At 41.5% G+C, this 72,089-nt stretch overlaps 1 protein-coding gene across 1 annotated transcript; it reads right to left on the reverse strand.

Annotated features, from left to right (window-relative positions):
• Positions 1-2,745: 2,745 nt before the first annotated feature.
• Positions 2,746-38,591, reverse strand: LOC127586461 (heterogeneous nuclear ribonucleoprotein L-like). The gene is made up of 14 exons (XM_052044443.1): positions 38,488-38,591; positions 37,105-37,226; positions 35,038-35,269; positions 33,704-33,791; positions 30,702-30,796; positions 26,386-26,458; positions 18,235-18,294; positions 16,749-17,071; positions 16,026-16,150; positions 15,441-15,642; positions 14,377-14,434; positions 12,987-13,007; positions 4,462-4,557; positions 2,746-3,120 (listed from the first exon to the last, which is right to left on the reverse strand). Exons 1-14 carry the CDS (start codon positions 38,527-38,529, stop codon positions 3,074-3,076), a joined length of 1,584 nt encoding a protein of 527 aa, XP_051900403.1. The 5' UTR covers positions 38,530-38,591; the 3' UTR covers positions 2,746-3,073.
• Positions 38,592-72,089: the final 33,498 nt, after the last annotated feature.

Consider the following 72,089-nt stretch of genomic DNA (forward strand, 5'->3'; position numbering starts at 1 on the left):
TGTAGAGTGACAACATACATGTTCAATTACCAGGAGTACAAACAAATGGAAAATACTATTGCTGGCCAAAGAATACCCCTCAGAGACCACAAAAATAAAAATTCATAGATGTTGTCGGTACAACCATCACTAATCCTGCAACCACATTTGTGCTGCTGGACACTCTGCTCCCACTGCGATATCTCAAAATTGACTAAGGTGAGTCATTGTAGGCTGAACATACCCAAGTTAGAGCTGCCAACATCCAAAACTGCAGTTAATAGGCTATTCTCTAATTCCTATTGCTCTGAAGCAGCAGCATCTGATAGAGGGCAAGGGCTGGATAGGGAGAGAGTTGGGAGGACAGTGGAAGGGGGCTGAATGGAAGGGAAAAGTGGTGAGGAAAGAAAAGTTCGGGGGAGGGGGGGGGAGAAAAAAAAAGAGGACAGGGGGGTGGAGGGGGGGGGGGTGGACCTCTTCTGGATGGTGATCAGGCAAGGCTCCTTTGATTAAACTTAGCTCAATTTGATTTGAGGGTAACTAACTGCTACAGGTAGCAGACTAGCAGCCAGAGTTCTGGATCAATGATTGAGTGACAGGAGTTCAAATCCCACTGTAGTAATTGGAGAATTTAAGATCCCATATTTCACAAATTTGAAAACTATTTTCTGTAAAAGTAACCATAATATCTCCAGATTGCAGAAAAGAAACCACATTGCAGAAAAGAAACCACATTGCCTTCAAGGAAGGAAATCTGTCACTTACCCAGTTTGAACTTAATGCAATACCAGACCTACTAACATGCTTCCTCAATTCAAGGGAAATAGGAAATGGATAATAACTACCAACATTGCCTATGATGTCCACATTGGTCATTATCACAAAAGTATTTGTGGGTGCTTGATGTGTTTTAAGTTGGCTGCAATGAGTGTACATGAAAGGCACAATATAATTGCATGTTTTATTTGCACCAATGCATGATATACAGGTGAGAATAGTTCAAGATTTACTCTTGCCTGTGGAAAAAAAATTGTCCTCTCCACCTCCCCCAAAAATCAGGAGTGACATTATTTCTACAATAACAACTTTCAATTATAAACACATTCAACATCAAAATATCCCAAGGCATGTCACAAGGGTGTTATCAAACAAAATGTGACACCAAGCTATAAAAGCATTGAAAAAATGCTTGTTAAAACACTGAGCATGTTAGAGGAAACAAGAGATTTGGAAAGAGTGAGAAAGGAAACCTCAGCATTTAGTGACACTAATCTCTCCTTCACTTGCATTAGAGGTGAACAAAAAATGAAGATATCCAGTAGAGATGGGGGTGGGAAAAACAAGACCATGGAGCAACTTGAAATCAAAGACAATTTCAACATTAAAATGCTGCCGACCAGATGCCAGTATAGATCAGCAAGCATAGAAGTGATGGTCAAATGCACCATGGTTACTGATGGTCTGGTCCAAACAGTCAGTTGCCAGGGAGAGAATTTGAGTCAGCAGCAAAGGAATGGAGTTGTCCAGAAGACGATATTTTAAGTTAACAAAATTTTTGCTTATTTAGTACAGTTGTAAGACTATTTAATGGATTGGCAGCATCTCCAAGGATCCCTGCTGGTTTGAGATATTCCAGAGTGAATATTTGGATGCAACAGATATATTTGGATATGGACAAACAGCATCTTAGTTTGGTCCAAGATAACTTGGTTAATTATCAGACACCCCTATCTTATTTCAAATCCAGTCGAGACAAAATTATGCAAAGCACAATTTGCTCACCAATTTACTCATACTTCAAAGTCTCCTGGCAGGTCATTGCATTTATGTTCAGTACAGACCATGGTTTCAGATGAATTGAATGAGGTACAACTAATAGAGACCCTTGTGACTGTGGTTTAAGCACATTAAACTCTCCCACTCTGAAACTGAAAAGTTTAACAGCATCATCATGGTATCTCTTTCCCTTTGATACAACTATGGCATTAGCATTGATTTCTGTGTTCCTGTTTTCTCAGCAGAAGCGCTGTTACAAAGTCAAGCCCTTTTGCCCAAGGTAAAGATACATCCCCCTACAGTTGGGATAAGAATACAAACAGTAGCAGGCAATTCAAACCTCTGTGCCTGCTCCATCATTCAACATTATGGTCAGTGCCATCTACTTTCACTAATCCCTATCAATCTCTGTCCTGAGAATGTGAGCAGTATATCAAGTTGGAAGAATACTGAGCTTGGTTCCACAGCCCACTTGGTGGAGAATTCAAAGATACTCCACCCTTTTAGTGAAGAAATGACTTCTCTTAACAGCCAACCCTGTACTTTGAGACTGTTGCACCTGGTTTCAGACAGCCCAGCCATGGAAAACGTCAATGCTGTATCTCCTCCATTAAGCCTTATAAGAATAGACAATAGGAGCAGAAGTAGACCATTCGGCCCTTCGAGTCTGCACTGCCATTTTGAGATCATGGCTGATTTTTGTACATCTTAATGGAAAACCTTCCTCTGGAAGGAATGTTGGGAGGAGTGCATGTCTTTTTGCATCATTCTGATTTACTGTTTCTCCTACTCCTTTAGATTTACTTTCAACTTTGTTCAAGTTGGTTTTTTATTCCCTTATTTGTTCTTGAATTTTAGAATGTTTGATCTTTCCTACTTATGATCTTTCATATAAACCAAAGCCATATTCACACTTTTCCACCCAAGAGTGTTGTGCATTTCTAGGAAATTCTACAGGTTTTCTAAAGAAATACTACAAGGAGTCACAAAGGCTAAAAGAATCGTTTTATTAATACTTTGTAGCTGTAACATAAATAGTGTACGGTATTATGCAGTGTAGGAATTTTCCAATAATTAAACAAGTTGAAACAGTTGCTCGTACATACTAACAACTAACACTGTCACATTCCACATTTCACTAACCATTCATTCATGGGAAAACTAAAAAAAACTGCCCTTTAACTAGAGAACATACAATTCCATTTCATGGGTCACCACATGTTACAGCATTTAAAAGATAAAAAACAGTTGAAACTAAACCAGATACATCAAAAGCAATGATCAGCCTTGTTGTGTCTGCTCCCAGATCAGGATCTTGTTAGGCAGTAGAGAAACACAGCTTCAGTGTGTACAGGTCAGGCCCATCTGTTGGAAGTTTTCAAAACATTGAATGGGTAAAAAAAAGAGACTAAACATCAGTGGGCAATGTGGTCATCAAATTTGACTATGCCTATTTCCAAAACAATGTGCCTATGTGTGAACACACTACTGAAGTCTGAAACTGTACCCTAGCAAGTGCTGCAGATTGGCTGGGAACTGACCCATGCCTGACATTTATGCAAAAATTAAGTTTCTTGGCCAACATTTTATTTTACTGCTGAGATGTCTTGCTCAACTGATATAATCAAAGCCTAGTAATTAGACACAGCACATTCTCTTAAGCTAACCAGCCCTTTTAGTTGAGCCTGTGTACCAAAGGACCACTACCTGAAACTCTTCCTCTCCATTCCCAGTGAAGATACTACAGCCTCTCAACACAAACTGCTTGCTAAAATTTGTAACTGAATGGATTATAGTATCAAAACTGTCCATCCATGTCACTGGCATATCAGCACTGAGCTTCACTGTTCCCCATACTGCCTCTTCACTAACCAAAAAAAAATTTCAGTTTAACTCCCGCGGGTTGTAAACTTAGGGGGAATGTTCCAATGGCACTAACAACCTCAAATATCTCCAGTGATACCACTTCCCAAAGGCAAACTTGAACCCTGGGGGACCCAACCTCATATGCCAATGGCCCGAGAAGCAAAGGAAAACAATTCTACTTACCTACAGATTTCAAGGCCAGGCTGGCAGCTTTGGTAATTTTTTTTGGTTTACAACTAAGATATTTAGCCAAATAGCCTATGCTAGTGTTGCTGCTTGAATGCTTCCCTTCCACTTCATCTCACTTACACAATCTGTGCCAGCTGCCACAATTACTCTGTGCAGTAACAGATCCCACGATTTAACTGTGTAGTAAGTTTCTCCTAAATTCCCTGTTAGTGACTATCTCATTACCATCAGCTTTGCATTCCCAGAAGTAGAAAGCTCGCAATATACCATATGGAACCTCTTAAATTTGAAATTATTAAGCCCCACCCTTCAACCTCTGCTCGAGGCCACCCTTCAGCTCATGCTCCAAAACAAATGACTGTTCATTACTCTTGATACCTAAAAGGTCATCAGTTTGGTACCGTATTTGTAATATGCCTTGTTTTAAGCTAAAATACTAATACCCTTCCCCTTACCTTCCACCACTTCCAGTCAGACACCCTTTTGTACTGGAAGATGTACTTTAAAGTACACTGCTTGCTTTGTATTCTGGATTCTATACTTAGTGTGTTAATATCAACAAAATAACTATCAAACAACAAAGTCAAGAATGCTTTACACAGTCTAGCTCATCACAGAATCAATGCCAAAGTTCATGATTGAAGAATGTACCTGGATTTTTTAGCCTGTAGTGATTAAGCATAACCAGTGCCTCAAAAGCATCGGTCTTCGATTCATACTCCAGGAGCCCAGAAGAACTTTTCTCACCTACAAAATGAGAATTTTGGGGAAGTGAATAACCTTTTAAGGATTGAATTGCTTTGATACGAACTCCAATACCAACATCTAGTGTGGATTGAGGGAAAAGTACAGCTAAACAGAACTGACACTCCTAAAATGAAATCTCATGTGAACCAAAAAAAAGAGCTGCCCATTGAAAATACATCCATATAAACCTGGAATTATAGCCCATTAGCTGAAAGGCTGTATTTGGGCTCCATACAGATGGCCAATTGTTTTGAAATATCACATTTGAATTATTCCAAATTGAGAGTTTCCAAGGTTGAGTACACCATGCATTAAATCTCCTTTTTCTTGGCCAAGCCTTCCCCTCCAATGTAGTTGAGCACTCAACTCTGTCAGACTTCCTGCATTCAGGGAATTATTTCCAACCACCTTCAGTGCAATGTTCCCAAATGCATTAGCCAATACATTTTGTTAAAGCATTCCCCTCCGAGACACTATCCAGTGCCCCAGGAGCACTTTCCAGGTAAACCACCAACTTGTTTATTCTTCCAAATTGATATACTGCTCACATTCTTAACCACAGATCACAAGTGTGGTCTCCTCTACAAGGGTTAAATGAATCAGGTGATCACTTTGAGCAACTTGGTCCACAAGCCTAAACCAAATTTTAATGTCACTCTGACCTTGGTCCTCAGGCCCCACCAACTCAAGCTGGACAAGCCAAATCTCCTCTTTCTATCAATCACCATGCAGGAGATGCTTGGCTGGTGCAACTAGGAAAAGGGGTGGTCTAAACAGGTTCGCAATGAGTCCACCCATGAAGCAGCCTGAACTCCTGGCATCTAGTCATCTCTGCCACTGACTAGGAAGATGCACATCGACAAGTTTGCTTGTGATTCTCTTTTTACTTTTACCTCTGAAGCCTTTTATTTCTTTATCTGTTCTTTTACCACTACCTTTCCACTGACAACCATCCCTTAATTATGCCTGCCCCCATCCCATCAAACTTTTTCCCTAATTATTTCCTCTCCTGCATATTACACACTCAAATAACTTTCACTGGCTCAGTACTAACACTCCAATGAAAGGCTGCCTTCAAATGTAGCCAGTTCTCTCTACTGATGTTGGATGAACCAGTAAACGATTCCAAGCAATTCTGTTTATTGCAAAAGGCTAATTCGGGTAGCAATTCTGATTTTTAAAAGATGCTGCTTTAGCAGAAACAGAACAGAAATCTGAGAATTTATTTCATATTCTTGATGTTCAGCAACAATACAGGGTACTTCAAATGCCACATCCTTTAAATAGCTGTTTCTCCCCCTCATTAACCTTTTTCCTCATTTAAATAATGTCTCCACTGTACTAAAGAACTGTTAACTCCCCCTTTCATGCTGATGAGCTGAAGATAGAGTAATCTTTTTCAGGAAAAACTAAGAGCAATTAAACAAACAGGTTGACAAGATTTGCACAAGTGAAAAAGAAGCCTCTTTTGAAGCAAAGCACACAGATTAAATTACAGCCACCAGAGTTAAGTCATCTCAGTTGGTGTGAATGTTGATTAGCTACTTTTAACCTTTGTTTCTGGCCCAAGTACAGCAGAAATTAAACAGTGGGCTTGCTTAATTGCTAGAAGATAAAACGGGATTTGCTGCTACACTTTACTGACGTGGCGTGAACCAAAATTGTCAGCAATACTGCCACTGATCTGGGTTTGTTTCTAATCAAACTCAAAAAAACAGCTGAGGGGACAAACTAGCTGGAGGACTGCCAGAGAACTTACTGCTACAAACACTGCAAAACTCTGTGCATGAACTGCCTTCATGAAACCTAGTTTATTTTGAGTAACACAAAACTGTTCAATCTAAAACACATTGTTTTTATGGCAGATTCACTAATGGAGCCTTAAATTCAGCTGGTGAACAATGCTCAAAGATCCAGTAACTAAGACAAATCACAATTCAATGGAGATAGAAGAGACTTCAGACACTGGAATCTGGAGCAACCAACAACCTGCTGGAGGGACTCAGGGGGTTGAATAGCATCTTGTGGGTGGGAAGGAATTGTCAACATTTCAGTTCCACATTCTCACTACTCAATGGGTACAGATGATCTCTTGAATTCCATAGTGGATTTTAGCACACCTTGTATTTATGAACCAAATTTTGGACTCTCCACTGGCAAAAACTGGGGTCTATATTTACCCTAGCAAAATCCTTGAAGTACTTTTATCAGATTACTGCTCAACCTATTTTCTAAATAAGAGCTTCAGCCCATTTAGTCTTTCCTGACAATGGCTATTTCCCAGTTCTGTAATACACTTGAATATAAAAAAGATATGGCAATAGGATATGGTATATGATATGGACAATATACTCACATACAGTACAAATGTCATCTCAGAAGCTGGGACAAATGCCCTATGTTTATATTGCAACTGCTGTATATTTTTACATCAATATACAATGAATGTATTGGTTTGTGAAGCACCTCCCCAGTCATCAATTCAGCATTGTAAAGTCACTGGAGGCACATGGTCCATCATGTAATTCTGGAGATCAGTCTCACTGGAGATGACAGACAAGTAGATCCAAGTTATAAACCCCACCAATTTATACCACAGAGCAATCTTCTTGGGATCAATATTTTGTTTTGTGCTGAGGACCTTACTATATGTCAATCTTCAAGTGTTTGGTACAGGGATAATATTTGCTATAGTTAATTTGCACACAGAGTTCTTAGAAACACCAATATGATAATGACTTTTTTTTTTAAAAAGTGATGCTGATTGAAGGATTGGCCAGGACACCACCTTCTTTAGAACAGAATTTTTATTTATACTCAAGAGGGATGGAGCCTTGGTGTTTACTGTGTCAATTTAATGTTAATACAACAGGGCCCCTATCAGTGCAACAATCCTTCAATACTATGCTGGTCTGCAAATCTAAACTTGTGCTCAAGTACCTGAAGAGGAAGAACTCAATATCATAAACCAGAAGAGCCACAGTTGAAAATGCAAGAAAGTCCATCTATTCTCCTCTCTAAATGAACTGAACTTGAAGTCTTTAGCCAATATTTAAGATTTGTCTTCCGTTAGTTATGGTTAAAACTGAGACAGTTATTTTCTCTTCTAAAAAGATGCTGTATTTTATTAAGCTTCCCTATTTTCACGTAGCTCCAAGCTAACAGGAATGGGGCAGGAATGAAATTCTTGCTACCAACTGATACAAAATGAGTTTTGGAATTAAGCATTCATCTACACAGAAACAACTGGTTTGCAATCATAGAATCATACAGCACATAGAAACGAGCCCTTTCAGCCCACCTCGTCCAAGCTGGCCACGGTGCCTTTCTACACCATTGGGCTGCATTAGGCCTGTATCCCTCTATGCCTTTTCTGAGTGCCTGTCCAAATGCCTTTTAAATGTAATTGTATCTGCATCTACCTAGCCCTACAGTAGCTCATTCCAGATAACCACCACACTGTATGGAAAAATCTTACCCCTCAGATCTCCTATGAATTTCTCCCCTCCACCTGAAGACCCTGCCCTAGATTTTTAGATTCTCCTGCCCTGTGAAGACAGACAATCTATCCTATCCATGTCCCTCAGTTTTATAAACCTCCATAAGATCACCCCTCAGCCTATGTTCCAGTGAGAATAAACCCAGCCTCTACAATCTCTCTTTACAACTACAGCCCTGCATTCCAGGCAATATCCTGGTGAATCTCTTCTGAACTTTCTCTCTATTGCTATCACATCCTTCCTGTGGTGTGGCAACCAGAACTGTACACAATATTCTAAGTGCAGTCTAACCAATGTTTTGTACAGCTGCAGTTATTTGGCAGATACAAACTTTATATTGGGTTGGATTAAGCTCAAATCCAGGATTTTCTTTTGATAAATGATCAACAGCTACAGACTCCCAAGATCCTGATCTGTATTCCAAATCTAAAGTAAACTTGATGAATTCACTAATACCAGACACCAAATTTAAAGAGGATTCAAGTGCACAATTTATACTCTGATGACACTGGGCAGAAGCCTGAAGACATTATTTTGCCCGGCACTGAACACACAAAGGAAGTAATACAAACACACATAGAACACTTGGTGAAAATCCTGAGCAAACAGCTTTGCTAAAAAAAAAAGCAGCCAGTGAAAACCAAGGGTTCAGAGTTTCGAGTTAGTTAATAAAAGTGAAGTAAAAACATGGAGTGCTTTCCTTCTACTGAAGAACATTTAGGAATTGGTAGTTTCAGTTTACCGGTGTCTCCCATGTCTCAGTTTGGGAGAAAAAAATTACAATGTAGACTTCTGCAGATGATAAACTGGTTGTGTGTGACTGCTGCACCATGTATAGGCCAATCCAAGGGGAACATTATTTTGGAACAAGACAAACTTAACTGCCAAGTACCAGGAAAAATACTGCAGCCAGATGTTAGAAAAATGAATGTAAAGGTTTCTACTGTACTGGAGATGAAATACCAGCCAGTAACAGTATAAATGAAAGTACACCTACATATCCCAGTAATAAGAAAGATGAAACCCAATTAGCTGTCTCGCTATAATAAACAGCCAGTAATAGGATCAAATGGCATCATAAAATCAGAATATTTATAGATCATTATTAAATGCTATTGGTAAAACAGCCCTTCATTCCAAAACAAGATAACTATTGAACTAGTTTCCTAAAAAAGAGTAGTTTTTCATTGATCCTAGTTGGAGCTACAAATAGAAGCTTTTCATTAGCCATTGTTGCACCACTCCTGCAAGATTAAGCTTTGCAATCTCTTCCAGGTATCATTGTATATTAACCAGCATCTTTTCAACTGCCTTTTTTTTAAGCTGATGGCAGATCAACCCCATCTAGAATTCTTAATTAACTGATACTCCATGCTTCAGTTATTGTTCAGTTATTTAACCAAACTGAAGTAATTTCTGTGCATTAATTTGGTTTAGGTTCACCCTAAAATTATCCAGCTCCAACTCAAGAAAACAGCAATGTTTCTACCTCAGTCAACCACAAAAGTCAGATTAAAAGCCATTTAATGCAACAATGTCTGTGGAAATGTAGGTTTCCTAGTGACTGTCAGACTTGAGTCTAATGCAACCATATTGCAACCATTTATTTTGTGTGAATTCCACTAAAAGGCAACAGTGGATTTTATATCCAATAAACGTCTATGAAAATGCTGTATTTATTTGCAGAAATGCTAGGCCAAAGACGATGAAGTGACATGGAGGGCAGATGACACCCCCTGTACTTGTCCTACATTGACTTCTCTTCCTACAGAAGAAACAAAGGACTGCAGATGCTGCAATCTAGATGAAAAAACAAGATACTGGAGGAACTCAGCAGGTCAGGCAGCATCCGTGGAGATAAACAGACTGTCAACCTTTTGGATCAGGACCCTTCTTCAGAACTGGAGATAAGAAAAAGGGGAAGCCCAATTTATAGTGGGGGGAAAAAAAAAAGTAGTTCTCGGTGGACAAAAGAGGGAAGGCAGGGTGGGCACAAGGTGGTGATAGGTAGGTGCAGGCAAGAAATAGTGATAGGCAGGTGCGGGGGGGGAGGAGAGAGCAGATCCACCAGGGGATGGATCGAAGGTATGGAGGCAGGCAGCATGGGGGGGGGGGGGGGGGGGGGGGAAAGAGAGAGAGGGGAAAAGGAGAGAAGAAAAAATAGAAAAAAGTGGAGGAGAAAATAAAGATAGGCTAGGAAACGGAAGAAAAGACAAGAGGCAAGGTGGTGGGGTTGATTTACTTAAAGTGGGAGAATTTGACGTTCATGCCATTAGGTTGTAAGGCCCCAAGACAGAAAATGAGGTGTTCCTCCAGTTTGCATTTGGACCTCTCCCAGCAGTGAAGGCAGAGGACTGACGCATCAGTAATGGAGTGGGAGGGGGAATTGAAGTGACTGGCAACAGGGAGGTGCAGACCTCAATTATGGATGGAGCATAGGTGTTCTACGAAATGGTCACCTAATCTGTGTTTGGTCTTACCAAATGGAGGCCACACTTGGAGCACCGAATGCAGATGATATTAGGGGAGGTGCAGGTAAATTTCTCCCTCACCTGTATGGACTGTTTGGATCCTTGGATGGAGATGTGTTACACCTATGGCAGGACAGTGGAAAGTCCCCGAGGTGGAAGTGGGATGGGTCAGGAGGGAGGAGTGAACTAGGAAGTCTCAGAGAGAGCAATCCCTACGAAAGGCTGGAAGGGGTGGGGAGGGGAAGATATGCTTGGCGGTGGGGTCCTGTTGGAGATGGCAGAAGTGGCAGAGAATGAAGCGCTGGATACATAAGCTGGTGGGATGAAATGGGAGGACAAGGGGTACCCTATCCCTGTTGGGTCTGGGAGGGATAGGGTTGAGAGCAGAGGTGTGGGAAATGGCAGATGTGGGTGCGAGCTCTCTCAACCACAATAGGAGGAAAGCCATGGTTAGTAAAGAAGTTGGATACCTCTGATGTCCTGGAGTGCAAAGCCTCATCATGGGAGCAGATGCGGCGGAGGCAGAGAAATTGAGAGAGAGATAGCATCTTTACAAGAGACAGGGTGAGAGGAGGTGTAATCAAGATAGCTGTGAGCATCAGTGGGTTTGTAGAAGATGTCGGTGGACAATAAATCTCCTGAGTCAGAGAAAGAGAAAGGAGAGAGAGGTATCAGAGACAGTCCAAGTGAATTGAAGAGCTGTGTGAAAATTAGTGGCGAAATTTACGAAACTGTTGAGTTCCACACAGGTGCAAGAGGTGACAGCAATGCAGTTGTCAATACAGCAAAGAAAGGGTTGAGGAGTGGGGCCAGAGTAGGCTTGGAACAGAGACTGTTCAACATAACCAACCAAAAGGCAGGCATAGCTGCGTCCCATGCGAGTGCCCATGGTCTGTAGAAGGTGAGAAGAATCCAAAGAGAAGTTGTTTAGGGTGAGAGCCAGGCAGAGGAGAGTATTAGTGGAAGGGGACTGGTAGAGAAAGAAACGGAGGGCAGCGAGGCCGTCATGATGTGGAATGGAGGTATTTAGGGACTGGACATCCATGGTGAAGATGAGGTTGTGCATGCCAGGGAACTTAAAAGTTATGGAAGACTTGGAGAGTGTGAGGTATCACAGACGCAAGTGAGAAGGGATTGGACCAAGGGAAAACAGAATAGTGTCCAGATACGAGGATATAAGCTCACTGGGGCAAGAGCTCGTCTTTCTACAGGAGCTTGTCTGTTCCATAGCATGTGATGGCATAGGGTTCTGAGAAAAATTAGAAATTAATTCTCAGTTGGGCACAGGAGTTGGGGAGAAAAATCTAAGACAGTGATCCTTGGAATCAAATTTAGGTTAAAATACAAGCTGGTTTTACTGCAACAAGTACCATGTGTTATAAACCTACCATGGGACATTATTTATTGTGCATGGAGTTAAGAGATAGCTGGACTGAAGTGCAGATGTAATTCAGAACTTACTTTAAAGGCATGCATTCCGTCCTCATTTCCATACATGCATTACACATTTCTACACCCACAATGGTAAACTGAAAGAGAGTTTGCATAAATTCCTAATGCTAAGCAAGCAATGCACTCCATATTTATGAGCAAGGAGCAGGAGCCATCATCTGTAGCCTAGAACTTATAGAAGTATGGGAAAGGCCAAGGTCACATCAAATTTTACAGTAATTTATGGTTAGAATTTCTGGTCAGAAATCACTTCTGATCAGAAGCAGCACTGGAAAGGCACCAATCTGCTGGATCCATTCCTTCCCCAACCCCTGCATTCCTGAGCTTAAGAAACCACACAAACAGCCAGTTTAAAAAAAAAGCTATTAATGTGACTGCTAAAATACAAGAATCAAAGCTCTAGTTAAATACTATCATCCCATGAGAGCAGATTGCCTGATCCCAATGTGTCCCAGTTTAACCAGAAACAGTTGCATTCAGAGGTTTTTCCACCTCTTCATGAATTTAATCTTTTGTTCACTGCAAGGTGGAGTGTTAATATATCACCCATTGCCTACCAGTAACTGCTGAGAAAGTGGGTTTACAGGAAAGCAAGCAACTCATTAAAATCATGAGCCTTGTAAAACGTTGACAGGCAAAGGATGCAGGTGCAAGATGCTTATTATAGATGTACCTACATAGATTTGTAATAAAAATACTCTTTTACACAACTTAACCAAGATGAATATTAACAAAGGCTGTGTTTATAGAATTGAGGCAACACCCATTTTAATTCCATGTTACAATGTGGTGTTCCTAATATCAATATAAATGCTGGGACACACACTACCTTCCTCTTGTTAGGAAATCAACCATACACCTGTTTCCTATAAAACTGAGCTACCTGAATTAAAAGGCATGATCATCTATTGCCTTAAGACCATCACAACTTACTTCTAACAAGGCTACAAGAAAATCAAAGCTCAAATTCCACCGAAGAAAAGAAAAAAATGAATTTGGGTCCTACCTTGATTTCCCTTAGATCCACCTGGTCCAGTTTGGAAGATGTTAAAGACAATGGAAGAAAGAGAACACAAACATAGTTAACTAAAGCCTTCTCCCTCCTAGAGAATTCACATACAACCTACAGTGCGTAATCTGTTGCCCAAAATTAGTTATACGGGTGTTAGTACCACACAAGAGGAATGATTCCTACTAAAACGACAACTTCTCTGCACTTCAGGAATAACAAATTTATTAGGATTGCATGAGAACAATTCATATTGTCAGCTGTCATAGAATCATAGAACAGTACAGCACAATACAGGCCCTTCGGCCCACAATGTTGTGCTGACCTTTAAACCTCACCTAAGATTATCTAACCCCTTCCTCCCACATATCCCTCTATTTTAAATTCCTCCATATGCTTATCTAGTAATCTCTTGAATTTGACCAATGTACCTGCCTCCACCACCACCACCCCAAGCAACGCATTCATGCCCCAACCACTCTCTGGGTAAAAAACCTTCCTCATATCTCCCTTGAACTTCCCACCCCATTACTTTAAAGCCATGCCCTCTTGTATTGAGCACTGGTGCCCTGGGAAAGAGGCGCTGGCTGTCTACTCTATCTATTCCTCATAATATTTTGTATACCTCTATCATGTCTCCCCTCATCATCCTCCTCTCCAAAGAGTACAGCCCCAGCTCCCTTAGTCTCTCCTCATAATGCATCCTCTCTAAACCAGGTAGCATCCTGGTAAATCTCCTCTGCACCTTTTCCAACACTTCCACATCCTTCCTATAATGAGGCGACCAGAACTGGCCACAGTACTCCAAGTGTGGTCCAACAAGAGTTTTGTAGAGCTGCATCATTACCTCGCGGCTCTTAAACTTGATCCCACGACTTATGAATGCTAACATCCCATAAGCTTTCTTAATTACTGTTGTTATGAACCCCCAGATCCATCTGCTCCTCCACACTACCCAGAACCCTGCCATTAACTTTGTACTCCGCCTTGAATTTTGTCCTTCCAAAGCGTACCACCTCATAGTTCTCTGGATTGAACTCCATATTAAGATATATTAAGGTATATTAAGATCTTAACTCCAATGTAAATAATATGGAAGCTCCAAATCTCAAATATAGATAATTTCCTTAATTTTTCTAGTCTATGCACTGGAACAAATTTCACCTGCAAAGTGCATGGATGGCGGTCCAGGGAAACAAAGATCACTGTAAAAAAAGTAAACTTAAAGAATTGGAATTTGTGAAAGCACAATTTTAATTTGTTCCACTGAATGTTAGAACACCAACTCTGCATTCTGAGAACATCACACAGAGACACATCATTCCTTAGATTTCATTGAAATCGAGCAACATTGCTTGAAGGTTAAGTAGAGCCATAAATCACTTACTTTTCCCACTGAAAAATATGACACTTTTAGGCCTCTTCACATCAACTTTGTCTGATATCTGGAAAACAGTTCAAATTTACAAGCCTCGTCTCTGCAAATATAGATATTAGTTGCAAAATGGCCAGCCTAGGAAATCAGCCATTTAAAGTGAAGTGAAAAGTTCAAAGCAAAAATAAAGCTGCATTTTAGTCTCCCAACCTGTTCACTCCAGGCATCACCCATCACCTGACACATTCATTGCCTCCATCACCAGCTCAGAGCGGTTGCAGTGAATGCCATCTATTACTCACCTCCCAAACCCATGACCCAAGAAAGCACCTCCCCAACCCATGACCTCTACCTCAGAGGAGGACAGAGGCTTCGAGCACATGGAAGTATGACCATTTGGAGGTTCCTTCCTGTCTTGGAAATTTATCACTATTCCTTCATCATTGCTGAGTCTAAATCCTGGAACCTGCAAACTGAACAGCCCTGTGAGACCACCCCCAATAGAACTGCAGCAGTTCTCCACCACTTTCTCATGGGTGATTAAGGACGGACAATACTTCTTGGCTCTTCCAGCAATACCCAGAAAATGACTAAATTATAAAAAATCCAAATTACATTAATATCATTACACAGTTATACCACTTTTCCCTCCAGGTTGAAATAAGTCAAACGAAATTGAAAAATTTCCAGGATTAGTTTAAGTTGCGTTTAGCATTCAATAAATACACCACTAAATGGTTACCTGCAGGAAAACCTTTGTAATTTTCTTCTCCAGAGAGCATTCAGAAGGAAATTAAAGTTTTTGGGCACTGGGGAGATCAAGGGTAGAAAGTGGAATTGATATAGTCAATCATCCTAAAAGGATTGAGCAGGCTTGATGATCCACATGGCTGACACCTGCCCCCACTGATGATGTTTGCAAGTCTTTAGAAATACCACAGTAACACAGCGCACTGGGGCTCCATGGCTGGGGTCTTTCCATCTTGTGTAGTTGCACAGCAATATTTTGAAATAAGACACTTCTGAGCTAACGTTCACAAAGGAAAAGCTATTTCAGAGAAGTATTAAATACAAACCTGATAGAATACTTCTTCTGCAGTGCCTGGAGGAGCACTGAAGAAATGTAGCATGTTGTTAGGCTTCTGGATTCGATTTTTGGCAGCTTGCTTCACATTTGTGAATCGGTTGTTTCGATTAGTTGAATAATCCTTGAAACTACAAGACCCATCTTCCAACTCGAATGATTGACCAGGAACAATTACCTTCTGTTTTGACACACTGTGGGAAAAGGGAAGGGAAAAAACCTCAACGAAACACACAAGGGCAGAGGTTAAGCTATTCATTACCAATTTAGAGATCTGAACTGATAACCCTGGGATTGTTTCAAATCTCACTTGCATTTAGATTTAAGTATAAAGCTAGTATCAGAAATAGTGACCATAAAACTACAGGGTTATCGTAAGTCATTTATTCACTAACATCCTTTCCAAGTCTGACCAAAATACGACCAGAGATCCAGAGAAGTAATACTCAATTGACCGAGCAAATCACTTGGCTCTTGGGCAATTAGGATGGGCATTAAAAATTGGCTTGGCACTAACCTCCACATTCTGTGACTGACAATCTGGGCAAATATAACACACCTGACACGGCTTCCTTACCATACATTTATATGCTGGTCAAACAGGAAGTTTTCAGTGTTTAGACACGTGAGGGCTCGGTCTACTGCAAATCCATCCCCCATTTCCACCATTGCAGCTCCAGGTTTGCTTTTTAGAAATTTAACCTGCAAATACAGATTTGTAGTTTTTAAGTAAAGAGTTAAAAACTTGCTTTACAGCAAAGGCCTAAAACCTGAAGCATGGTGATATAGTGAAAGCATTAGCCAGACCTTTGAAACAGAGAATGAGGAAATAACAAAGCGTAAATTCAAGCTTCCCAACAGTTGGCTTATTCTTGTCCTCCAATCAACATAAAATAGTGGAGACAAGAGACTGCAGATGTTGGAATCTGAAGCAAAAAAAAATGCTGGAAGAGCTCAGCTAGACAAGCAGCATCCGTGGAGGCAAAGGAATAAATCAGCATTTTAGGTCAAGACTCTGCACGTCCAAGTTTAATTTTAAATAAGACAGTGGTTATACAAGTCATTTCTAATTGCCAACCCAACAATAACTCCAAATATGCTTTAGTACACTCAAGATCAAACAGGATCAATAATTCAGTCTATACGATTCCATGCAGTCATCTGTTCTTGTCAATCAAGGTACCACAGCAGTTAAAAGAAATGGCAGACCAAGATTAACAATAGTAAGAGATCGTAAACGCTTTGACAAATGATTTAAGACTTTTTAAAAAGACTAATGCCAAGCTCAATGCAAACATACCTTATGCACATTTCCATAAAGACAGAAAATGTTGAACACTTTGTCTGGGTTCATTCTCTTAGTGTCTAGCCCATAAACAATCAAGACTGGACTATCCGCTAGAGGACCATAATCACCATGTGGTGGAAGTGGTGGTGGTGGCTGTAGTGGGGAACCATACTGAGGTGTGTAGCGCCGTGAAGGTGGACCCCTACGAGGACCTGCTACTGGAGGTGGAGGTGGTGGAGGACCCATTCCCCTGCCTTCATAACGATGTGGAGGAGTATAATCGTCATCATCATCATCATAAAAGCCATGGTACGCTGAAGGAGGATAGCCATGACCTGGTCAAAGTGAAACAAACTTATGATAAGAAACACAAGTGAAGCAAGCAAAAGATGCGCTATTTAGGCTGAAAACTAGAAACAAACTCTTGTACTTTTTGGGCAATGCAACTGGTTCTTGGAAACTACATGATCCCCACTATGCATCAGCTTGATTCAGTATTGGTGTTCCACACCAAAAAAATCATCACTGATTAAAATGAATCATTTTTTTGAACATTAAGTGGAAACTCATAGGAACATCCAATGTTTAATAGAATGTGACAGAGGTTGAAGGCCAAGCTTGAGATCAACAATACTGCAACATTTGTAGGATCCTAGAAGTTTGCTAATTCTGACAGATTCAATCCCCGACAAATTAACACTATGTTCGTTTAAAACAAGGTATTTCAAGGAACAGTATAACAGAACGAAGAAAATTTAACACAAGGGTGTCTGCAACTTCAATACACAATTTTTGGGAAACCTTGTAAAGTGACCAAGAAAGTTGCCATTGTGGTTAGTTTAGATAGACACTTCCTAAGAAAGGTATACTGCACACACCTGCACAAGGGAGACAACTGACTGAGAAGTCATTTATTATAACACTTTCAGATCTACGAGAAATCTGTTCTGACAGAAAAGTTTAGACTCACATTATTGACAACAGCTTAAAAAAGCCAGTAAACTTGGATTATTCCTTGCTTTTCCAAATTTGGGCTTAAAGGTAAGAAAGAACAAGTTTATGAATTTTACTTGAAATGGGGTCCTGTGGAAAAATGAAGCTCAGTGATTTTATTTTGCACAAGGAAATGCTGCAAACACAGATGGACTGAGGTGACAGCACATCTCCATTCCTGGAAAAGGGTTAATGCATGTCCAATTCCATTCACTTAGAAAGTGCAGCTGGATTCAGTGCAATTGGATCTCATCTCTTGTTTATGGCTCTATTCAGTACAGATGGATCTTATTCCTTTCTCAGCAAAGTCAAGCATAAAAGGACAATCATTTAGGATTCAAAAACAATCGTCTTGAATATTAAGCTCCATCATGGGTACTGGGCATGCAAACTTTTAAATACAAAGTGGAAAAAGACTGCATTACATTTCAATTAGAACAATAAGTTGAACATACTGTTCAATACCGGGATTTTTCTCTGGCACAATCCACAGGTCTTTACTCACCAAAGCTGGATGGAGCATCGCCAAGCAAGGCAGGTGGTCTTGAACGCTTGCTTGGAGGCTCTGGAATAAAAAAAAATGAAAGCAAACTAACAAAAAAAATTATGTACAACAGGAAAAAAAAGCGCATTAAAATTGTTACACATGAAGTCCCACTTTCAGCACAAGATTAAGTAGTTTTCCCCAAGGATATAATACCAAACAGTTACTAGAAGTCAATTCAAAAGTATGCATAATAAGACAGAACTAATACATAAATGTCTACTTACAGCAGTGCTAGGGCACAAGGTCCAAGTGAACATTATCTTACCACTTTTATGCCTCAAACAGCAACAAATGGTTTGAAAGATGGCTCTCCATCAAACATACGGTTGCAAGAAGATTCAACACAGGCTTGAAACTTCAACCCTGCATCATAGGTTTTACAGTAAATGACCATAGAAACAAAAGATTACAATTAGAAAATTCTCTACATGTCATAGATCTTTATTTGCATTTTAAGCTTACAGCACACAGAGGAAATTACAGAAGAAACACATCAACATATGAAAGACCGAAGACCAGATCGTGTGAGAAATAATGCAAGAAAAGCTGTCTTCAGTGTTTGACCCCCTCAAGTAGCAACATTCTCAAGTTTGTTGGTTCATTTGGAAATGTGTGTACATATCCTGAAGTGTCCAAGTGAAGTACATTAAAAACTACTGACAAATGCTTATGCAAATATAACATCACCCATAGACTAGAGATATTGCATTGTGGGCTGTGTTTCAGAACAGATTTTAATATGTAAAATACAATTTGAAATTTGATCTGTAAGTGAATAGATGTAAATGCTAATGTGTCTGTATCTGACATAGGCCATATAAAAGGCTCAATACATTTTTAAATTGATCAAACTTAGCCAGTGACCATATTTGCAATAAGCTTGTTGAATTAAAGTTCAGCCAAACTAAATTATTAGAGCAGTTCAGAGAACATCAACAGGAAAGCTTCTAAATGAGCCAGCTGAATCTATGGGTTCTCTCTCCTACCTGTACTTAATTTATATTTTTAAACTGTGCCATGACAGTTAAGCTACAGCACCTTTTGGGAAACAAGCAAAACTGCCTGAGAATTGCTTTCCTGCAGCCTTGTATGGAAATGCACAAGCTACAGTCAAGGACAAGGTCAAGCTTGGCTTCAATATCAGCAAGCCATCGTCTACCTGCACATTCCTCATGGCCTTTAAAGCTCGCATGCAAATAATTATTCAGGCAGGTTATCCAAAAATGCTCAAATGCACCCCAAAGCATACACTGAAGTGAGAAGTAGGAGTAGATACAGCTCTCTAACCAAGCAAACCCTATTTGGATTTAGAAAATACTACTGCAAACAACATTGTTGTCAAAGAAACTTCTTAATGTTTTCTGAAGTTCCAGAGGTTGATGAATCTTTGGAATTCACTACTCAGGGTGTGGCTGTGGTGGCTCAACTGCTCAGTATATTCAAGACAGAAATCAAGACTTTTAGTCAAGGGTTAGAGGATTAGTGGAGGAAAGTGGCGGAAGGAAAAGATCAATTACAATCTTAATGAACAAAGCAGGCATGAGGGGGTGATCAGCTTACTCCTGTTATTTAATGTAGAGGGAAACCTATCACTTCTATTAGCCAGATATCTCAAAGTAAACATGGCAAAATATAAAAAGTAACCAATCTTGATACTGCACTAATTTCCGTGAGAGTACATTACTAAATTGGGGTTAGCATTTCTTGTTTCTATTTTGCTGTGCTCTAACTTCTAATAGTTCTCTTATGATTTACAGATGGAAATTACATCTGCTTAGTGATACCTCTTCTCCATTCCATAGTAACAGCCAGCACCATCAGGGCTCTCAAGTAGCACATCTCTGTTAAGAGATTCAATAACAGTCCACATACCCACAAATGTTTGGCTGAACTTTGGAATTCTGCTCATGCGTTCCATGGGCACTGCTGCATTCAAGTATGAGTGATTTATAAAGGCTACATAAACTTGAAAGCATCTTACAAGATAGAAACTAGTCAGGGGATTACCATTGCATAGTTGAGTCACTAATAGTTTGCCATTTCAGAAATGGTATCCGACAAAGTGAGCACATATATAAAGACTCCAAATGCCAGTTGGTTGCAAGATCTTCCCCCTTAGCTTATCTTGCAAGATACTTTTGGAAGAACAAAGGCCCATTTTAAACAAAGGGCTTAAGCCCTTAAAGTGACCAGAAAGATGCATCAGAAATACTATTGGAGAAGGGAAAATTAACAAATGTGAGAAAAAAAAAATCATCCCCTGCCCATACATGTAGTATAGCTAAACATGGACAATTTGGATCAGGATGGATTTAATATACACAAGCAGAGGCATCCCAAAGAATGCAGCTCAGGAAAAACCTGGTGAAGCATTTGGGGCTTGAGGTGACAATGTTCAAAACATGTACAGACAGGCAAAATTGCAATATAAAATCCAAAACCAGTGGCACTGTAGGACTGAAATTAAAAAGGTGCAAATACTTGTGTAGCTTGCTATGGGAGCAGCACGTCACTGTTTCTCTTATGCCATGTTACCACCTTGGGGTACTCATTACACACAGACAGAAGTATTCTCGTTCCCTGAATCTGAGCTACACAAGAAATAAAAGCTAGTTCTAATGAAACAAAAAAAAAATCAGCTTGAACATTAACTAATTCTCTCTATAGATATTACTCAACCTGTCAATATTTCCCTGCATTTTCTTTTTATTCCACAAGATTTCTCAAAGTTTGGAAAGGTTAATTATATACCGAACTCTACATTGGTTTGGTCAAAAGAATCATCAGTTATAGTTACAACAATTAATGTTTTATCTTTGGGATCAAAAGGATACTGAGAAGAGATTTCATTGAAGAACATGAATGAGATGCCCAAAGTATAGCTAGGAACAGAGATACAACTGGAATTGGAGAGAAACCAAGGATTTTTCCTCCTACCCAAATAATAAATAAAAACACTGTGCCTGAATGGGCAGTGGAGGCAGAAACACCCATCACATTCAAAAGGACAACCTACAATAGGATATTGTACAAATACACTACAACCTACAAAAGGAACAAGAGCCAGGAAGTGGGAGCAATGCAAATAGCTCCAATTTTGGCTGGCATGGACATGGGCTGAATGATTGTGTCATGAATTTCTACAGTTCCATGAATCAACACCCAAGGTCTGGGTTGGCAGCCTTCCACTGGAACACTCAGAGGTCTACATGCTTGGTGTTAACATGCTCTCCCTGCCACCAAGATAATGATCTAATGAAGCCCACTGCACTTTGCTCATTTTTAAAGTACCATAATTCTACCATTTCTTCTCTCCCATTTTTAATTTCTCCTATTACACCTTTCATTCTCTCCAGGATTATAACACTTATGTAATTTAACTCTCATTTGTCTCATATGCACTTTATTCTATTCTTTTTCCCCACATGTCTGTGTTCTGCCCTCATTTTAGTTTGAGTTAAGTTTGGAAAAGAGCAAAAGCCTGAAAAGTTGAAGTTACTTCCCATTTCCAATTCTTTTGCCCACTCAATTGCAAATAAACCCACCGGCACTATTTAACACTTCAGATGGCATAATTGTGTTTTTTGAATAACAGTTACCCGCTATTGAAATGATAGAATTGTTGTTTATTATCCCTTCTCATATAGGCATTTAAATAGTCCCATCAAATATTGATTCTCAAACCATAATGAATGAATAGTGACATGCTGCCCCATGCGTACTAAAAGGTTGACAAAAAATTGAAATGCTGGGCTTTATAAAAGTTCCAACTGTTCAGTTATTTAAAAAAAATGTTTTGCTACCCTCGTGCTCTCCTTATATACCCTTAGCACTGACTGTACCTGCTCACAGATGGTGTCAGAAAGACTTCTCCTGCAGAAGTGACTGGCTCTCTGGCTGTAGAATTGTCTGCCAAGTGGAAGGAACCGGTATCCTTCATAGATTCTGTATGACTGGAGTATTTAATGCAAAATAGCATCTGTACCGGTGGAAAAACCTACAAGGTTTCAGTGCACGTGAGAAGGTGTCACATTTTCCTGCAGCTAACAGGGAAAGGAGGCTTTGTAGATGAATGATTTCAGTGTCTTCACCTTGCTAGAGGTTCGTGAGGTAGATTTACAAAGAAAACGGGAAATATTTGAGGTGAATTATTCAGGTATTTCATGGTCTTGACAGCTTGAAGAACATCCTCATTCAATTGTGTTTTCTTGTGAGTAGTGTTGTTCACATGGATTATTTCTCCCCCTCTCCTTTTGCGCAGTGCTATAAGCTACGTGACAAGTTGTGCGTGCAGCCGACGTCCAGCGTTGGTAACGCTCACCGTTACGAATGTATATACAAATGAGCATCTTGTATTGTAGTCAGTGAATAGAGGCTGTTGAGGAAAGGCTGAAGGTTTGCTGTATGAAGAGGATAAGCTTCCAGCAACCTTCGATTTCTGGTTAGCACACTGGCATTGGCTGGCACTTCAAAGAAATTCCAAGTTTCAACACAAATAAACAAACTGGAGACAATTCTGGGACCATATTCCAATTGCTGGGGACATTTCTATTAGAAGAATACAGGACTGACAATATTAAGGGGACACTATTGCTGGATTACAAACATTTACCACCATAGTGAACAGTTAAAGGTAATAACAAATGAAGACGACAGTTGTTTAATCCCCATTTAGATTAGTTTTTTCCAATCTCAAGACTACCTTTAATAGCAGATGACTCAAAGGATAGTGTAAACAAGGTGATCCAAACAGGATACTTGACAGATCCCACTCTGCGAAGAAACACTGAAAACTCCCATGGATTAATGTAATAATCTTGTTCAACCTAGAGCCACTTTTATTGTGGGAATACTGAGAAATGTGGGGAGCAGGTGAGGAAAATGAGAAACTAAACAACTGCAAGCAAGAAACACAGAATTAAAGATATTGCTCTATAACTACCCCACTTTGACATGGTAACAAAAGGACAGACATGAAAATAGCATTATACATACATTAATTTGCAGATTTTTCACCCTTAAAGATTCTTGAAGATCTTGGGTGAACAGTGCAAAATATGAAAAAGAAATTGAAACATTGTGCAGAATATCTTTGCTCTTATTAGCAATGAGGTGAGAGATTAATGCTCCGGCAAATTAGCAGAAATTTGATAGGAACTTGAAGTCTTTGTTGAAATCCATACTCGAACAGTGAGGTTAAATATTTGAAGAACTGAGGTGACCACAAAATGAATTCCCTCAATTCACAGTATTGGTGAATGGTTAAAAATAGATAGTAGTCAGGTTGGTAGTCACGAAGCACATCTACATATAATAACCCATGTTGAGATATTGTGGAGGTGTTTTACTGTATTCTGTAATGATTAAATGCAAAGTTTTTGAATCTCAAAATAACATTTCTGATGTCCCTAATGGGAGAAATCTCAAGTAGCCCTATGCAAATCATGAATCAAACCAAGTAGCACATTGCTACTGACCACTTGTGGCCTGTGAAAACTTTACAATTCATAGTGGGTGTTCACAAGGCAGGAAACAGGAAAGGACAGACACTAATAACAAGTGTAATCCACTGTTACCTTAAACCTATAAATCAACATACCAAACTCATGAAACAGCTCAGTTGGTTTTTAACAATTAACTAGTGGCAAGGTAATAACCTGTGCATTGTGTTAAGACCCAATCTGAAAACTAGTAAATTTGAAACTTTCAGTTATACAAAAAGGCTTCATCAACTGTTTATAGGGATTAATAGGACACATTATAGAAATATTTAGGAATACATTCCTACATGGAAATATTTAAGTTTCCATTATATTAAAAATTACAATAATCATTGAAACTCCAGTGAGGTGTGTTATCAAGTGCTCGATCTGCAGGAGACAAGTCATTTCAGAAATTAAACCAAACAGATTCAGTAGTTAAGCCGAATCTTATTAGACTCAATTCCCAATAACACCATGCTGACTGCGAGTACAAAATGTTTGTAGAATCCCACTTCAACCTGAAAAATGTTCATAATTCCAACTTGCCAATATTCAGTTGCCTCAACAGAACATCTTGAGCTACACCTTAATGGTATTGGCCTGTCACTGGTGTTTGGAAAGATTTGGAAATTATGAATTAAGTGTCTGAGTAAAATATTGTATCAAGTTGGAATACTAATAGTAAATGGCCTCCAGTGACAACACCCAAGGAGGCAAATAATGCTGTGCACTTACATATGGTTTATTTCTGGGCAGGCCAATTCCAAATATGACAAGTACAATTCAGTGCAAGAATCCTACAATGCAGTTTGTGTATTTAAATATTGCTGTGAATAGATTTATGAAGATTCAAGTATATGTCCACGAAGAAAACCCTCAAAAGGAAACAATCTGAAGCTCTGTGTTTGCCTACCTGCTTGAATGACAGCTTTATTATCACCTTGCTCACACCAATCAAACTATATCCCCCGAATGTGGCAGGACCAGATAACCAATATCACCAGTGCTGGAAGCTTACCTCAGTGTAGATTCAAGATTTAACCTTTGACTTTCAACCATTATCTAAGAGATTAGGGCCAAGGGCAAGATACACTTACATTAAACGTATATGGAATAAAGATCAGTATTACTTGGTACTCAACTTACTTTCTAACATACCTAAACTGTATGAATACAAATTACAGGATGCACTCCAAGACTGAAGGAAATAATTTCAGTCAACTAATATGGTATCTCCAGATGGTTCAGGACAAAAATGAAATGCCTAATGCATACCTGTGAAATGATTAGCATGACTGATGATTTAATAGACATGATGACTCAATGCTTAGCCAGGGCAAAGAAAAAATTTGAGCCGAAAGTATCAGGTGATAAAACTTAGTGGAAAAGCAACAGATGTTATTCAGGCTCCCTGATACTCAGCTTAACAGCGCAGTCTTGTGTTGAACCTCCACAACCAATACCTAATTCCAATTCCTAAAGCATCAAAATAACAATTACATTGTCAAACATACTGAGACAATACTGACAGTACGGATACTGGTTTTATTGCAGTAGCCATACTCCATTACATAAGCTATGACAAAACAAAAAGGCAACTATATAAGACTAGCTTTTAAATTTAGCCTTCAAATCAGAAAGAGCAAGTGTAATATGAAAAGTGGCTTCCTTCAATTAAAAATTTACTTGGACTGAAGAACTCCACAGCACACATTTTTGTCACAGCTTCAACTTCTTCTTCCTCAGGAATACATTAAGACTCTGAACACTATAGTTTTCCTATGATACCCCTGTAAACCCACTCTTCCTGACCACTTTTCTTTTTAAAATGCATCGACACGTGCATGCAAAAGATTGGAACAATAGCTGATACTCCAGTAACATACCAAGATTGAGTCACAGCAGTATCAAAAAGCCCCTGGGCTACAGAACAAGTTACTGCCTTCAGAGGACAAAAGAAAAATGCAATGGGAGAAGGAAGAGAATATTTCTTTACTGAATTAATTTCTTAGTTATAATTAACCATGGATATAACTTGCATTCAAATATGTCCTAAACCGGAGAAATTTTAGTCCCCAGGCATTTCACATCACATCAAAATATAAGAGGAGATTTTCTATGTTCTAATGTAGAACAAATATACAAGGAGACAATTCCAGAGCTTAAGCCAAATAAAGCTATAAGCATATCTGAAGTGGTAGGGATAAGGGAGTTGGAGATAAACAGCCCAGAGGCACAGGCAACTGACAAAACTGATGAGGGATTTGAACACAAATCCATTCATCCGGCTACCACTAACAGCAGAATACAAATACCAGTTCAACTATAGCAAACTGGAAAACTACCTTAAAGTGGGCAACTTTAAGTTATAAAAAGTCTGATTTTGTTCAAAAAATTCAGACTGACAATTTGTATGCACCAAACCAAATTCGGATTTATCCCCATATTCTACATACTGTACATAAATAAACAAGACATACTTGGCCCTGCACTCTAATTGACGATGGCTGAAGGTCAGAGGTTCCGATATAGGTTTGCAAACAGAAAATAAATTTGAATGAAAGCAGGAAGCAAAGATAGATTGGGCAAGAGAGAATCGTAGCAATGTGCTTATATATGATCTTACCTGGTCTACCAGGGTTAGGGTTTACATAATCCCAGGTATCTGCATCATTCTTAAAGACATTCAGACGGGTTGGCTGCAACAGAATACAAGTTATTTACATTTGCAAGTCTACTTTGCATGAAGTAACCTTGAAATAATGGTTCAAATTTACTGAGCCAATTTACAAAGTGGTAACAAAATCAAAAATCATCCCAGAGACTGAATCCTGGGAGGGTGGTGTCGTGGCTTCATTAGAAAGAGATCCCAACAAAGTCAGACTCAGTTTTAAGTGGAGCAAATTATTCAATGCCCCAATCCAGTTTTTGCTGAATTCAATGTGGAGGAAGAAAAGGGCGAATTTTACAAGAGAACCACATAATTCATATAGCTGTGCATTAAGGACAAGTAAAATAATCAACTGGAAGATCATTAATTCCCAGCATTATGCCATCAGTCAACTGGCAACACAACAAATGATAAACAAGTGCCGTCATCTGCCATGGCTTAGTTGGTCTTTTGTCCCAGACAGTTTCCAGGTTCAAGATCCACTTGAGAAATCCTGAACACAAAAGTCTACTTCATCACTCCTGTGCTATTACTCAGGGACTGCTGCACTTTCCGATAACACATCAAATCAAGGCCCCATTCATCCTTTCAGATGGATATACAAGATCTCAAAGAGGAACAGGGGAGTTAAGCCAAATGCAATAACCTAATCGCATTCTATTGAGATTTATGCAATTAAGATATGCTGCACGTTTCCTACATTAATAGTGACTACACTTCAAAAGTATTTCACTCACTGCAAATGGAAGACCAAAAAAGATTCTGGAAATCCAAAACAAAACAGAAAATGCTGGAAATACTCAACAAGTTTGCGAAGGTAGAAAGTCAACATTTCAGTTCTGCAACCCTTCTGTTCTTCCACCATTTGTGTATGCTTCATTCACTGTCAAATGCTTGCAGAGGCTCTGAAATGCAAGTCTCTTTTACTTACCATCAACAACTCAAATCAAATTGATTTACTTCCGCAGGAATTAATCTGTCTCACATATGTAAAAAGCCCAATGAAGTAATTATGGATAATAGCAAGCTGCCATCTTCCCTCACTGTGAAAATACTAAATAGCATCAGTCAAGCAGGAAGTTATCAGATTAATTACTGGCACACCCAACCCTATGAACATCTCCACACAAATATCCAAGTTCACCTTAATCAGGAGAGTTGTCCCACAAACTCATCAAGCAACTGTCCATACAGTCATATTAAGTCATATACCTTTCAACCAACTTCCAGAACCCTCCATCAAAATCTGTGTATGTATTTTCCCACCAGGAGTGGGACTCTAGAGGTGGAGCCACAGCAATATAGTCAGGAGAAAAAAATCCATGGAATCCTCAATATCAACATCAAATCCAATAGTCTTATGGCATCAGATCGAATACAAACAAGGAAACCTCCTGCTAACAAGTACACCCTGCCTCAGACGATGAATGAAAATATGAGTGCTGCTTGGAGGAAGCACAGAAAAAGCAAAGCACATTAGAAAATAGGGGAACTAAAATAGCAATCACAGAGTGGCTGGACAGCACCTCCAGTGACCAAATGCCGAAGGATGAATCTGCCATAATGGGGCTGCAGCAGATGAGGAACACCTACACAAAGGATATGCGCCCCTTGTCCTCACTAATCTCTGTTGCAGATACATCTGTTCACCACATTACTGATAAGAGTTACCACTTCACAGTACATGTGGAAATAAGAGTCCTTGCTTAATACCAACTTCATGAATGGCAAATGCTGGAAGCACTCAGTAGGTCAGGCAGCAGGAGGAAAAAAAAACAGTAAATATTTCAGGTCAAAGACCTTCAACATAGAATATTTCTAGCACTTTGTTTTATTTCAGATTTCTAGTATCTGCAGTTGACTTTCTTTGACACACTCCATGATAAATACCATTGTACTAAATGGAATAGATTTAGAACAACATGATCATCTGCAAGTTGCTGTGAACTATGACCACCACAATCTATGACCTCATGGTCTTGCACCTTTCTCAATGTACTGTCTCAAGAGTATTGAATCCTTTAGCAAATCCATTCCAAAAGGTACTAAACCTTTAAATGTAGCTCAGGCCAACCTGTGCACTAAACAGGTGTTTCTACAACCAATGGACTAAATCAAAGCTCAGCAGTACTGCCCCTTTTGTAGTTGTAAATGGTGGTGCACAATTAAACGGCTATCTGCTCTCTAACTCTATGAATATCCCCATTCTCAGTGACGGCAGAGCCAACTAGTGCATGCCAAAGAATTTGCACATCATTCAAGCAAGAGGTACTATGCCATCTCAGCTTTCTCCTGAAGCTCTTGCCATGAGTCAGCTAATTAGATTTATAATAAATGGACACTGTAAAGGCAATGGGAGCTGACAAGGTTATGGCTGTAGAGTTGAATACTCATTCTCCACAGCCATTCATTTCTCATGCTGAGCTATTCAAGTAAAACTACAATGGTGGCATAGACATGATGTGAAACATTATCGAATTATGTCCTGCCCAAAAAGAGCAGGGCATATCCAATCCAGCTAATAGTAACAGAAAGTGTATCAGGGTTGGGGGGTGGGAGGTGGTGGGGTGGAGAATGGCTTTAGTTTAGAAACTCAGCTGAGTCCTTGACAATGTACCTTTCTTTCAAAAAACTATATAAACTTTACAAGGCAAGTGAGCCAAGGGCTAATTAGGCAGTGGTTAAAGATGTAGTAGGACACCAGAATCATGTACAAAGGTCAGAGCTGTACAAAAACAGATGAACAAACAAGAGAGGCATAGATGGTAGCTATAAACAGATAAGCAAATAACATGCACAAAGGCAGCAAGGACATCAGAAATTATCAAGGACAAAAGATGGTTCAGATGAGGTAGGCAATGAGGTCAGTATCAGTCTACCTTTCAATAGTCTTAGTTACACGTCAAGGAGGATGTGAATTGGGAGGGAGGTATGCATCTCAATTCTGAAAATGCCAAATGAGGTTGATATGTGGTGAAGGCAGCATATGGCAGTCTTGTCTTCATAGGGCATAGAGTATAGGAGCCAAGACACGTTACAACTTTACAAAACAATGGCTAGGCCACAGTTGGGAGTATTGTGCACTGTTCTGATTGCCTCACTATAGGAAGGATATGGTAGCACTGGAGAGCGTGCAGAGGAGATTCACCAGAATGTTGCTAGGGTTGAAGGACTTAGTTATGGGGAAAGATTGGACGGGCTGTACTCGTTTTCCATGGAGCAAAGGAGGCTGGGGGATGACCTGATAAAAGTGTACAAGATGAGAAGCACAGATAACACACAGTCAAAATCTTTCTCCTAAATTAAGGGTATCAAAAACAAGAGGGCATAGGTTAGTGATAGGAAGGAGTTTTAAAAGGGGACCTGAGGGATATTTTAAAAAAAAGTTGTTAACATCTGAAACGCACTGCCAGGTGGTGGTGGTGGAATCAGATACAATTATAACATTTAAATAGAAATAGGCAAGGCATAAAAGGATATGGGCAAATGTGATTAGGGTAAATGGGCAAAAAGGTTTGCATTGTCATGGTGGATTGAAGGCCCATTCCTATGCTCTACAACTAACCCTGAAGCATTTGTAACCATTTCATCACCAATATACTGTGGCTACAATGCATCACAGTAACTTGCTATGGTTTCTTCTTCAACAGTTCTGCCCTTGCCTATCCAATTAGAAACAGAAGGGCAGCAAGAGCATGTGAACACCACTAAACTCAAAAGACAAACATCCCAATTTAGAAAGATACTGCTGTTCCTTCATTGTCACTGAATCTAAAAACTGGAACGCACTGTCCATTGGCACTATTCAAAAACACTTCACCTTCCTGACTGCTGCAATTCAGGAAGAAGTCTCACCATCGGCCTACCAGAGGCAATTAAGAGATGAATGCTAGCCTTGGCAGCAATAACCAAATCCCGCAAATGAATGAACAGTGCTTAATTAACTGATGCCTTTCAGAACATTACTCAGCATTAGGGTTTTGTAGGAAAGTTTAAAAAATATCTACTCCAGCAACCAGTTGTTAAACAAGTGTGGTTGCTGGAAGGAAGGATAAAGCTTCAATAGCCGACTTTGGCTACAGTCAAATGACTGTCAATGCTCATTGTCTGGGTTTACGAGTGTCGAATATCACATTTGTGCAAGGAGGAAGTAGCTACCATTGAAACCACATCCACAAGTCAGGAATTTTGGAAAGGAGTGGGTATTGAGGAAGGGAAAGCGAAGGTACAATATGTATAATTACAGACAATAGCATTCCATAAAGACTTACCTTTGCATACTCAATTTTCAAAGTACAACATCCAGAATAAATATCAGCACCATTAAGAGATGCTTTGGCCTTCTGCGCACTTTGAACAGAGTCAAATGTATAGTAAATCAAGGAAAATAGTTATATATATTATGCAACACAAATGACAAAATTAATCTTTTCACCAGCAGCTCAAAAGCTAAACAGAAGGCCACAATGGTTTTGTGGGTAAATGCATCATGCTACTGTCCCAGATCAAATATTCTAAATTTTTTTAATTTAAATTTTAATACTTTAACTGGAAAGGTGGTCAGGGAACTAACAAATGTTTTCAGTGTGAGCATTGCATTTTGGGTAGTTAAACCAGGCAGGACTTGCACTGTAAATGACAGGGCCCTGGAGAATGTTGTAGAACAGAGAGACCTTGGGGTACATATATAGTTCCCTGAAAGTGGCAATACAGGTAGACAGTAGTGAAGGTGGCATTTGGCATCAGTCTTCACTGGACAGGGCATAGAGTACAAGAGTTGAGACATCATGTTAGTTGTACAAAAATTGGTGAGACCACACTTAAGAATACTGTGTGCAGTTCTGGTCACCTAACTATAGAAAGGGACATTATTGAGCTGGAAAGGATGCAGAAAACATTCACAAGTATATTGCTGAGATTGGATGGTGTGAGTTACAAGAAGTGACTAGATAGGCTGGGGTTGTTTTCCATGGAGCACAGGAGGCTGAGAGGTGACTTTGTAGAAGGTATATAAAACCCTGAAGAGCAAAGATAAGGAGGATGATCACAGTCTTCACTCCCCAGGGCAGGGGATTCTAAAACTAGAGAATATAGGTTTAAAGTGAGAGGGAAAAGATTTAAAGGGGACCTGAGGGGCAAGCTTTTCACACAAAGGGTAGTGGGTACATGGAATGATCCTCCAGAGGAAGTGGTAAAGTCAGATACAACATTTATAAGGCACATGCATAAGAGAGATCTAGAGGGAAACAGGCAAAACAAGGGCAACGGGGACGAACTCAGGTAGGCACTTGGTCAGCATGGACAAGTTGGGCTGAAGGGCCTGTTTCCATGCTGTATAACTCTATGATCATGACCTCTTTTTCTGGCATCATGGAGAGAGCTTGAACAACTACACATCTTTTTGTTGTGGATCATTCGTCAAACACTGGTAGAAGGCAGGGTTATGAACACCCAAGAGGATGAGACCAAGTTCAGAGATGGTTAACAGGAGTGCTTGCCAGCAATCAACACTTATTGAAGGCACGTAAAATATGACCAACAGAGTAGTGCATTGGTAATGCAGGGAGGGAAATATGATTTTAAAACTGTTATAAAAATAGACCAATTGTTTCAATGAATATTTGATTACAAACACAAACTTTCCAGTTTGGATTCTTTTCTTTACCAATTTATAAAACATAGGACATCACAGCTCCTCCCACTATTTCAAAATTCTCAACTACTTCAGATGATGATTCTCCCATTTATTCTTCACTTTTTTTCTTCTTCTTGTTACATTACCACCCCTTTCACCTTGCATCAATAAGATATTTGCATTTACTTCTCTGCTATTATCCAATCCCCCCCATCCTTCTACATATTGAATTTGCTACTTCTGTACTGCTTTCTAATCAGAGTCAATTATCTGAAATGTTATATTCATCCACATATTTTTCATGACCTGATGAGTAATTCCAACATTTGCCATCTAAGCTTTATAAAATGAGTTGTACCACCCCGAGACTTCATTCCACATCCTGACAAGGCAGTGAAAAATCTCTTGCTCTTTTGGCCAACATTTCAAACCCGTAACAACAGAAAATGCTGGAAACAGTGAGACAGATATCATCCTTCACCCGAAATGTTAAGCTTGATTTTCTCTCCACAGATGCTACCTGACCTGCTGAGTACTTCCAGCATATTCTGATTTCATTTCACTTTCCAGCTTTGCTGTTTATTGATTTGAAAATCCATGACTGCTGCTCCAAAGGGAGTAATTTTTTCTCCTTTTGTCATCCTGTAAAGCAAGTTAATCTTCCCTGATCCAAGGACCACAATCCTCATGCTCATGACTTTGCCTAATCCCTCATCTCGAGTAATATCCTTGGAAATTACACTTGCATCGTTTCCCAAGCTTTACATCTTTCCTGCTATGTGCAAGCAGAATTTTAAAAAAGATCTCCAGCCAAAGCCTAGTGATTTATATAACAATCAAGTCTGGACATCCCAGAGATTGCACGGTAGCGTAGTGGTTAGCACAATGCTTTACAGCGCCAGCGACCTGGGTTCAAATCTGGCCACTGTCTATAAGGAGTTTGTATGTTCTCCCTGTGTCTGCGTGGGTTTCCTCCGGGTGCTCCGGTTTCCTCCCACATTTTAAAGATGTACGGGTTAGGAAATTATGGGCATGCTATGTTGGCGCCGGACGCATGGCGACACTTGCAGGCTGCCCCCCAAAATCACTACGCAAAAGATGTATTTCACCGTGTGTTTCGATGTACATGTGATTAATAAAGATCTTATCTTATATAAACCCAAAAACATGCTTTCTCAGCATCTGTTTGTTAAATCACTATTTTTGTCATACTGCCACATTTCTTTTAACACTTCCTAACTTTTATCAATAAAAGTGTGCAGCAAATAAACCAGCAATACAGGAATTATAGCAAGGAGGAAGCCATTCAGTACATCATCTCCACACTCATCAAATAAAATCTTACACTGTTAACATTTTCTACTTGTGTATCTGGAAGTATTTGCAAGTACCTAACTGCCAGATATCAGTTCTTAACACCATGATGACAATGCAGAATGCCATTCATAGCAATCAATATCTAGGGCTACCCCTGAGAAATTATAAACATCCAAAATTTTGCAGAACAAGCTCAGGCGGCTGACTGGCTTACTTCTCTGTTCCTATTTTGTATTTGCATACAAGTTTTGTTTCAGAAGCAGTTAATTACAGAAACAGAAGGCAAAGAAAAATATGCACTGCTTCAAGATTGCAAAGGATATTCCACCATTGCTTGAATTCCATTCTTTCTAAATATCACAATCCTTTGAACAGGCCCACAGGGATTGCAGATGGTGTACAGAACATCCTGAAAAACAAGACAGTCGCAATGAGGTAAACAAATAAACTCTCTGCACAAACTGAAATCCCCATAGGACAGCAACTAAACATCTCAGCTCCCACAGAGCAAACACCCAAGTAGGATACCAGGTACAAGTAATAAGCCTGACATGGATGATAGTCTTTAAAATGAGAATCCCATTTTATGCATTTAATAATCACCAATGAAGCCCAAAATCAAATAAAAGATTTAAAGTAACATTAATATATACTGAAGTATTCTAAGCATCAATTTTCTGATCTAGGAGCAGAATTATGAAGATCCAGCTGGAGCCATAGCTCCATCAGCCCAGGTTCAACTCTGAGCTCCTGTGCCCATGGAGTTTGCACATTCTCCTTATGACTGTGGGCAATCTGGCTCCTCCCACAATGCACAGATGCTCTGAGAATTGGGACAGTAGGCAAAAATGAGATTGCTGAATGCTGCCAAAGACTCCAAGGGCCGAATGGACTCACTCATTTCATGTTTTCTCATGACATGGAAGTTGTCCCAACTAACGGAGGGGGGTGGTGGGAATGCAGAATAGTTGCCTGGGTTTTGAACCCTGGACCACCCAAACATAGGAACTACACCTACCCATGGACATTCAGATACCAGAACCCAATCATTTCACATCTTTTGCAATGTTTCAGGAAGAAATGAAATTGAAAGAAACTGTGAAACAGTCTCTGCCCTTTAATGCTGCATATGCTAAATAACATCAAGTCTGCTAGGAACATAAATTAGCAATTCCATCATAATTAAAAATTATTTTCCTTTAAAATGCATAAGTGACAGAGGAAAGTAATTTTTTGGCTACATATGTTTAATGCCCCAGAGGCTTAAGAACACAACATAAAAAGCAAAGACTCCAGTATTGAAAATTGGTTGGATGTTCAACTCCATATCAGGAACACAAGCTCCCACACGATCATCTGAAAAGTAGGCAATGCAAAACTGTGGGGTATGAAGCTAGGCACAGGATGAAGTAGGACAATGAGTCTGTGCACCCGGTTCAGCTCCAGCTGGACTTCAGGAAGTGGGAATGGAACTAAGGGCTGTGACTCAGTTTCTGGCAGCAATCATACTCATCTTGATAATTGTTTTGAAGACATTAAGAATGGTAAAAGAAGGTTGGCTAGGTATTATGGCCATTGGCTAGGTGATGAAGAAAGGTTAATAGGTAATACTTGTAAAGCTGCCCATGTATTTATCCAACTTCTGTTCAACTTACTGTATTGATGGGGTAAATGGGATTAGCAATGTTGATCAATAGGACATTATTGCATTTGGAATCGTCATCATCTGGCCTGGCAATTTTCTGACTTGTGGAAAAGCAAATATAGGCCAGCTGCCCAGCAACATAAATTGGGTTATCTGCCGCATAGTTCACACAGCTACATGCACCAGCAATGTCTTCGAACTCCACCAGTGCTTGCTTTCTCCTTGGCATCAGCATTACGCAACTGTAAACCAAATAAAAAGATCATTAAAAGCAGAGATCTGGTGTTTTAAAGGATTTGAATCATCTGTGGAGCATACTGATTATTCACTACAAGTAAAACCATAATAGCCTAGAATGCACAATTAATACAAGTTTTGGGGCATTCATTCCAGCACTGGCTTATTCTCCACACAGAGCACTGCTACATCAAGACTAACACAATCATCCATTAATCAGTGTCAAGCCTCATCCTCTGTAACATTCCCAAACTTTGAAGTATCCACTCTGTTGGGCTTTAATACCATTTGAACTGATGGGAGTTTTCTGGAGCTAACTGGCATAAGTAACAAAGACTACAGCAACCAGTCTTCCAGCACATTGTGATACATTAACGCAAGATTCATATGGTAAGCAAGATTAGCAGCTCACAAGTGCAAGGCAATGACCATCTCCAACAAGATTCCAACCACCTACACTTGGCATTCAATGGCATTACCATTCCCACACCATCAACGTGTGGTAGCTCACCACTGACCAGAAGCTGAGCTGGGCCAATCAGATAAATACCGTGACTACAAAACCATGTCAGGGGCTGGTTAGTGAAAGATGGCACCAGTCTCAACCAAGCAGTGCTCAGTATGACAGATATCCCACACTAACGGGTTGCTTAATGACACCATAAACCCTTTCCGTTAACTACAATGCATGCTAGGAGTTCACTTTCCTGGATGAATGTAGCTCCATCAAAGACAACTTAATGCCATCTAATACAGAGCACCCTATTAATTAACTAAACATTCGCTCCCGCTACCTGTTACACCATGGCTACAGTGTTTACCTTCTGCAAAATGCTCTGCAATTACTGCAACAGCACCTCAAATCCCTGAACTCTACCAAGATGGAAAGGTCACATGGGAACACCAACTTCAACTTCCAAGTCTCACACCATCCTGATTTGGAAATATAACAGAATGGCATATCACTGCACATAGATCTTGGAACTCCCTCCTAATCAGCTCTGCGGGAGTACCATCACCAGAAGGAGTGCAGCAGGTGAAGGCAGTGGATCACTGCCACCTTCAGGGGCCAGTAGGTGGAAGAACTTGTCAGTGACACCTACAACTGTAAGTGAATTTAAGAAAATGAACAATTGAATCTCATTCCACCAAGTCTTGACCTCGAATCTGTAAAACAAAAACCTTATTGAAAAGGAGCTGGGAATTTTTCCCCATATTGAACTGATTTGAGATTACAAGCTACGTACAGGTTTCAATGAAAATTGTCTACAAGACCCAGCTCGAGCTGGTCTGTAGGAGGATGGAACTACGCACAGCAAGGTTCCACAAACACAATCAGATAATTTTGGATAAGGGACACTAGATTGGCCAGAATACCAAGACAGCTTCCACGCTTGGCCTTAAAAGCACCAATAGATCATTCACATCTATCCAAAACCACAGATAACCTTCAATTTGTCTCATCCACCAGACTCTGCAGGCTAAGTCAATAATTCATAAAACTGTCAGAATAGACAATTTGATGAAACCTTTGCAGTGGGGCATAAAGCAATCTCCTGATGTAGAGAGAATTCCCAAAGGGGACAAGTTCAACACCCAAGCCATGAAATGCAAGCTTTACTAAATTCAATAAAAATAAAAGTGCACTGTTCAGGATTCCCATGCCTACATTAGAAAACTATCATTAAAATTTTATATGATGCATGAAACAATCAGCAGTTGCTGGATTGCATGTAACACAATGCATCTCATATTGAAGCACTATTAAAATATTCCAATATTTTAGCAAAAGACATCTTACATCAGATCAGTATTCTTTTCCAAGTCATCTTCAACATACCTGATGTTGCCAAAATCCTGAAGAGCCTCCATGAGGTCCACTTCCACAACTCCATCCAATAGGCCCCGAACATGTACCACAGCAGATGGCAAAATCTTATTGTGGTTTTCTGCTCCACCATCCTGAAATTAAGATGGATCAACTATTGTCACATCACTACTTCACTAATCTAGTTATTTAAAGATGACTTTCTTTGTAATTGAATAGCCTATTATCTAGTCAGTCCTCGCAAAGGAGAGTCATTTGCAATCTTGTCAATTAGCACAGAAGACAACCATATAACTTGCATCATATACATCCCTTCAGTGTCTTAGCTAAACAAATCCCCTTAAGTAACCACCATACTGCCCATACAATCTCAAGACTAAGCAGCTGGCTGAACTGGATAATTCCAGTTGGGATCTTACAACCAGCAGGACTTTAATTTTGGAAAAGGAAATACAATCTACATGCACTTTCACTCATCCATATCCCTAATTGACAGATGTGCCTCCAAGATAAAAACAGCTCCAGAATAGTCCTAGTTAAAATTAACCAATCTCCACTGCCCAAGCTCACATGAATAAACATGTCTTCAATTATTTACTTCAGGCCTAAGAAACACCTAAACCACATCCTAAAATTAGCCAGTAGACAAATTACATTTGCAATAGTAGATACAAGAAGCTACTTACATTTTTGGCATTAGTCATGATCAAAAGCAGAAGGTTTTCCCTCATTTCAGAAGCTCATGAAAGCCAATAGGAAAAAAAATGACCAGCATACAGAAAAGTACAACCCCTGAATTCTTAGATTAGGAAGAAAACCAGCTAAGGCGCCACCTCATAGACGTGCAAGCATAGCAAGTCCATCCACAAGGATTCGAACAATCTAGCCCATGCAAATTATTCTCCCAAGACAGCGTCACAGCCAAGGGATTTCCTATAACCGACCACATGTTTTCGCATCTCCAAAGACCAACTTCAGCACTGATTTTTAAAGCGTGCAACCACTGCAATTCATTTAACGTCCAAAGCAGGGAAATAGTTAAACGAACTAAAAGGGAAAAGGACGAGCTGCAAATTCATCTGGGTGCATTTCTTCATTCCAGTGAATGCCATTGGCTGCAGCGGCCTCCAGTCCGTTATCTAACAGTGGCCGGGGGTGGGAGAGGGCAGCAGAGGCGAGCCCAATCTCCTGGCGCAGCGGCCCGGAGCCCGGGTCCGCCTGCACTCCGAGCCCGCCGACCACCCGCTGCCACTAGGCCTCCGAGCCCCTTTGTTCAGCCCCCACCCCCGGAGGGGGAGGAGTAGGGAGGGGAGATGGAGCCCTCGCCCCCACTTAGGCGCCCCGCTACGCTGCAAACACTTGCCGGGGATGGAGATGGGATCCACACGCACTCACCCTGTCGAGCCTGAAGCGCTTCGCCTGGTGCCTGCCCGCCATCCCGCTCGCCGCTCGCCACCTCGCACACCACCGAGAACAGAAATGGCGTCCGCAGCGGGCTCCTTTCCGCCGGAGGTCCCGCCCTCTGGCCGTAGGCGGGACGCCACGGGTCCGGCCCGCGTCAATCACAGGACGTCCTCCAATCAAGCGCGCCGAACGTCGCCCCCTTCCGCGCTTGGCGGCGCGGGGTTTTCATTCATGAAATTCTGTGCTGTAGTAGGGAGGGTGTCCGAGTCCTCTGAAACAGGCACAGAAAATGATGGAAATAATCCGCAGTTTCTGCAGGGAAACGAATGGAGTTTGCTGGTGTGGAATGGAGGTGTAGAGGAATTGGGCATCCATGGTGAAAATGAGCTGGTGGGACCAGTGTTAAAGTGGTAGATTTAATTGAATAGGGATTGGGCTAGAAAGAGGCAGACCCGCTGAGTGCTTCCAGCATTTTCTGTTTTTATTTAAGAATAGAGTCACGACAGGAAGAAATAACTTATGTAGGATAAGACAGCCTGAAACGAAGGATGGTCCAGGACAGTTCTGAATCTGGATCTTTAAGGGGAAGGTAGAAGATTGGAGGCTGTGGAAAGAAGATCTCCAGAGGAAATCAGTGGCAATGATCAATGGTTGGGTTCATGGTCCAGGGGGTCAAGAGCTGGCATTTAACCTCTGTGAGGTAGAAGTAAGTTTGCCAATTAACAGTAGGACCATCCTTGTCAACAGGTTTGATGACAATATTGAGGTTGGTCCTAGGTGAGAGGTACAAATCTCAGAGATGGTTAAAAGTAGAGGAAACATCCATATCATTGAAACGTGACAGAATGAGCCTTACACTTAATATCAGCAAAACAAAAATTCTCTCTCTGTATCATACTCCCCTTCAATAAAATGATTCACAACATGTCCCTGGGAAAAAATTATCTTAGGAGCACATCTCAATGAAGGCAAACATTGAAGATGAAATTCTCCATCACCTTCACTTGACCAGCATAACCCTTGGGTTGTCTGAGGAAAAAAGTGCTTGAAGGTCAAGACCTCAAACCAAGCTCATGGCCTATCAACCAGGACCCTCAAAGCACTGGAGGTATGCACCAAAATTCTCCAAATCCACTGGAAGGATAAGTAAATCATCCCCAGCAAATCAACTATTTTGGTCAGGCCACGTCATTTGGATGCCCAACCCCAGACTCCCAAAACAGACCCTGTATGTCATAGGAGGAGATTACCATGTGGACAGAGGAAAGATTCAAGGATATTCTCAAAGCGCCTTTGATATAATGAAACATCCTCACTAACTCCCGGGAATCCCTGGCCCATGACTGATCAAAGTGGAGAAGGGCAGCACCCAGAATCTTGAGTCCATGTATTGGAGGCATGGAATTATACAAATGTACGGCACAGAAGCTGGCCCTCTCGGCACACCTCATTGCATCTGTGGAGGCAAAGAGGTCGACATTTCAGGCCATGATCCTGCATCAGGACTGAGAGTGGATCCAGTTTGCCAACACACCTCAGATCCCTTGTGCCTTAACCTTCTGGATTAGCATACCATGCAGGACCTTGTCAAAAGCCTTACTAACTTCCATGTAAACCATGACCTCTCTGCCATCATCAACTTTCTTAGTTACCTCCTCAAAATCCTCAAGCTGATTTGTGGAACATGATCTCCCCCGCACAAAGCCATGCTCATTCCTTCTAATCTGTCGCTGCCTTTACAAGTGAACATGAATCCTGTCCCTCAGAATATTCTCCAACAACTTCCCTATCACTGATGTAAGGCTCACTGGCCTGTAGTTAAAGGGTCATCCTGACTGCCCTTTTTGAACAAGGGGACAACATTAGCTATCCTCCAGTCATCTGGTACCTCACCCGAGGCTAACAAAGATGCAACAATCTCTGTCGGAGTCCCAGCAGTCTCCTCCCTTGCTTCCTTTAGCATCCTGGGATAGATCCCATCAGGCCCTGAGGATTTATCCACCCTAATGTGCTCCAATATTTCTAGCACTTCCTCCTTCCTGATACAGACATGTTGCAGAATATCAGTGTACCCCTCCCTTAACTCTGCTGCTCCACATCCTTCTTGCCATTGAATATCAATGAGAAATATTGATATAGGATCCTTCTCATATTCCCTGGCTCCATGCATAGATCACCCCTCTGGTCCTTAGTTACCCAATTGCTTCTAAAATACTTATAAAAAATTTTTTTGTCCATGTAAAAGGCAGAAGCAGCATACCACCATGTAATGCAAACTATCCTAACCCATCCTGTCAGGCACCTCCTCCCCTATTTGTGGAAAAATTTGTGGTTCCTACATTGGCCTCATCAGTTGCATCAAAACCTACAGAACCCGAGTGGAAACAAGTCATCCTTGATCATGAGGGACTGCCCAAGGAAAAAAGACATTTTCCTTACTGAATAAACTTCTGTATATTTCCTGTACGAAGTGATCCCTGTATATTTCAGTGTTGAGTGACTTCCTGCATACTTCCAGTGCTATAGTAACCCCCCGGATATTTCCTGTACTATGTAACTTCTTGTATATTTGCAACGTTGAGTGACCCCTCATATATTTATAATACCGAGAAACCTCCTGCACATTTTCAGGACTGAGTGACATCTTGTCAATTTCTACTACTGTGACTTCTTGCATTTATCCTGTTCTAAGTCTAGTGACCAGCTGTATATTTTCAGTACTGAATGATCTCCTCTATATTTCCACTAACAGAGTGACCTCTTGTATGTTTTCAGCCTGATCTTCTTCTTCTTAGACTGTCCCTCAGGTTCAAAGATGAGTTGTTTCCACTCGAGTTCTATGGGTTTGGAGGTGGCTGATGAGGACAATGAAGGATTTTCAGACTCATCCAGAGGTGGGGCATAAGGTGCCTGATGGGTCCACTCCTTTTGCTCTTTAGACTGGACATCTGTCTTCTCCCAATGAATAGATTCAAGCTTCTCAATGCAACTGGAATACTCCTTTTCACCAGTCATGGGTCAGAGGTTCCCACAAATATGTTACATATTTGCATGAAGGCTTTGAGAACATTCTTGAATCTTTTTCTTAGTCCATCTGATAATCTCTTGCTATGATGGAGCTTGGAGTTGGGTGTCTGTTTTGTGAGTTGGGTGTCAGGCATACACATAGTGTGGTGACTGAGTGCAATTAGAACCGCAATACTGGGGATGATGATCTGGGAGAGAATACTGAAGCTGGTTTACTTATCCTCCCAGTAGATTTTGGGGGATTTTGCAGGCATCTCGCCAGTACTTTGAAGTGCCTAGAAATATATAGTTGTTTACTCAATACTGGAATATACCAGAAGTTATCCAGTATAGGGAATATGTAAGAAGTTAATCAGTTCCAGAAATATACAGTGGCTCACTTAGTACTGGAAATATGCAGAAGTTTCATTAATGCTGGAAATATACAGATGGTTTCTTAGTACTGGAAAAATTGAAATAAGCACAATACTTGAAATATACAGACACCCACTCTGTACTGGAAATATGCAGTAAGTTACTTAGTACAGGAAGTATATTGGTGGTTGCTTGGTATACAGACTATGCAGGAGATCATGCAATGCTGAAATATGCAAGAGTTCATTCAGTTCTGGAAATAGGTTGCTAAATACCAGAAATATACAGAGGTCACTTTGTGCTGGAAAAATACAGGATCTCACAGACTTTAAAATATGTAGGAAGTGACTCAGTACCAGAAATCTACCGGAGATGGTGTAGTCTGGAAGTATACAAGAGGTCACATTACAGGAAATGTACAGGAAATCAAAATTGAAACCATAGCTCACCTGCCACTGAGGATACGTTAGCTGTAGCTCAGTGGTAGCTGAATCACAGTTATGGTTTATCTCCTGCAAGGCCCTTGCAAGGCATCAGGCCCCGACGATGTACCTGGCAGGGTACTGTGTACCTGGCAGGGTACTGAAAATCTGTGTTGACACACTTGGCTGGAGTGTTTCAAGGACATCTTCAACCTCTCACTGCTGCAGTCGGAGGTTCCCAGCTACTTCAAAAGGGCATGAATCATACCAGTGCCCAAGAAGAGCAGGGTGAGCTGCTTCAATGACTATCGCCCGTTAGCACTCACATCTGTTGTGATGAAGTGCTTTGAGAGGTTGGTCATGGCTAGAATTAACTCCTGCCTGAGCAAGGACCTGGACCCACTGCAATTTGCCTACCGCCACAACAGGTCAACATCGGACGCAATCTCACTGGCTTTCCACTGGGATTTGGAGCACCTGGACAACAAAAAAGCATACGTCAGGCTGCTGTTTATCGATTACGGCTCGGCATTCAACACCATCATCCCCTCAGTACTAACCAACAAACTTCAAAACCTGGGCCTCTATACCTCCCTCTGCAACTGGATCCCCTACTTCCTTATCGGAAGACCAGTCAGTGCGTATCGCTAGTAACATCTCCTCCTCGTTGACAATCAACACAGACGCACTTCAAGGATGTGTGCTTAGTGCACTGCTCAACTTTCTCTACATTCATCACTGTGTGGCTAGACACAGCTCAAACACTACCTATAAATTTGCTGATGACACCACTGTTGTTGGCAGAATCTCAAATGGTGATGAGACAGGAGTGAGACAGATTGATAGGTTGAGTAGTGTCACAGTAACAACCTTGCACTCAACGTCAGCAAGACCAAGGAATTGATTGCGGTCCTGAAGGGAAAGTCGGGAGAATACACACCAGTCTTCATTGAGGGGTCAATGGTGGAAAGGATGAGCAGCTTCAAGTTCCTGCGTGTCAACGTCTCAGAGGATCTATCCTGGGCCCAACACACTGATGCAATCATGAAGAAGACACGCCAGCGGCTCTACTTCATTAGGAGTTTGAGGAGATTTGGTATGTCACCAAAGACTCTTACAAATTTGAACAGATGTACGGTGGAGAGCATTCCGACTGGCTGCATCACTGCCTGGTACAGAGGTTCCAATATGCAAGATCGAAAGAGGCTGCAGAGGGTTGTAGACTCAGCCAGCTCCATCACAGACACAACCCTCCCCACCATCGAGGACATCTTCAAGAAAAGGTGCCTCAAGAAGGCAGCATCCATCATGAAGGACCATCACCACCCGGGACATGCCCTCTTCACGTTACTACCCTCGGGGAGGAGGTACAGGAGCCTGAAGACCCACATTCAATGATTCAGGAACAGCTTCTTCCCCTCCGCCATCAGATTTCTGAACGGTCCATGAACGCTACCTCATTATTCCTCTTTTGCACACTTTATTTATTTTGTAATTTATAGTAATTTTATGTCTTTGCACTGTACTGCTGCCACAAAACAACACATTTCATGTCATGTAAGTCAGTGATAATAAATGTGGCTCTGATCCTATAAAATAAGAACATCACAGATTAACCTTTGTGATCTACATCCTGCATTGAAACTGAATAAAGTCAGTCCGAAACTTAAGCCAATCTTTTCTCAGTGACATGCTTGCTGATCTCACCTCAGAATTTGTGGGTTCAAGTTCCATTCCAAGGGCTTTGGCACAAGATCTAAACCAATGCTCATGAAATATTGAGAAAGCATATACTGAAGGAAGTCCTACAAACATCATTTGGTTTTATTGATGTTGCTTGAGGGATAAATGTTAGCCTGGACACCAGGGAGAACTCCAATACTCCTTCGAACAATGCAGTTCTTAATTTTAAATCTGTGTTTGATGGATCTTTGTTAATTATAAGTATTGAGATATCTGGGACAAAGGTGGGCATAAAATGTGAGGTCATAGATAATTCATGATCTTATTTGATTGGAAAATAGCTTAAGAAGCTAAATAGTTTCTTCCTGTTCCTATTTTGTCTTTAAGGAGTAAAATAAATCCATAACTGTGATTCAGTAACCCCTGAACTACAGCTCGTGTATCCTCAGTGGCAGATGAGCTATGGTTTCGATTTTGTTTGCAGTGCCATTTCAGAGAAAAGTCATACTATTTATTTAGCGTATGGAGACATTGGAGTACAATTCCAGCCATCACAGAATATTTACAGTACATCACCTGCATAAACAGCTGTAAAGATCAACAGCTAGTTTTGTTAGTGTGCATGATTCAATAAGCAGAGACATGGTTTGTGTTTGTCCATAAGACCAGTTGGCATTATCATGAAGACCTCACAGAGGTGAAGATTTGAGATGCATTCTCCGTGATATGTGCAAACGTTTCTGAGAAGTGTCAACTACAATGCGGCCCATGAAATCCTGTTTGACAGTCCATAGAATTATCCATTATATGACTCAGGGTAGCGTTACTCCTTAGTAAAATTCCCATCCTTGTTTTCAAATCATCCATGTCCCTATCCCCTCTCTTATCTTTGCAACATCTTCTCAGACTCCAACCCCCAGAAGTCATTTACTTCTCCAAATTTTGGCCCTTAAGGATCCTAATTTTCATCACTACATCAGTGGCAATAACTTCACTAAACCTCCCTGCCTCTTCTTCTCCCTTCAATCCAGTCCTTTTGACAAAAACTTTTGATCACCTATACCAATACTTTCTGATGTAGATAACTATTAAACTTTATTTTTTACAAAAATAAACTTTATTCATAATAAAAGTATGTATACAAAAGAATAAACAATACAAAACTTCTTACATTCATGGTCAATACATTCAGTAGTGTTAACTTATTTTTCTTAAACCATAGCACCATTGACACTCATGAGGCCCCCGGGTGATACACCATTTCAATGTTTGAGGGGCTTCGCCATCCAAGTCAGCCCCTCGATGTGCAGTAGTGGAAGGAGCCCAGACTGTGGTCCTTCCCCATGGAGACTTTGCATTGGCTGCCCCGAGCTTCAGTGAGTCCCTCGGCATGTACTCCTGCAGGCTGAAATGTGCCAGTCAGTAGCATTCCCTTACGGATATCTTGCTGTGCTGGAAGACCAACAAGTTTTGGGCAGACCAGAGGGCATCTTTCACCTAGTTGATGATCTTCCAGCAGCACTTGATGTCTGTCTCGATGTGTATCCCTGGGAACAGCCCATAGATCAGAGAGTCCTCTGTTACGCAGCTGCTGGGGCTAAACCAGGACGCGGAACCTTACATCCGTCTCCACACCCTGTTTAGCAAATCCCAGGTCTGCAGAGGTGGGTCACCGTCTCCTCCCCACTGCAGCCGTCCCGAGGGCAGCATGCATTGGGGATGATATTTCGTCTGTATAGGAAGGATCTGACTGTGAGGGGCCCCTCTCACCGCCAGCCAAGCGAGGTCTTGGTGCTTGTTAGTGAGTTCTGGCGAAGAGGTGTTCTGCCAGATAATTTGGACAGTTTGCTCAGGGAACCACCTCACCTTATCCATAGTGTCCCTGTCCCACAGCGTCTGCAGGACATTCCGTGCTGACCACTGCCTGATGGACATGTGGTCAAATGTATTTACTTGCAAGAATTCTTCCACAAAGGACAAGTGGTGCGGCAACGTCCAGCTGACTGGGACATTGTGTGCCAACGGGGCCAGACCCATCCTCTGCAACACTAGGGACAGGCAGAACCTCAGCATGTAGTGACACTTAGTGCCTGAGTACCTTTGCTCCACGCACAGCCTGATGCAGCAACACACAAAGTTGGTCAGCAGGATGAGGGCAACTTTGGGTACATCCACTGCCTGGCAACGTCACCCCTCTTATGCTCTCGTCCTTCCTGATGGATTCAACAAGGGGTTCTATGCAACACACAAACAAGACAGGGGAGAGTGGACGACCCTGCCTGACTCCAGACCTCGTGGGAAAGCTGTCTATTTCCCACCCATTGACTTGAACAGCAGATGGATGCAGTTTCTGATTCCCTCCCTGAAACCCATCATGTACATGTGTGATATCCTGTTGAAGGTCCAAGCTGACCAGGCAGGCATCCATCCCTCTGTCCTGCAAGTAAGTGATGGTATCCCTGAGCAGCACAAGGCTGTCAGAGATCTTCCTGCCAGGTATAGTACATGTTTGGTCCGCATGGATCACCTGTCCAAGAGCAGACTTGACCCAGTTGGCGATGGCCTTGGACAGGATCTTATAATCCGCATTCATCAGCGAAGTGGGTCTCCAATTCCTGATGTCCTCCCTCTCCCCCTTCTGCTTGTTGATGAGGGTAATGATGCCCTTCCTCATGGAGTCTGACATGCTGCCAGCCAGAAGCATAGTGTTGTACACTTCCAGCAGGTCCGGGCCCATCCAGTCCCACAGAACCGACTACAACTCACAGAGCTGAGTACAGATGCAAGCTGTTATACCATCTTCAGATGAAGTACAGTTAATGGATGGGGAATACCTGGACCAAGGCACACATCAGTCTCCATTTTAAGGTCATCCTTCTGTCCTTGTGTGTCCCATTATAAATTCCTTTGTCCACCTTGTGAAGAAGTACCCACCCAAAGAATGTAAATACATACTCCTACCACTAGTGCCACTGCAGTTACAAAGAATCACAACTTGACATTTTAAATAGGCAGTTTTCATTATAAGTGCAGAGTTGGGAATTCACAATGCAAAAATGACAGGTTTTTATTATCTATATTTGAACAGAAAAGCTTACAATCTGACTGAATGGGAAAACCACCTCAAGAAGTGAGATTTGAATGCCTACACTTGTGACTATGTTTGAGGGTGCTATTGCAGAGCCACCACTAATTTACAGGTTGTGGGTGTCAGTTGTGAAATAGTTGGTAGTACTGTCATTACTCAATTTGCAGGTTCCTTGTTCAATTCTCACTACAGAGACTTAAGGGCAGAAATCTGATCACAACTCCACTGCAGTACTCAGAGCGCAGACCAGAGAGAACAACATTGTCATTAATATGTAATGTCTGTAAAGTGAATTGGACATCATTCCATCTCAAGGAAAAGTAAAATGTTTTCAAGAAGAAGTGTATTCCCATAGTGCCTTTCACATCCCTTCCAAGGCATCCTAAAGTATCTTGCAGCCTGTAAAGTACTTTTTGAAATGCAGCAGCTAAATTTCATAGAGTAAGATTTTACAATGATCAGAATATGTTTCAGTAATGTTGATTGAGGGATAATTATTGGCCAGTAACTCCATATAAAAAAGACAGCATTTATCGTGTCATGGATTCATACACCATTGAAACAGGCCCTTCGGCCCACCATGTCCATGCCACCCGTTGTACCTATCTGCACTAATCCCATTTACCTGCATTAGGTCAGTAGTTTTCTATGCTTTGGCAGTGACAGTCTTGTCTTGACAGTGCAGTACTCCATCCAGAAGTGTCAGCTTAGATTTTAGAGTTAATTTTTCTGGTTGGGAGTTGAAACTCGATGGATTCAATTTTACATTCAATCTTAATTCCCAGTTTATCACAGCAATAGGTATAATAGATGGAGAATTTATAAAAGGACCAAACTACAGTCTATTTCAGTGGCCAGTGGCATTCCACAGGGATCTGTTCTGGGACCCCTGCTTTTTGTGATTTTTGTAAATGATTTGGATGAGGATGTGGAAGGGTGGGTTAGTAAGTTTGCAGATGACACGTAAGTTGGTGGTTTTGTGGATAGTGTAGAAGATTGCTGTAGGTTACAACAGGACTTTGATAGGATGCGGAGCTGGGCTGAAAAGTGGCAGATGGAGTTCGACCCGGAAAAGTGTGAAGTGATAGAGTTTGGAAGGTCGAATCTGAAGGCAGAATGCAAGGTTAATGGCAGGACTCTTAGCAGTGTGGAGGAACAGAGGGATCTTGGGGGTCCACGTCCATAGATTCCTCAAGGTTGCCACACAGGTTGATAAGCTTGTTAAGAAGGCATATGGTGTGTTGGCCTCCATTAGTAGGGGTATTGAGTTCAAGAGCCATGAGTTAATGATACAGCTCCATAAAACTCTGGTTAGACCACACTTGGAGTATTGTGTTCAGTTCTGGTTGCCTCATTATAGGAAGGATGTGGAAGCTTTAGAGAGGGTGCAGGGGAGACTCACCAGGATGCTGCCTGGATTGGAGAACATCTCTTATGAGGATAGGATGAGTGAGCTAGTGCTTTTCTCTTTGGAGAGGAGGAGGATGAGAGGTGACTTGATAGAGGTGTACAAGATGATGAGGCATAGATCGAGTGGACAGTCAGAGACTTTTTCCCAGGTGACAATGGCTAACATGAGGGGACATAATTTTAAGGTGATTGGAGGAAGGTATAAGGGGGATGTCAGGGGTAAGTTTCTTACACAGAGAGTGGTGGGTGCGTGGAACGCACTGCTGGCAGAGGTGGTGGAGACAGATACATTAGGGACATTTAAGAGACTCTTAGATAGGAACGTTGATGATAGAAAAATTGAGGGATATATGGTTAGATGGATCTTAGAGTAGGATAAAATGTTGGCGCAACATTGTGGGCCGAAGGGCCTGTACTGTGCTCCAATGTTCTATGTTCAATGTTCTGCCTTTCATGCTCTGAATTTTGGTCATCCTTTCTTTTAACATTCATCAGGGGGCACTGTAGTGCTGTTCTATTTTATAGCTTCACCAACAGCTCCCTTTGAAATATGGAACTTAATGTGTTGGTTTCGTGTTTCAACATTTAGTATAGGGACAAAGCTAGAATTATTATAATGACCAAAATTAACGACACTAATCATGTAACTGTTTGTATGAATGACCCCATTATCAGTGTGAGTGCCTCTAGTACATGTTAATCTATGAACAGTGTTAGCTCTCCTGTCTTTGCGATTGTTGGTTCAAGTCCTAATTTAGGATTTGGCCACATAATCTAGATAGGCACTATGAAGGGATTCCCTGCCTCCCCACTCAGTGCCCCGGTTGAATTAGATCCTGCCGTCCATGATTTTTACTTGGATTTCTGGAGAAGCGGCCAACCCAGCCACAAAAAGCAATTTGTAGTCAATGACTAAGACCAACTGGTTTTCATTGCCATCTCATCAGTCTTGAGTTTACAACCTGGAAGTACAAAGGGCAGTAGGTGCATGGGACCCCGATCACTACCAAATCACACTCCATTCTAACTGTGAACCATATCTCCATCCTTTCGCTATTGTTGAATAAAAATCCTGGGACACCCGACCCAACAGCATGCTGGAGGTACCCTCACCACAATGGTTGCTTCAGTTCAAGAAGGTGCCTGAACAGCAGTTCCCAAGGGCAATAGAGCCCACGGAGCTGAATGGCTTCCTGCTTCTACATATTGTCTTCCTAAATAGTGGCCTTCATCAGCTACCCCCACACCCCCTGAATGAATAAACAAAAGAGTATTACACTCCTGTCAACTTTGAATTAGTGACACCACCTTGCACCTGAGTTGGACAAGGTGTTACCACTTCTAACTTTGCAAATCAAAAGCTTTGTCCTTTGTCAAAACACTGAAAAGCACATTAAATTCTATAAAATAGATCAGCATTGCAGTGCCCCCTAGTGAATGTTAAAGTAAGGTTGACCAAGATTCAGAGCATGAAGACAATAAATTCTCCATGTATTATACCCATTGCTGCAATTTTTTTAGCTGCAATTTCTATTCCAGAGATTGGATCTCCTCACCCATACTGACACTGCAGTCCGGTATTGAGTGAGTGCTGTAAATAAGTTGTAAAACTGAGACACTGCACTGTCCACAAAGATCCCATTGTGCTATATAAAGATTTATTCCCCTGGTATCTTAGCCAATATTTATTCAACCACTAAGCAGATGACCTGATAGTTATATCATTGCTGCTTGTGGTAACTTGCAGTGCACAAACCGGCTGCTGTGTACTCTACTTTACAACAATGACTATTCTTCAAATCACTGTTTATTGACTAATTTCTTGGGAAAAAATATAAATCAAGAAATAATTGGTATGCGTAAAAGAAAAGTTCATTTATTAAGGGTGACTTTAATCTTCATGTCAATTGGGTTAATCGAATTGCAAATGGAAGCCATGAGAATGAATTTATAGAGTGCATTCCAGATAGTTTCCCAGAGCAATATGTTATGGAGCAACTGGGGAACAGGCTATTTTGGGTTGGGTAATGTGTAACAATACAGGCTTAATAAATGATTACAGAGTAAAAGATCAGCACATGAATGCAAGAAAATAGGAGCAGGAATAGGCTGCCTAGTCCCGTTCAATATGATCATGACTGATTGATCCAGGCCTCAACTATTCTCTTGTGCTCTGATCTATTTCCTCTTTAAGTACCTCCAGTGTTCTAGCATCCACAACCCTCTGTGGTAGAGAAATATGGATCTTCACTACTCTCTGTAAGAAGAAGTTCCTATGCACCTCAGGATTAAATGACTGCTCCTTATCTTATAACTAATTCCCTTTGCTCAAGTCTCTCCCACTAATGGACAAAGCTCCCACTAGTTATGCCTCCAAAGGATCTTATATGTTTCAATAAGATCACTCCTCATTCTTCTAAATTACAAAGAATATGTTTAACTTTTTTTAGTCATGGAACGTAGCAACTGCACCATGATATAATTTAGCATTTATCCTGAGAGTGAGAAACTTGAGTCTGAAACAACTCTATTAAATTTAAGTAAAGGGATTTGCAATGGAATGAGAATGGAGTTGGATAAAGGGGACTGGACAAATGGATTAGTAGGAGGAAGAATAGAAAATTAGACATTTAACTCCCAGCAAAACTGGATCTGAATGAGGATGAAAGATTCTCAGTGAGAGATGAACCAACCATAGCTAACCAAGGAAATTAAGGTATTAAGTTGAAGGAGAAAACATATTAGGAGCCAAAAGTTAGCTGTAGACTGGGATAAATGTCAAATCCAGCAATGGAGGACCAAGAAAATTAAGAACAGGAAAATAATCCTTGAGAGCAAACTGGCAAGAAATGTAAAAACTGAGAATAAGAGCTTCAGTAAGCACATAAAAAGGAAGAGAAAGTTCAACGTAACCACATGTCCCGAGAGAATGAGGCTGGGCAAACAGTTATGGGGAACAAGGAAACGACAGAGGAGTTAAACAGATACTTTGCATCAATCTTTATGGTAGAAGATACTGTCACTAATATGACAAGATATAGGGAGAAATTACAGACCATCACCATCAGGAAATCTAACAGGGCTAAGAGCTGATACTGGAACTGGTGTTGCATTCTTAGGTTCTTAAAAGAAATAGCCAACATGTTGGTGGGTGCATTGGTTGTAATCTTCTAAAATCTCTTAGATTCTGGTGGTAATGAAGAATTGGAAAACAGGCACTGTGGTATCCCTTAAAGGAGTAGGACACAAAAAAATGGGAAACCGTAGCTCAGTTAGTAACGTCTATCATTGAAAAAATATCGAATCAATTATTAAGGACATAATGGCAGAATATTTGGAGAGTCATAATGAGATCAAACACAGTCAGCATACCTTCATAAAGAGGAAGTCATGTCTGACAAATTTATTAGAGTTCTTTGAGGAAGTATAAGCATACTTAAAATTAATTCCTAATTACCCACAAACCACAGTTGTTATCATCTAATCAGCAAAACAACTTAAAAAGGCATGTCCATACATAGTAATGGGACATGGGGGGATCTGTAAAGAGAGCTCCGTGGAGTGTGGTGGGGCTGAGGCATCAGTTGAGAGGATATAGGGACACTGATTATCAAGTCATGCCTTTGGAGTGGGGGTGGTCACTTTTGGCTGATGGGAGGTCGAGGTTAAGATGGTTGGGAGTGGTACTGTCAGGGACTGAAACGTGGTAAGATGAGGTCAGAAGACAGGTCACAATCAGGCCATTGGTGGGAGGCCCAAAGTAGAACCACAGAACCAGATAAGTGGATGGAAAGGATGGTTTGGATAGGAAAGGTTCAGAAGGATCTGGGCCAAATGCATGTAAATGGAACTAGCTTGGATGGGCATCTTGGTCAGCATGAATCAGTTGGGCTGAAAGGTCTGTTTCCGTGCTGTATGACTCTATGAAGTACCTGCCAGAATTGGATAGAGGGGAACCAGAAGGTGTAGTATATCTGGTTTTCCAAGGTGTTCGACAAAGTGCTGCACAGAAGGTACTTTGCAAGTTAAGAGCTCTTGATGTTGGATGTAATATATTAACACAGACAGAAGACTGACCTGCTAGCAGGAAGCGGAGAATAGGAATAAGGGATCATTTTCAGATTGACACCCAGTAACCAATGGGGTGCCATTAGTGTCAGTGCTTGGGCTGCTGTGGTTTACAATATATACTAATGATTGAGAATAAGAAAGTAGACAAATTTGCAAATGATACAGAAGTGGAGAGGGTGAGGAAAGTTGTGAGGAGGATGCAGTTTACAGGGAGATATTGATAGGGTAAGTGAGGGGGCAAAAATGATAGCAAATGGGGTATAATTTGGAAATATCTGAAGTTGTTACCCTGGAAAGAAGAATCATAAAACAAAATATTACTTAAATGGATAATGACAGCAGAAAGCTGCTGCACGAAGGGGTCCTCATGCATAATGTGTGGAAAGTCGGCATACAGGTAATCAGGAAGGTGAATGGAATGCTGCCTTTTATTTCAAGGTGGTTGGAGTATAAATGCAGGGAAGTCAACTATGCAAGGCACTGGTGACACCTTATCTCAAATACTATGTAGGATTCTGGCCCCTTAATTATGGGAAGATTTATCATTATTGGAGGTAGCTCAGGGAAGGTGCACAAGGATGAGGCATTGTCAGATAAGGAAAGGTTGAACAATTAGGTCTGTGCACATTAGAGGTTAGCGGAAGGAGAGACAATGTTGTTCATGTGTATGTGATTCTTAAGGCACTTGGCAGGGTAAATGCTTGGAGGATGCTTCTCCTCATGGGAGACTCCAAGAGCAGAGAACATGATGTCAGAACAAGGGGGTGGCCAATTAAGGATGAGTTAATGAAGAATTTCTTCCTCAGAGGATGAGTGTCTTTGGAAGTCCTTGCCCAGGGAGCTCTGGAGGCTTAATCCTTGAATATATTCAAACCTACAGTGAATTTTTTACATCAGTATGGGAATCAAGGGATAGGGTGGGAAAGTGGATGAAGAAAGTTGGACCAGCCATGATCTTGATGAATAGAGAGCAGACTCTAGGTGCCGAAGGACCCACTCCTGCTCCTATTTCTGTGGACATGAAGTGAGCTTTACAAATGCAAGTCTTGAAGTCACAAATTAAGTATGTGTAATACAGGTGACCCCTGTGTTATGGGGGGGGGGGGGTTGTGTTCTCAGAAAACCGCCTGTATCGCAATATTCCATACCGTGAAGCCACATCATCTGTAGATGCGACAAGAAATCCGAGCAGAAAATTAAATAAAAATTGACACATAAATTCTGTGAAAGCAAATTATTATTCCATACCATATCTCAGATTTTTTTGGTGGTGATTTGTGAATTAACATCACCTGAACTGCTGTAATGCAGGGAGTCGCATGTATACAGTAGATTGCTGGAAGCCTATGAACTGAATGACAGAAATGGCTTGCTGTCACGGTATTTTTGTACCTGTATTATGCCAGTGGAGTTCATTATGTTTCAAGATTCTATTCTGTCTCGGGGCATGACTGTTTAATAACATGTTAGATGCAAACCAGACAGGAAGTATGATGAGAGACAAAAATACTGTTCATTTTATTTCACTGTACTTTGTGGTGTGTTTCAGTCTCACACTTGAGTGTCTGGCTCAGAAGTTGTGGATTCAAGTCCCAGTCTGGAGGTTTGAGCACAAAACTCCAAGCTGACAATTGAGTGCTTGTTTGTGCGGATGCTCTCTTTCTGATGCAAGGTTTAACCAGGGTTCCTCCTGCTCTGTAGGTTATCTGAGGTTCCAAGGCACTATTCCAAAGAAGAGCATGTGAAGTATCCCTTGGTCTTCTGACTGTTTATCCTTCAACCAACACCTAACAACTGATAAAGACACACAACAGAAAAATGGAGGATATGCTAAATGGTGAGAGATTGGGTAGTGTTGATGTTCAAAGGGTCCTAGATGTCCTTGTACACAAGGCTAACATACAGGTATTGCAAGTGATTAAGAGGGCTGATGGAATGATGGCTTTATTGCAAGAGGATTTGAATATAGCAGTAAGGAAGTCTCATGTCTTAACCCAATACATCACGGGCACATCCCTTCCCGCCGTTGGTAGTATCTACAGGAGGCACTGCCTCAAGAAGGCAACATCCATTACCAAAGATCCCCACCATCCAGACCGTGGCATCTTCTCACAGCTACCATCAGGCAGGAGGCACAGAAGCCTGAAGTCCCACACCACCAGGTTCAAGAACAGCTATTTCCCTTCAGCCATTCAGTTCTTGAACCAACCAGCACAACCCCAATCACTACCGTTTCGCAACACCATGACCACTTTGCTCACTTTGCACTAAAATGGACTTTGTTTTTTTTCTAGTTGTGTTCTTCCTTGTAAAAACTATGTATAATTTATTTTTAATTTATATTTTTCTTGTGAATGCTGCTTATCTGATGCTATGTGCCTGTGATGCTGCTGTGTAAGATTTTCATTGCACCTGTGCATACATGTACTTGTGCATATGACAATAAACCTGACTTTGGCTTTGACTGCAATTGTATATGGCCTTGGTAAAATCACATATGGAGTATTGTGTATAGTTTTGGTCTCCTTACCTTACCTGAGAAAGGAGATGGTGTAGTGAATACACTAGAATGGTTCAAAGGATGGAGGACTTGCTGTACAGAGAGAGACATGGAGTAGACTGGAACAGTATTCTTTAGAATTTAGATCAACGAGGGAGACTGCATCCAAACGAACAAAATTCTTCAAGTGCTTGAAGGAATGGATGCAGGGAACATGTTTCTCCTGGCTGAGGTGTCTGGCTCTAGGAGGACATCAGTTTCAGAATCAGTGATAGGCTGATTAAGATAAGATATCTTTATTAGTCACATGTACATCAAAACACACAGTGAAATGCATCTTTTGCGTAGAGTGTTCTGGGGGCAGCCCGCAAGTGTCGCCACACTTCTGGCACCAACATAGCATGCCCACAACTTCCTAACCCGTACATCTGTGGAATGTGGGAGGAAACCGGAGCACACAGAGGAAACCCATGCATACATGGGGAGAACGTACAAACTCCTTACAGGCAGCGGCCGGAATTGAACCCGGGTCGCTGGCGCTGTAATAGCGCTTTACTAACCGCTACACTACCGTGCCTGCCCCTACTGAGATGTAGAGCAATTTTTTCACTCAGAGTATGGTGAACCTTTGGAATTCTCTCTCCTGGAGGGCTGTGGAGATTCAACTGTTGTGTTCATTCAGATCAGGGATCAATACGTTTCTGGACTTTAAGCAATCCAGGGGATATGGGGATGGTGCTGGGGTAGAAGATCAGCCACGAATGGTGGAGCAGACTCAAAGGGCCATATAGGCTGCTCCTGCACCTGTTTCTTACATTCTTATTAACTAATCTATTTAGAAGAGCAGAGGAAATAGGAAACAGCAACTTTGCCCAAACAAAGGAGTTAATTGGTCCAGGGAAAAAAAGCAAATGTTCAATAGTTACATATAAACTGAGTGCATGAATCAATCACTGCAATATGATCACCAGGTTTGAGTTAATCAATCATCTCCATTTTGATTGATTATAGTGTTGTTGCCACATGTAACCTCCTGTTTTATTTTGCTTCAATCTGTACAAATCTTCACTCTTTTAATTCACAAATCAATCACACAGACATAAAGTTGCGCAATGTCCAGATAAGGATGGACATAAAATTGGAATAAAGTTAAAGGCTGGGGAGACGCAAATATTCTTCTGGTTCCCCCTTGAACCATCCTCAGGATAGGACATCAATTGGTCACACTCAAAAGATTGCAATGAATTAAGATCTTTGTCAAATTTCAATCTATCTTCCATGAAATCCATCAATTTTCTGCAAAGACACAGTTCATCATTGGCAAAGCTGGATTAAAAAGGAGCTGCTGGAGGAGCTGTCGAGGGAAACAGACAGCCGACATTTCAGGTTGAGACACTCTCTGGTCCCAAGCCTGGGCATTCACTCGGTGCAAGTGTCAGAATTTGACTTTGCCATCTCCTCTGTAGAAAAAGTAGAACCATTATAATAAATGGTAGGGAAAGTTACAGGAGCTACAAGAAAATAGATTGAATGAATCTTTTTTCAAGGATTAACCTATTAACTCACCTCTCTCTAGAGGATGTAGGTACTGTCACTTGCTTTATTGCTGGGAAATATCCATTGTAATGACTGAGAGATGACTCTTAATAAAGAGAACAGTCCCCTCCTTTATGAGACTTGGGCTGCTGGTTCAGTGTGGCACCTGGAAGTAGCTGCAACTGAGCATCAGTGATCCCAAATCATCTAACTGAGGATATGTCACTAGATGGACAAGGTTCCAGACCTCCTCTACATCATAAAGGCTCCACATCCCATGCACATAAAGACATCATTAAATAAAATAACACAAGCAACCTAATTGTCCAGCAGAGAATGCTTGGAATTGAAATGCCTGCAGCTGAGGGATTCTTAAAGGGACCTTGCATGGAATGATTAATACTGCATTTGTGGAGTGGGTGGTGGGTGGGTTGGTAGACCCTCTAAAGATCCTTCCGAGACATGTACCATTTCCCAGAAATTGGGAGGAATGTGCAGGTGACAAGTGTTGGGCAGTAATTCTGCACAAAGCAGCCTATGTGCCTGGATTACAGCACTTCGTTCACTTTGTGTGTGCCAGCCTCCAAAGAGCAGCAGTCAACAGGAACAGAGGAGGCCAAAGTCTCTGCTTCAGCTCTGTGCCCACTGAGAAAATCCCCTCACCCTGCCAGTGCGCACTCCAAGAAGCCGTTTCCGGTAAACATGGGGCAATCACAGTGGCACGGCCTGTTGACCTTCACACTTTCACCCAGCACTCTTGCGGTGTGGAGTTGCATTTACTGATTACTTGGGAATACTGTCACAGTTCATCATTTACAACAGTCGTTCAAGTGTTGCTAAGTCTGGTGCTGTCGTGGCAGGTCGTCATAGCAACAAGTTGAAGATCACTGAGGCTCTGTGTACAACTCTGGGCCAGAAAAATAATCTTGAATGGCTGTTTATAAGAAGGGAACAAAGCGCACAGTATTTCAGTCTGGCATATGTTCAATTATTCAAGTTAGACAAAAAAGTACAACACGGCATTGTCACTGATAAAGTAAACCTCACTTGGACTAAATATTGGCTTGGTTGTATGACAATTATCAATGCACCCACAAGGAAGGTTTCCCTGGTCACCACTAATAATTTTGCAATGTTGTTGCTATGAACTGAGCCTTAAGTGACACCATCCCATATCTTAACTTCATTGGTCAGAGAAGGTTGCATGCAATGGAAGGTCTCTTTAAAGCTTCTAGGGAGTCATAGAGTCATGGAGGCATACGGCACAGAAATGAGCCGCTTGATGACTTTTATGCTCATCTACACTAGTTCCATTTGCCAGCATTATTACCATATCCTTCTGTGCTTTGCCTATTTAAGGGTCTTCCCAAATGTTTTTTAAACATAGGGATTGTATCTGATTTCCATCACCTCCTCTGATGGCGAGTTCCAGGTATCAGCCAATCTTTATGTAAGAAAACTTTCTCCTCACATCCCCTTCTTCTCACCTTTAAAGCTATACTCTTATGTTTTTGATACCTTTACAATGGGAAAAAGATCTTGACTATCTAACCTATCTATGCCTCTCATAATTTTATATATCTCCATCAGTCTCCTTCACTCCAGGGAAAACAAGCCCAACCTATCCAATCTCTCCCCATCTAGGCAACATACTGTTGAGAATATAGTGGTGTATGGTGCTGCTCTCTCCAAAGGCAGCAGATGTACGGCAGCAGTGTAAACATTGTCCCTTACCAAGGTGGTGACATAGGCTTGTTGTCAGCTGGTATCCACTCAGCCAACCCATTATAGTGTAGTGTATCATTAAGCATGGGCCTTCTCTCTGTGTCCATGCATGCTTTCATACTGTGATCCTAATTGAACAAGTGAACCATGTGGTGTGACTGCTTCTTAGCAATGTAACAATGTGACAGACAGTATGGAACATTCAGTCGGCTGGTTGAAAGTCTCAAGATGTAAATCGTTTAAATGTGGTGCGTTGCAAATAAATCTTCTTGCACTGCATGTTGTACTCCTGTATTCTTTTGTTGATGTTCTTTTGTCTGTGCTCTCACTCTCTAACTGCTCCCGTTCTCTCATTGACCAGCTAATCTTGTTTATAGCTTATCCCCATGGTCACCCCAGTTTTACCCCATCCAAGACATCCCTCTCCACCACCCTCCCTGTTGCTTAACAAGCTTCTTTTGTCTCCTCAGTTCTGACGACCTAAACCATTAACTCTGTTTCTTTTCCCACAGATGCTGCCTGACCTGCTGAGTATTTCCAGCATTTTCTGTTTTAATTTTACACTTCCAGCATCTGCTGCTTGATTTTCATTTCTCTGAATTTCCCATTTTTGAGTAAGGGTTGTTAACCTGAAATGTTGACTCTGCTTCTCTCTCTGCAGACACTGCCTGACCTGCTGAGTGTTTCCTGTGTTTTCTGATTTTATTTCAGATTTCTAACATCTGCAATTTTTTAATACTCAATCATTTCTCCTTTTTATTTCTAATGAATGGAATTGTTCAAAGATTTTCTCTTCAAAGACAAGACCTTTTAATAAAAACTGGAAGGTTTCTCCCAAGTTTATTACAAATTTCAGTCATTAGTTCAGAAGACTCCACATTAACCCTAGAGAACTGGCAACCCCAGCTCGAGTTCGGAAGCATGGTACAAAAGGAAGAGCTTTAAACAACAACAACTCCTATTTATAGAGCACCTTTTACACAGTACATGGTCTATAAATACATCTAGCAAATTTCTACAAATGTACAGTGGAGAGCATTCTGATTGGTTGCAATCACCGCCTTGTATGGAGGCGGGAAATTTGGTTTGTCCCCTTTGACTCTCACCAACTTTTACCGATGCACCATAGAAAGCATCCTATCTGGATGCATCATGGCTTGGTACAGCAACTGCTCTGTCCAGGACTGCAAGAAACTGCAGAGAGCTGTGGACACAGCCCAGCGCATCATGGACACCAGCCTCCCCTCCTTGGACTCTGTCTTTACCTCTCGTTGTCTTGGCGAAGCAGCCAGCATAATCAAGGACCCCACCCCACCTGGAACATTCTCTTTCTCTCCTCTTCCATTGGGTAGAAGATACCGGACCCTGAGGGCGCGTATCACCAGACTTAAGGACAGCTTCTACCCCACTGTGATAAGACTATTGAACAGTTCCCTTATACAATGAGATGGACTATGACCTCATGATCTACCTTGTTGTGACCTTGCATCTTATTGCACTGCACTTTCTCTGTAGCTGTGACACTTTTCTCTGTACTGTTACTGTTTTTACCTGTACTACATCAATGCACTCTCTACTAACCCAATGTAACTGCACTGTGTAATGAATTGACCTGTACGATCGGTATGCAAGACAAGTTTTTCACTGTACCTCGGTACAAGTGACAATAATAAACCAATACCAATACCAATACCAATGTGCAGGATCGAAAGAGGTTGCAAAGGGTTGTAGACTCAGCCAGCTCCATCACAGACACAACCCTCCCACCATCAAGGACATCTTCAAGAGCCGGTGCCTCAAAAAGGTGGCATCCATCATTAAGGATTGTCACCATCTTCTCGTTACTATCATCGGGGAGGAGGTACAGGAGCCTGAAGACCCACACTCAATGATTCAGGAACAGCTTCTTCCCCCCCCCCCCCCCCCCCCCCCCCCCGCCATCAGATTTCTGAACTGTCCATGAACCCATGAACACTACCTCGTTATTCTTCTTTTGCACTATTTATTTATTTTTGTAACTTATCGTAAATCTTACGTCTTTACATCTTGCACTGTACTGCTGCTGCAAAACAACAAATTTCATAACATACGTCACTGATAATAAACCTGATTCCAATCTGATTCTAAATGACCCAAGGACTTCAAAGGCCAGTTAACAAACAAAAATTTGATACCATCCTATAGAAGCAGACATCCCGCTGACTAAGAGGTAGGCCAAAGATTGACTTTAATGAGCATCCTTAAGGTGGAATGGGAGATCGAGAGGCAAGCAGCTTTAGGAAGAGAACTCTAGACCTCAGTGATGGTGTACCAAGTGGTCTCCTTCTCTGCTGTATTATTTATGTGATTCACAAGATCACAAGACAAAGGAGCAGAAGTAGGCCATTTGGCCCATTGAGTCTGCTCCGCTACCTCACCATGAGCTAAACTATTCTCCCATCTAGCCCCAATTCCCGGCCTTTCCCCATGTCCCTTGATACCTTGACTAATTAAATACCTATCAATCTCCTCCTTAAACACCCCCAATGATCGGGTCTCCACAGCTGTATGTGGCAACGAATTCCATAAATCCACAACCCTCTGGCTAAAGAAATTTCTTCGCATTTCTGTTCTAAATGGGTACCCTCTAATTCTAAGACTGTGCCCTCTAGTCCTGGACTCACCCACCAAGGGAAACAATTTAGCCACATCTATTCTGTCCAGTCCTTTCCACATTCGAAATGTTTCTATGAGGTCCCCTCTCATTCTTCTGTACTCCAGCGAGTACAGTCCAAGAGCCAACAATCGCTTATTGTATGTAAGCCCTTTCATTCCAGGAATCATCCTCATAAATCTCTGTATCATCTCCAACATCAGTACATCCATCTGCTTACAGGTCAATGCCAAAGAATCTCCTTGCTGCCCAAACTCAGTGGAACCCTGACCTAAATGATCCCTTCTATCAAGGAACCCCAACATTTAGGTTAACCACCCCCAAACTCAGTGTGAATAAAATCACCAGAGGTTTGTGGAACCTTGATCATATACCCTCCATCATGATGGCACCAATGGCTGTAACAAAGGCAGGATGCACAGTCGTCATCTCTGTCTGGTCTAAGATTTGTCTCCAGAAACTTGGGGACTTCTTGCAGAAGTTGGAAAATCTCTGGAATTGTTGTCGATGCTGGCTCACTGGGGGCACTTAAAGAGTAGATCATTTTATGGGAGATCAGGGAAACTGACACAGGGGGGGAAATGAGACCGAGGACAGATCAGCCATAATCATATTGAAAGGGGCAAGCTTGAGGGGACAAGTGGCCTACTCCTTGCTCCTGTTTTCTTATGTCCTTCATAAGAGTACCGAAGAAGATTGTGTCTTTCAGATGAGATATGAAACTAATGTCTCGTCTGGCCTTTCAGCTGAATGTAAAAGGTCATTTTGAAAAAGAGAAGGGCTGTTGTTTTTGTCAGACTGATTTAAAAATAGTTCTCTCTCTGTGGGTGCTGCCTGGCCTGCTAAGTATTCCCATTATTTTATTTGCACTTGGCTGTAAAGCATTTTAGGATGGTTTAAGCTTGTGTAACTGTTGTTTACTGAGAGTTGTAAGGAGTCCCACACTGCTTTCTGCCAACAGGTTGAGACCTTATAAAAACTGGGAGACACAAGTGTAGCCAAGAAATCACGGTCCTGACTCAACTTGAGTTTGGATTTTGCTGAAATGAATACTCCCAAATCACGGGGAGGTGGAGTGTTTAAATGATGTATGACTAAGTGCTGACTCAGTCATTCAATCTGTAACACCCAGCAAGAAGGCAGACAGCCTTCAGAGAAACATTATAGGCACCAACTATGACACACCAGTCATGTTCACGGTATCCTACTGCAACAATAGCTTTCTATTTTTATGAGTTAAATCCTAGGTTCTGCTCCCTCAGCAACAGCTCCAGCCTTCCCTCGTCATTGTTCACCTTGGAGATGTTCCACTTAACACATATTTTAAAATTCAGTCATGAGATGAGGGGGCTGCTCTGAATGCCCTTCAGAAAGGGTTGGTGAATCATCTTCAAACTGCTGTAGCTCAGGCGGTGAAGGTTCTTCCACTGTGCCGTTGCAGAGAGAGTTTTAGGATCTTGATGAGTGAAGGAAGGCTGATGCAGAAGTGGTCAGTGAGGGGATGGATGTGAGTGGGGTACAGACCTCTCCAACAAATTAAGGACATGCATTTATGTGGTATGTGTATAAATAATATGTCTTTAACGTGTCTGACCAAAAGAATCAAATTGACATCTCTGCACACACCACAGCTCAGGATGGTGCATTCCTGAGCATTTTCTGCCACTGTCCTTCCTGAAGGTAGGAGTCAGCAGTTTGGCAGGGGCTGGTAAAGCAGCCATGCCCAGCTGTGCAGTAAATACTGCGGCTGCACTGCACCCATAGGGGAGAGGTGGGTGCGCTGCTTTGTCCTGGATGATGTTGGAGTTTCTCAAATGTAGTTGAAGCTGCTCTCATCCTGGCAAGTGGGAAGTAGTGAGGCAGTGCAGAGTCAGGAGCTGAGGCACAGTACTTGCCTAGCTTCTGACCTACTGTAGACACAGTTTTATGTGACTGGTCCAGTTGAAATTCTAGTTAATGGTGACCTCAGGGTGGTGACAGCTGAGGATTTGGCAATGGTAATGCTATTGAATGTCAAAGGAAGATGGTTAAATATTTGCTTACTGGGGATAGTCATTACTGGGCAACTTGTGGTACAAAGGTTACTTGCCATTTATCAGTCAATGACTGATAGGCATCAATCAGGCATGTTATCCAGGTCTTGTTGAATGCAGGCATGGACTGCTTCATTGTTTTAGGAGATACAAATAGAATTGAACATGGAGACACAAGAGATGGCAGATGTTGGAATCTGGATCATAAAACAAACAGCTGGAGGAACTCAGCGGGTCAGGCAGCATCTGTGGAGGCAAATGGACAGTCGACGTTTCGGGTTGAGACCCTTCATCTGGACTCAGAATTGAATGTGGTGCATTCATGATCAAACATCCTCATTTCTGATCATAAGATGGTGATAAGGTTGAGGAAAAAGATGAAGATTATTGAGAAAGTCACAATCCTAGGGAGCTTCTATAATGATGCTCTGGGGTTGATACAGATGTCCATTGACCACAGCCAATTTCCTTTATGCAAGATAAGTCTCCTGACAGAGGCATTTAGTTGCCTTACCATCAAATACCATTTTAAAGTCAAAGGCAGTAACTTTCACCTTCCCTGTCAAATGGTTCCCTTTGTCAATGTTTGGGTCAAGGCTGCAATGAGATCTGGACCAGATGGTCCCAGCAAAACCCATCACATTTAATCCTGTTCACCTGACAAAGCCCTTAACCCTGTTGCTGTACACGACCCAGCACTTACTGACGCAGTGACCATGGATTTCCTGAGGTCTTCCTGCTCCATTACAATGGTAGGGTTGTCAACTCTGCAACCTTCCATGATGACCATCGACAACCAACCTTCCAGACAAGCAGCCATCTTTCCCATCCTCCATAGCTTCTAATAACCAATAACCAAAGGCGTTCAGAGAAGATGAAAAAATACTCAATGATCCAATGACTTTATTTCCCAGCGGTGTTTGTAGTAGTGTACGTAAAGCCAACTTTCACTTCCTGGAGACCCCAAGACCCTTAATTTGTGAACAACATGATCCCACAATCAGAAACTCAGACAACAGACAGAGATTTTGCTTTTGTGGAATAAATGTTTGTCCTAAACAATGGGGAGAACTCTTCCCAGAAAGCAATAGTATGTACGGGATCTGGGGGTAGATAGGGAACTCCATTTAGTTCTTCATCTCAAAGACTACACTGTTCACACTGCCATCCTCCCTCAGTACAGAATTTAATTGTCAGTCTAGAATATAGCTTAAGTAATGGACTTGGCTTTAAACCCATCACCTGCTGAATCAGAGATAAGATTGCCAGTATAAATTAACCGTTTAACTCAGCTTTAAAATTAACTTCTTCCAAGGCTCAAGACACCGACTCCTCCTACAGTATAGATTCCTGGAAGCTGACTTGGAATGAGGAACAATTCCAGATGTACTGATCCTACAGAAGAACAAGCAGCTATTAGACCTGTGAAGTGGATTGTACACAATCTATGGAGATAGGGCAGGTTCAACGAACAGTAAATCCTTTTCTAACAAATACTTCATTTGTCTGGTTACTGTTGGCTCAAAGGGCTTGGCTGATGGTAGTTGTGGGTGGGGTTGTGGGTTAAATATAGAGCCACAATGCCCTGTGGTGCTGTGTAAGAACAATCTCTTTGAATGCCAGCATATGAATGGACCAGAGAAATATCTTAATGAGGCTTCATTATGTTACTTTCTCCATTGTAGCAATCGCCTGTAATTTCAAAATCCTGAAGTGGATGGAATTAAAGATTTGACTCTTGTTACACATGTACAACTAGAAGCTCTGTGCTTTGCCTGATGCAGAGGTTGCTGCTTTCAATGTTTTTCTTGATTTCTTGAAGTGGTGGATTCTTAAGAGAAGGAAGGTGATCGGAAACATTTAACTGGATTACATCCTGGTGATTTCTCCCAGGTAGCCTTTGCATTCTATTAATATGAAGCAGAAAGTCAGCAAGAACAGAGAGGCACCATCCACTGATAACCTTGAATTCCCGAGGGAAGGAGCTCAGCTCCACAAGAGTGGGAGCTGTTTCCTGTGGTAAATGTGAGTGATGAATGGAAGAGCCTCCCAGTCATGTTAATGAGCAGCAGATAGGAGTCCGTTGTGGCTTCATATTGCTGTCTTGGTCAGGAGGTTGTGAGTTCAACCACACTCTGTGAAACTTGAGCACAGGTTCCAGTGTAGTACAGAGGGACTGCTTCTGTGCTGTTTCAAACAATATAGTAAATCAAGATCCACCTGACCTTTCAAGTGTATGTAAAAGATATTGTGGCAATATTCCAGGCCAATCCTGCCCAACACCTGGAAATCGATTGTCAAATTGCTGTTTTTGGGAGCTTACTGTGTTCAAATAGGCTACTGTGTTTCCCAGATTATAATCAGTATGTTTTAAAAAACACTTTGGGATGTCCTGAAGTTGTGAAATAGAAATTCGTGTTTCAATGTAGGTGGCTTTGTGCTCTCCATGTGGATTTCTATTAAAGTTTACTTTTCAGAGTTACCTTTTTTTTTCGGTGTACATATGTGATTAACTAAGTCAATTTAGGCTTGGTCAAATGACAGTGAGTCACGTTGTCACGACAACATGAACATTGAGACTAGCTATCCAGAAAATCAATGTCCCATCAGTGGCTTAGCTGAGTTGAATGATTTGAATGATTCCACCCACGTACCACAAACTTAAGCACAACAGATTTGTCATCAGCTAATGGCTGTTTCTTGAGGTTAAGCGGTCTCACTTCCTTACTTTCCTTGCTCCTATCTATCCTGGCGAAAAGGCACTGGGCTTTCACCTAAAATTTCTCAAACAAAATATCAACATTCACCTCAGGGGATGCAAGAGACTGCAGATCCTGGAATCTGGAACAACAAACAATCTGCTATAGGAACTCAGCAGGTCAAACAGCAGCTGTGGGAGGAAAGGTTGCAACCTTGCATCAGGACCTGCATACAAGGTTTCAACCCAAAAGGCCGACAATTCCTTTCCTCCCACAGATGCTGCTGGGACAAGCTGAGTTCCTCCAGCAGACTGAACATTCACCTCAGCTTACAGCTAAGTCCAGTCCTGATGCTCACACACTAACACTAGGAAGCACTTGTAACTGCAAGTTGCCTGAGATTTCCTCTCTTCACTCCAAGGCTGGTGGTGTGCTCCAACCAGCTTTGGCCATGAACACGGAGGTTGATATTGAACTTGGAAAGCGCTCAATATGTCCACTCGGTGAGTTCTGTAGGATGTAAAATTTACTACTTTGAGGGGAAATTCTTTGTGGAGATCCCCTTTAAAGTGAACATCTGGTTACTGAGCCTCTGATTGGACCACTTGCACTGTTCTCCACTCTGCGACAACTCTGGTATTGCACCCAGCCAAATAATGACAGGAGTTATCCAGGATTATATGGGGTCTATCCTCTACATCTCCATCTTCAACATATAACAATGCCCAGAAAGGAGTTCTGGAAAGCAAAAAAACTAAAAATGCATCGACATTGTGCCTTTAACTATTTCAGAAGTGAGATATTTTTGAAATGTTGCCCATGTTGTAACGTAGTGACATTCTGTTCATGCATGGATAGCTCCCGCAGACAGCAATGAGATAGATAATCATTTTAGTGAAGTTGGTTGAGTAATAAAAATTGTCAAGGTATAACGTGAAACTGCTATAAATGGGCTTAAGATTCATCCACAGAATTCTGAGGAAAGTAATGTGCTTTGTTTATGCAAATTTCTCAGTTTCTTAGCTCCCGTCGTGAAATTTTCCACCACAGTTTTCAGCTGATCTTCTTTCTCCTTAGCCTCTTATTTCCCCGTGTAAAACCCCCAAATGACATCAGCAACAGAGCATCAAGCGAAAAAGAGAATGCAATGGAGATACAAGTGACTGTAGATGCTGGAATCTGGAGCAACACACAATCTGCTGGAGGAACTCAGTGGGTTGAGCAGCATCTGTGGGGCTGACGGGAAGGAATTAGAGTCATGGAGTCATCGAGCAATACGGCACGGACACGGGCCCTTCAGCTCGTATTGTTGATATTTTGAGTAGAAACCCTGCATCAGGACTGAGAGTGGGGAGGAGTGATAGGCAGTATAACCTCTCCCTGCTTCAATCTGTGGTTCTCACCTGCTTTAAGAAGACCACTATCACCCCGATACCAAAGAAAAACAAGGTATCGTGCTTTAATGTCTACCGCCCAGTGGATCTGACATCCACCATCATGAAATGCTTCGAGAGGCTGGTCTTGGCACACATGCCATGTACACACACCAGCCTCCCAGACAACCTCAACCCACTGCAATTTGTCTAATGTCGAAACAGGTCTACGGTGGATGCCATCTCCCTGGCCCTACACTCATCTCTGGTGCATCAGGACAGTAAAGATACCTATGTTAGACTATTGTTTATTGACTACAGTTCTGCTTTCAATACTATAATTATAATTCCAAGCAAACTCATCACCATACTCCGAGACCTGGGACTCAACACCTCCTTTTGCAACTGGATCCTTGACTTTCTGATCAACCGACCGCAATCAGTGAGGATAGGCAGCAATACCTCCAGCACGATTATTCTCAACACTGATGCCCCACAAAGCTGCGTCCTCAGCCCCCTACTCTACTCCCTACACACTCATGACTGCGTAGCCAGATTCTGCTCTTAACTCCATCTACAAGTTTGCAGATGATACCACTGTTGTAGGCCGTATCTCAAATAACAATGAGTCGGAGTACAGGAAGGAGAAAGACAGTTTAGCGACATGGTGTCATGATAATAACCTTTCTCTCAATGTCAGCAAAACAGAAGAGCTGGTCATGCACCTGTCAGTGTACATGCACCTGTCTACATCAAGGTGCTGAGGCCGAGAGGGTTGAAAGTTTCCAGTTCCTAGGAGTGAACATCATCAATAGCCTGTCCTGGTCCAACCACATAGATGCCAAGGCCAAGAAAGCTCACTAGCACCTCTACTTCCTCAGGAGGTTAAAGAAATTTGGCATGTCCAATTTGATACTCACCAACTTTTATTGATGAACCATAGAAAGCATCCAATCTGGATGCATCACAGCTTGGTACGGCAACTGCTCTGCCCAGGACTGCAAGAAACTGTGGAGAGTTGTAGACACAGCTCAGTACATCACGACACCAGCCTCCCCTCCATGGACTCTGTCTATACCTCTCGCTGCCTTGGTGAAGCAGCCAGCATAATCAAAGACCCCACTCACCCCCGTCATTCTCTCTTCTCCCCCCTCCCATTGGGCAGAAAATATGAAAGCCTGAAAGCACATACTACCAGGCTCAAGGACAGCTTCTATCCCACTGTTATAAGACTATTGAACGTTTCCCTAGTACGATAAGATGGACTCTTGACCTCACAATCTACCTTGTTATGACCTTGCACCTTATTGTTTCGGTACAAGTGACAATAATAAACCAATTCCAATTCCAATAAGGAGGAGGGTGGGATGGTGAGACAGGAGCCATTGGTGGACCAAGGTGGATGCAATGAAGGTTCACCAGTTTGATTTCTGGGATAGAGACGGGAGAGTAAACAGAGTGGGGCTATACTCTCTTGATGGAGTTGAGAAGAAATGTCTTCACTCAGAGAGCAGTGAATCTTTAGAATTCCCTACCTATTGCTGTAGACCCCCAGTCACTGAGTAAGTTCAATACAGAGCTTTTGGATATCAAGGATATTAAAGGATATGGGTTAGTTCCAAGGCAACTCCGGAATTACCCCAAAGCTCCCTGCCTCCCTATCTCTTCCCTCTGTTAAATTGTTTCTTAAAATTTATCTCATCAAATGTTCAACGTCAGTTCTATTACTTGAATTGCCTTGGGGCAATTTCATTACAGTAAAGATGAAAGTCATTGTAAAAAAAACAACCTACGTAACAATGAGATAAGATTCCAAAGGTTAAAAATCAGTCTGATTAAGGTAATCTAGTTTGGTGCCCAAATTAAAGGAACTGGAAAGTTTCAGCACAACTGTGTTGTTAGGCCGCTAGGGAGCAGTGTTTGTAAAAAATCATTGCTTTGAATGTGAAGTTGTGACTCACTGACCAAGTCTCCAGAGCAGTGAATGGCTGGGTAAATTAACAAAATATATCAAATGATAAAACAATTCCCTCAGCAAAATCTTTCTTGCAGATTTTGGGGGGAACTGAAGAGACCACCCCAAACATTCTCTCCTACCCCCTTTCATCGGACAGATGATACAAAAGCTTGAAAACACGCACCACCAGGCTGAAGGACAGCTTCTATCCCGCTGTTATAAAATACTTGTATAGACCTCTTTTACGATAAAGACGAATTCTTGATCTCTCAATCTACCTCGTCATGACCCTTGCACCTTATTTGCCAACCTGCACTGCACTTTCTCTGTAACTGTAACACTATATTCTGCATTATGCTTTTTTTTTCCTTTTGTACTACCTCGATGTACTTATGTTTGGAATGATCTGTCTGGATGGCATGCAAAACGATAGTTTATCTCTGTACATGTGTCAATAATAAACTAATTACTGATAATGGAAATCCAGACAGGCTCCAGCCCAAAGAACAAAGTGGAAAGTCATGTTCTTCCAGTGGTTTCTTGTAAACTGGTGGAATCTCCTTAAACTGTACAAACCTGCAGGATTTGACGTTTTGAGTCTGCATCTATGTTGTTAGCTGATAACCAGAACAGTTTAGGGTCTCCCTGAATTCAGGACGGGAAACATGCTTTGGTAAGCTAAATCATCAATGGATAGTCCAGAGACTTAACACCCTTCCCCGAACACACAGGAACCTTCTCTGCCAACTCACACACTTCGTTCTCTCTCCAGTCCTTTATGCACAGATTATCCTCAATTTTAACCTTAATCCACTGACTTTCCACTGCCTCACTAATCACCTTTTTAATCCATTGACTAGTCATTGATTAGTGGATTACAGTCAGGGTCATATTGACCTGGTCAGCATGGCTTTTAATTTTGCATGTGAGCAGATGTCTGATAGACTAACCCATCAGGTGTGATGTCCTGGCTGCTCTTTCAGGTGAATGCCACACATTCCTTGGCACTGTTTTGAAGAAGAACATAGAACATAGAACATTACAGCAAAGTACAGGCTCTTTGGCCCACGATGTTGTGCCAACATTTTAACCTACTCTAAGATCAATCTAACCCTTCTCTCCCACATACCCCTCCATTTTTCTATCATCAACATTCCTATCTAAGAGTTTCCTAAATGTCTCTAATGTATCTGCCTCTACCAGCACCCCGGCAGTGTGTTCCATGCACCCACCACTCTCTGTGTAAAAAACTTACCTCTGATATCCCCCCTGTACTTTCCTCCAATCACCTTAAAATTATGCCCCCTTGTGTTAGCCATTTCCGCCCTGGGAAAAAGTCTCTGACTGTCCACTCAATCTATGCCTCTTATAACCTTGTACACCTCTATCAGGTCACCTCTCACCCTCCTTCGCTCCAAAAAGAAAAGCCCTAGTTCACTCAACCTGTCCTCATAAGACATGCTCTCCAATCCAGGTAGCATCCTGTTAAATCTCCGCTGCACCCTTTCTAAAGCTTCCACATCCTTCCTATAGTGAGCTGACCAGAAATGAACACAATATTCTAAGTGTGGTCTAACCAGGGTTTTATAGAGCTGCAACATTATCTTGTGGCTCTTGAACTCAATCCCCCGACTAATGAAGGCCAACACGCCATATGCCTTCTTAACAACTCTATCAACTTGTGCGACAACTTTGAGGGATCTATGGACGTAGACCCCGAGATCCCTCTGTTCCTCCACACTGCTAAGAATCCTGCCATTAACCCTGTATTCTGCCTTCAAATTTGACCTTCCAAAGTGAATCACTTCACACTTTTCTGGGTTGAACTCTATCTGCCACTTCTCAGCCCAGCTTTGCATCCTATCAATGTCCCATTGTAACCCTCGACAACCTTCTACACTATCCACAACACCACCAACCTTCATATCATCTGCAAACCTACAAACCCACCCTTCCACATCCTCATCCGTCATTTATAAAAATCACAAAGAGCAGGGGTGTCAGAACAGATCCCTGTGGAACACCACTGGTCACCAACCTCCAGGCAGAATACGTACCATCTACAACCACCCTCTGCCTTGTATGGGTGAGCCAATTCTGAACCCACACAGAAGTTACAGCATTTTTTATCCTCCATTTTCACCAATGCAGACTATTTAATGATCACAATGCTGTTTATTGGATTTGAATGTGCTCCAACTGTCTGCTGCCTTGCCCTTGTTACGACAGAGACTGCATTTGCTTCACTGCACAATTTTGCTGGAGTGTCTTTAGGTTGTGAAGGGTGCTGTATAAGTGCAAAGCTTTTTTAATTCCCTGTGAGAGGTGTGGGCAGTTCCGGCACTTACACTGAAAGACACTTCCCTTTTATACTGTTCTATATGCGGAGTACCGTGTCATCACTTCCTAGGGTGGTGACTGTGTGCCACAAAGTGATGAAACTGATGTGTGTTGTCACACAGCAGACTGCACCGCACTACTGAATGGAGGAGATGAGGATGGGTGGAGTGCCATGCACTGACCACAGAATCTTTTTTACTTTGTCAAAGCCAAAAATTGCGACTAAAAGAAAGACATGCCCAATACTTTGGAGGGTAGTTGTGTTGCCTGCTTTGGGAGAACAGGAGGTTTCTCCAGTATCCACCCCAGTATTAGCCTCATAATCATATCACAAAAACAGATTTTCTAGTTATTACCACATTGCTGTATAAGGGAGCTTGCTGTGTGTAAATTGGTGGCCATGTTCTGATCTCTGATTGTGTGATTGTCTCTGAATGTGTTTTTTTTTTCATTAATATCTTGTTTTGCACAGTCTTTTTCTCACTGTCTTGTATAATTTATGTATAACATGTTCTGTGTGTTGTCTGTACCTACCTGCCTGTGATGCTGCTGCAAGCAAGTTTGTCATTGTACCTGTACCTCACCGTACCTGTGCACATGACGGTAAACTCGACTTGACTTGATGTTCTCTGCATAACAGTGTTAACACTTCGAGCAGTACTTTGTTGGCTGTGAAGCACTTTGGGGCACTCTGAAAAGATGTGAAAGGCACTATCGAAGCG

The sequence above is a fragment of the Pristis pectinata genome, chromosome 35 (genome assembly GCF_009764475.1).
Source record: "Pristis pectinata isolate sPriPec2 chromosome 35, sPriPec2.1.pri, whole genome shotgun sequence".
Lineage (NCBI taxonomy): Eukaryota > Metazoa > Chordata > Chondrichthyes > Rhinopristiformes > Pristidae > Pristis > Pristis pectinata.

Coding starts and splice junctions, on each gene's coding strand:
- LOC127586461 (XM_052044443.1), bottom strand. CDS start 38,529: ATGGCGGGCAGGCACCAGGCGAAGCGCTTCAGGCTCGACAGG. Junction 30,797..33,703: donor AATTCAAGCAATGGTGGAAT/ATCCTTTGCAAT, acceptor TTTACTATACAT/TTGACTCTGTTCAAAGTGCG. Junction 26,459..30,701: donor TGAAAATTGAGTATGCAAAG/GTAAGTCTTTAT, acceptor ATTCTGTTGCAG/CCAACCCGTCTGAATGTCTT.